A 72089-nucleotide genomic window follows, 5' to 3' on the forward strand; every position below is an offset into this window, starting at 1 on the left:
TTAGGATTAGTACCTGACATCTCAAACAAACAAATCAAACGTAACAAGACAATTATAGTTGCTGTTTGAATACCTCACCTACTCAAGTGTATCACACAATTATGGCTTTTCTCTAATGAAACACTCTTGCCTTTTACCACTCTAATTCCCCTTGAGTTCTTAGGCAATTCAAGAGATTATGGCCACAACAAAGAACAATTCACCAATATGTGTAAGGTAAGGCTAGAGAGACAAGGAAAAGGTTAACCAAGAAAAAGGCTAACAATGTTTTTAGGCACAAATGAAGGAAATAAAATTCAGAATTTAGGAATTCAAGTAACAATCCTTCATGCAACCAATATATTACCTTAAAGAGATTTTTTTTAAAGTTCTTCAAGCATGAACCATTCAGCCCAATTTTTATTTTTTTTAATTTTGCTTATACGAAATTCTGCTTTTTTTTTTTTATAACAAAGAGATTAAAAGGCTTAACTTTTGCAATGGTTCAACCTAAAAAAAAATATATGAATAAGAAGGTAATATAAATGGCAAAGAGAATAAAGAAGGATGTTACCCAATATTTTCCAGCAAAGGAGGTGTTGATCCTAGAACCGGAGCTCTGATTACCAAATGATATGAACCCTCATGGCACAAGGGCTGACTTAGGATCGTCTAGGATTAAACCTTGATGGAAAATGAGGAAATTGATTAAGGAAAGGATGACGAATAAGGTGGTTAATTTCGTGGGTCTTAATAAGGTGGTTCTTGGCATAAAATGGAATAATGAGATGAGAAAACATAGGTTAAGTGATGGCTGGACAGAAATATAGAAATGGCAAAAACTCAAGCTGCAGGGCTCCAAATGAGGTGATTCCAAAACGAGGTGAAAGGTCTCGTCTTGAAATTCAATTTAGGCTCAAGAATCACTTAATTTGAGTGCGTAAAATGGGAGTTATGGCCACGAGATAATTCTGGGCAGAAGTGGATTTTCTGGAATTGTGGTTTGAAAGAACAAGGTTGAAGATGAAATGAAGGAAAGAATCACTCTTTCCGGCGAGGGCAACACACAAAGGTTGTGAAAGTCCTTTGATATAGCCAGGGTATTCTTGAATCACTCAAGAATTTAGGAGAATCACTCTCACTAAGATAAAAGAGATAAACTCTAATTTTCTGAATAAAACTCAACTTGTGTTTATTGATAAAATGGTTCAGCTTATATAGAAGCTTTACAGCAGATTTTAGTAATGACCCACTAACCTAGAATTAAAATAACTTAATGCCATTAACCTAGGGAATTAAAAAAAACTTAATGGCTGACTGTAACTGAAATTGTGGCAACCAAAAGTCACCCCCAACAGCCAACAAGTCAGCCACCATTTGGTCTCCCAAAAGGCTGATGCCTAGGTTGCCAATTGGGCCCTTATTACAACTTGAACTAAACCTACTAAAGCCCTTTTAGTTGATTAACCCAAAACATATTTTTGATCAGCCAAATTTACAAGGATTGGGCCATTATTTAGACAAACTAAACACTCTAAAATTGAGACAAAGTGGTGGCATTTAGTCCTCCTCCATTTGGGCCATGATACAACTCACAACCTTGGACTTTTCTCCTTGAAACTTGGGCTTGTATTCAAATAGTATGGACAGCACTTGTTGAAGAGCTTCCTTGGCTTTCCTTGCTCTAGCCCTTGTCATAGGCCCTCCAAGTCCTTCAAGTGGATCCTTGCCCTTGCTCTTGGTCATGTCCTCATCAGGAGCACTCAAACCCAGTGACTCCCAAGGCCTACACTCCAAAGAGTCCGTCAGGGCCTCTCCCTCCTGATTCAGGTCCAACCCCTAAAATAATTTTGCATGCATACACTACTCATGAATTATACAATACCCACGACCTTACACTCGTGTTTTAAACACGTTCAACACAATTGCGCTACGATTTAACACTGGTTCCTAAATAGGAAACCTATGTTTTCTCTTTAACACTGCGCATCAACGCTTTTCTCAAGATAACATGGTCGGGTTATTGTACAATTCATAGCTTACAACACAAGTAATTTCACATCAAGTGTTAACTACACACTTATCCACAACTAAAACTCATTCACAATTTCACATCTCATAGTGTCACAATTCACCATCACATGTTTAGACGTATCTCACAAATTAACACGTGTTCAACTTTACACTTATACTCAATCTCAATAACAATATTATAATCTCAAAGCAACATGTTATTCCACAATTCATCACATATTCCATTTACGAACACTGCTCATGAATTACACAATACCACGACCTCACACTCATGTTTCAAACACGTGTAACACATTGCACTATAATTTAATACTGGTTCCTAACTAAGAACCTACACTTTCTCTTTAACACTGCGCATAAACACTAGTCGGGTTATTGTATAATTCATAGCTCACAATATAATTAATGTAACATCAAGTGTGAAACACATCCACTTATTCACAATCGAATATCATGCCCACACTTTAACGTCTCATAACATCACATCAACCATCTCATAACATTCCTAATGATATTCATAAGGTACAACATACACATGTTCATCAAATTTAATCATAATATTCTCAAACTCCAACACTTAATAATTTTTGGAATCATACTATAACACTCTACAATATTATTTACATAAATTATTAATATAAATAACTACTTCTATATATATAAACTAGCATACATCATATTGAATCACAAATTTCAAAGTAAGCTTTCAATGCACAAATTCTAAATAATTATATGAACACTTTGGTCAATTTCAATTATGATATTAATTTTTAAATTATATATAAAAAACCTTAAAAAGCAAGAGAAAGAGAAAATACAAAATCAATATCTCACTCTAATTTTCTCCTTACTTTATTTCATCAATTCATGTTAATTAGAAAAATGCTCGATTTATAGAGTTCACGTTCAACACAATAGCATATCAATTTCACAACAATTGGTTTGTCAAACATATATAATTCACAATTATAACTATAAGGATAGAATAAAAAAATGACAGAAACACCCAAAAACTCATTCCAATTGATACTCTAACGATCCCTACACATGTTCTCACTAATCCCCAATTGTGAATAACTCATCCCTTACCTCTAAGTGGACTCACGTGTCTTCCGACAGCGATAGCGGCATCTCTAGCGGTTTCCTAAGATTCCTCCAGTTTTTCCTCTGACTGCTCCGATAGAGTTTCCAAACGTCAGAGAGACAGAGAAGGGATTGAAGCCTCCATTTGTACTATCTTCATGCGATTTCTTTTTCTACCTCCACGAACATTATCTCAACAATCACAGTGGTGAAAGCGTGCGCAATTGAATTTCAAACAACATATCCAAATTTCACGACAATCCAACGGTTAACAAAACCGGGATCGTAGTTTTACCAAGACAACTCTGGGTTTCTGCGGGAAAGTAAAAGGCTAAAATGCGAAGGATATTTCTCTCAGCTCAGACATGATATCGAAATTCCCAACAGTGAGAATGCTCAGAATTGGGTTGTGAACATGGTGTTTAAATTTCACGACGATCCAACAGTGAATGAGTCCGAAATCGTCATTTTTTTGGGACAGGTTTGATAGCCTGCGGGAAAAAGAGAGAGTTTTGGAAGAAGAGAGAAAATAAAAATGAAATTGAGAGGCCGAGGAGGCTGAGGAGTTAGTCTGAAAACTGACATTGTATTTTGCTATTTATAGTTAGGGGTATTCACAACCTATTGTTTACTCTATTTATTTATTTTTATTATTTAATAAAAAAAGAAATTCTATTTTATTCTCCATCAAATGAATAATAAAATATCCTTTTTATTTTCTTTCAAACCATTATTTTATTATAACTGTTTTTCTTTATTTATTTAATCATAAAACATCATTATTCTCTAAAATTTTATTTACGAAAAAAATGAGATGTTAGATAAGTTTTCCTGCAAATGATAGTGTAGATGTTTTCTATGTACTCAATCTTTGCTTGATCTTGTCAATCACAAACTGGTAATTTTGTTTAGAGAACCTTCCATGATGCAAGGGAACCCCTAGATACTTACCAAGATCCAATGCCCTCCGATAGCCTAGAATATTAGCGATATCTTCTCTGTCCTGCCACTGCACATTGTTTGAGAAAAATATTTTTGTTTTTTCCCCACTCACCCTTTGACCTGAACTATTACAGAAAACATCAAGGATCTTTTTTAGAATAAGAGTCTGGGTAAAAGATGCTTCTGCCAAAAAGAGTATATCATATGCAAGGGCTAGATAAGCTAGCTTGGGGCCATTCTGCTTAATTGGATTGGCTTCCGTTCATCCTGTTTCACAACCATATTTATCAAAAGAAACAATCTTTCAATGCACAACACGAAAAGATATGGGGATATAGGATCCCTGTCTAATCCCTCTTGATGGTTGAAATTTGCCAAGAGTCTCCCTATTCCAAAGAACCTGCATATTAGGAGAAGTAATACACCAGTACACTAGATTCACAAAGTAATAAGGAAAACCAATATCTATAAGAGTATCCACAACAAAATCGCATTTGAGCCTATCATAGCCTTTTTCAAGATCTACTTTAATTGCCATCCAACAACAACCTCTTTTTTTGTTTTTCATGAAAATAATCTCCTATGCAATTATTATATATTCTGTAACAAACATAATAAATAAAAAATACAATTGTCAAATAATAATAATTGAATAAAATTTTAATTCTGATTAAAAGCAATCCATTATAATAATTAATAAAAATTTAACATATTCTACATGGTTAATATGAGGGGCAAACCCAGATGAAAATAAGAGATGATGGATCATAAAAAAAATAAAATTCATCTAGCAATTATATTTCATCAATTTTTATATAAAATTTTTATAATTTAATGTGTCAATATGTTAGATATTTACACTAACAATCTACCGAAACACAAAACATTTTTCTTATATATCATGAGAATAAATAAACAATTGAGTTTATAACAAATTTTCAACAATTTTCTTTTCAATGTATACTAACAAATAATCAATAAATATTTTGTCTTTTATCTTATTAGAAAGTATAGAATTTGTTACTAAAACATTAAATATCATATTTGGAAATTTTTTTTTTTTTTTTTGTGTGGTATTGGTGTTTTTCAACTTTTGTGTCTTGCCAATATTTTAGACTCACAACTCACTGCTACAACTATTGTTATAGTATGTTTCCATAATTTGAAAATTATAACAATCTCCTACCAATAAAATATCACTTGTTTATATGAGATTTGGAAAATAAGAATTCTTTCAAGTGCAATAAATAAAGTTTAACAATTAGATATTAATAAAAGGAAAAAAACTAATTATATAATAATTAAAATTTGGTGAAATATAATAGTTACATAAAACTTCTATAAAAAGATAAAACTACTATTGATTTTATAATTTTAAAAATTACAAGATAAAAAATGATTATATTATAACTAAAATTTGATAAAATATAATATTGAGATAAGATTTAAAAAAATAAGATTACTATTAATTTTATAATCCGAAAAGAAGTTAAGAGATAAAAACTGATTATATAATAAAAATATAATATTGAGTTTCAAATCAAACTTTTTATTATCAAGAAGATTTAATTGAGTTGGTGAGTATGGTGTGTGAGTGTTATAAATTTCTTAATTAAATTTTTGATTCCTACCAATAAAAATAAATCACATTTTTTATGGAATAAAAATTAGGTTTTTATAATAAATAAATAATAATCTATTATTTTTTTGAATTGGAGAACCCCCTCCCATATCTTAGGTGCGCCCCTGGTTAATATATTATCTAGGTAGAGAAGCTTCTGGTTATAGATTAAAAGAAAATCACCTCACTTCGTCCTTCTAAATAAATAAATACAAAATTTTCCTATGGTCTTAATTCTCAAACAAAAACCTTACATTAGTCACATAAAAAGAAATCCATAAATAACATTTTAATTCTGATAATCCATTATAATAATTCATAAAATAATTTTAACATAATCTAGATAGTTAATATATTATCAAGATAGCGAAGCTTGTAGTCATAGATTATAGATAAAAAATTAAAAATAAACCTCACTTCGCCCTTTTAAATAAAAAATGCAAAAATTTCCCGCGGACTTAACTCTCAAACAATAACCTCACATAAAAAATCTGTTCAATTGTTCATATCTATTTATTTTTATTAAATTGTTCATATCTTCTTTTCATGATTTGTACTTATATTACCGCTTTTAATAATCTTATCCAAAGAAGATTCATTCAATGTGGGTCCTCCTTAGACAATCCCATATTCAAAAAATCAAAATCTTTATATTGAAGCTGAACAAAAGGGACCCTCCTTATTTATCCCCTTAGTTTTTCTTTATATTTTTTTTCTAATAAAGGGGGGCAATATCGTCTCGTAATGTATTAAAATACGTAATATGCTATGTCGAACATGGTAACCCACTTATCAATACCATTAGCAAAACCAAGAAAGAGTAGTTAGAATCGAAAGGGTAATTGTGTCACTGTGAATGTAATATACAAATCATATCATGTAATTATATATTGGTATACTATCAATACCGTAGGCTTTCTGGGATTATTCTTAGTTGCATTGCAGAAAAAATTCCTGGAAAAATATCTTGGTATGGGAAAGGGATCTTTTCAGGACTCTCTTAAAGCTCTTGAAGCTGATATTCAGTATGCTAATACCCTGTATGTCGCTCTTTCCCTATCTCTCGTTTTTTTTTTTGGCTAGTTGTTTCACTTGTTTGAATGAGAAATTCAGTTTCAAAAGCTTGTAATGTAAATTAAATTCCTTTCTATTCCAAAATTAAAAATTGAATATATTTTTTCAATGTTGTTGAGTTTCAAAAGCTAGTAATGTAAATTAAATTCCTTTCTATTCCCAGATTAAAAATCGAATATATTTTTTCCATGTTGAAGTTTCAAACATGATGCATCACTGGATTTGTTTTTCTTTTTCTTTTTTTTTAAAGAATTGAGTCTTTCTTTCTTCCTCTTTTGCATCAATTTATGTAATCTATGTCAATGTTGTTTTCATGTTTTGTGGTCTACTTTTGTTATTTGGAGCTGAATGCTACTGTAGTACTGTGTTTTCCTTGAAGTGGTAGAGTAGGACTTTGAAGCAGAGAATTTGTTTAAAGATGTTGATGAACTGCACCTGTGAATTTGTATGACAATTCAGTTGGAAAATTGAATTAGATAACACTTTTGAATTTCCAACACTTCATTGATATGTTTGTGCTGGGGTTCATACTAATTCTTTAAGCAGAGTTTAGCACTTTTCTCATGTGAGATTGTGCTTAATGTGTGCTTTCTTTTCCCCTCTTTGTTAGGGCATGAGGCTATCCAAGGGACAAAGATGGAGGATGCTTTCAGATGAGGATATCATACAGTCCAGCAGCCCCTCTTTTTCTGTTTCTAGTTCAGTGGACCGATTACCGCCTCTCTGGTGCTTTGGGTTTGCTGAGAATTCTAATTTATGTGGTATGTATATCCTAAATTTTGAAGTCACATGGTTTCAGAGAGAAAAGAGAGAAGAGAAGAAGATAATAACCTTGAATTATGAATATGGTTTGATACACTGATGTTATTCAAATTTCAAAAGACCAAGGCACTAACCCTTATTTATATTAATTAATAGATTAATAGATTCCTGATTCTACTTAAATAAGAAACAGATCGTGGTGATTACTAAGAAATATGTAAAACCAATCCTTGGGGATATTCTAGGATAAGATACTAATCCTAAAGGAGTAATCCAAGATACTCTAATCAGTAATTTAAGATTCTATAATAAATTAAAGATAGTTTCCTAATGTTCTAAGTTCTAACACAAAATGTTATGTATATTCAAATCTTTAGTAGAGCATCATGCATTTCTGAGTCAATTTTATTTTCTTTTGTTTCCTTCCTAATTTCCCATTTCTTGTTCTAAAATTATCATAATCTGCTTGTAGATTTAATTTCATAACATTTCCTTCAACAATTGTGCAGACTTATGGAAATGGGAAGAATGCTATGTCAATATATGAAAGGAAAGCAAGCATTAGAGAATTTTACTGTAAGTTATATGCTGTAAAGATGAATGTATACTTAATTACTTATATAGCTTTTATGCTAATTGCTCTCTCAGTCTCAGGGTGCAATGTTAGTTCCACCTTCAATGTTAGTATAATGTTAGTTCCACCTTCAATGTCTCTGATTTACCTCTTTTTGATGCAGATGGAGAATCCGATTTGAGGACAAATCCTTCTCAAGAGGGAGAGAATGATGAGGACATGACCAAGAGCAAGGGCAAGGATCCACTTGAAGGACTTGGAGGACCTATGACAAGGGCTAGAGCAAGGAAAGCCAAGGAAGCTCTTCAACAAGTGCTGTCCATACTATTTGAATACAAGCCCAAGTTTCAAGGAGAAAAGTCCAAGGTTGTGAGTTGTATCATGGCCCAAATGGAGGAGGACTAAATGACACCACTTTGTCTCAATTTTTAGAGTGTTTAGTTTGTCTAAATAATGGCCCAATCCTTGTAAAGTTGGCTGACCAAAAATATGTTTTGGGTTAATCAATTAAAAGGGCTTTAGTTAGGTTTAGTTCAAGTTGTAATAAGGGCCCAATTGGCAACCTAGGCATCAGCCTTTTGGGAGACCAAATGGTGGCTGACTTGTTGGCTGTTGGGGGTGACTTTTGGTTGCCACAATTTCAGTTACACTCAGCCATTAAGTTTTTTTTTTAATTCCCTAGGTTAATGGCATTAAGTTATTTTAATTCTAGGTTAGTGGGTCATTACTAAAATTTGCTGTAAAGCTTCTATATAAGCTGAACCATTTTATCAATAAACACAAGTTGAGTTTTATTCAGAAAATTAGAGTTTATCTCTTTTATCTTAGTGAGAGTGATTCTCCTAAATTCTTGAGTGATTCAAGAACACCTTGGCTGTATCAAAGGACTTTCACAACCTTTGTGTGTTGCCCTCGCTGGAAAGAGTGATTCTTTCCTTCCTTTCATCATCACCCTTGTTCTTTCAAACCACAATTCCAGAAAATCCACCTCTGCCCAGAATTATCTCGTGGCCATAACTCCCATTTTACGCACTCAAATTAAGTGATTCTTGAGCCTAAATTGAATTTCAAAACGAGAACTTTCACCTCGTTTTGGAATCACCTCATTTGGAGCCCTGTAGCTTCAGTTATTGCCATTTCTATATTTCTGTCCAGCCACCACTTAACCTACGTTTTACCATCCCATTCGTCCATTTTATGCCAAGAACCACCTTATTAAGACCCACGAAATTAGCCACCTTATTTTCCATCCTTTCCTTAATCAATTTCCGCATTTTCCATCAAGGTTTAATCCTAGACGATCCTAAGTCAGCCCTTGTGCCATGTGGGTTCATATCACTACATGCCTTCCAGCTTCGCAGACTTGGTATTCGCCGGGGAAAGAATCGAAGTAGGGTTGAAAAGAGGGAAGTTCGATTACGTTTCCTCCACAAGTGCCAATGCTAAGAGAATCAGAGCAACTAGGGAAAAAAGGAAGGAGGAAGATACCCATGCCGTCACTTCGGTGCCTGCATGGGTCAAGCCCCCGCAGACCTCTCATGGTACATATCAGTACACGCAACATCATCCGAGCTTCTCAGCTCGCGCCGGGAACTCCTCCAATTCAGCACCCGTACAGCCTAAGGCGCCCGCCCCCATCCATAGGGAGGCCCCCTGATGTGCCATCATTTTCTTCTATTTTCTAAACCCTTTTTGCACCATTTTAATTACTGATTGGTCTTAATTGTCAAATAATTAGGCAGTTTTATTATTTGGGCTCATTTAGCTAATTTGATGTTTTTAATCTAATTTCAGGAATTAATGAAACATTGGGCTTAATCCGGATTTTGGTTGTGGACTTGAAGAGGGCAAATAAAGCAGCGCTTACCTTAGTTAATTTCTAATTAGGAAATTTCACAATTTTATTTTATATGGTTCAGTGTTTATTTCGTTTTGGGCCAAAGTATTGTAATATGGCCCAGTGACTTTGAGTGACTCTTTTTAAATAGCAGCCTTGGGATTCGTGCAAGGCATTCTGTTAGACTATTATTTAGAGCTTAGGGTTTATGGTTTTGAAGTTTTTCTGTTCTAATGCTATTGTTTCGTTCTTAATGCAAATTTTCATTTCCTGCTTCTAATTACAATTTCGTTCTTGTTTCTTCTTCTACTTTCATTTACGTTTCTGTTTTCATTTTCGTTTTTGTCTCATTTACGTTTCTGTTTATTTGCGTTTCTGCTTCATGTTTCATTTACGTTTTCTGTTTGAATCTATGGAAGGCTAATTATTCTGGTGTTGTTTCCTTCTGAGGAAGAAGCCCAACTCTCTTTGAGGTTTCGTTTATAATATGGTTCCCTGGCAGTTTTCCCTTCACCAGTTAACCCAAATTCGTGAACATTAATCAGTGCACGCTTTGTGTTCGATTAATTGCCTCTGAGCCTAACTTGCGTTCATGCTTAATGGACGAAGGGCTAACTGGTGTATGTGGTGCCTAATCACGTATTGGCAATCCTAGGTTGATTTTCGCTTAGTAAATTGAAATAGGGTTGGATTAAGTGGTTAACTGTTAGGGACAAATTCTCCATAACCCAGGATAAGAGAATGGCTTCTGAATCAGAGGAAACAACCCATTTTTAATATTATTAGTTTCGTATTCCAGTTTACTTGTTCTGCTCCTTAAATCACAAAACAAACAAACCCCCCCCCCCCCAATCGTTACTATTATTGCAAGTATATTATGAACAATTGGTTTATCATTGCTCGTTGGGAAACGACCTAGGATCACTTCCTAGTTACTGCATTTTCATGTTTATTTGATTCGGGTATGGCCTCGATCACCCCCCAAGCTACGGCTCCAACCACGGCTCGCTCGGCCGGCAATGCCCACTTTGGCGCCGGTTCCAACATGATGAGGAACTTTCCCCCGAGGCCAATTCCAGAATTCACCCTACTCCCAATGACGTACGAGGACCTCTTGCCGTCCCTCATCACCAACCAAATGGTCGTAATAACTCCCGGGAAGATCTGCCAACCCCCTTTCCCAAAGTGGTATGATCCTAATGCAACTTGCACGTACCATGGGAATACCCCGGGCCATTCCATCGAAAAATGCCTGGCCCTTAAATACAAGGTCCAACATTTGATAGACGCCGGATGACTGACATTTCAAGAGAATCGGCCCAACTTGAAAACCAACCCGCTCGCCAATCATGGAGGGGGAGCGGTTAATGCCATTGAGTCAGATAGGCCGTGCAGGTTTAAGCCTTTAAAGGACGTGGCGACCCCTAGGAGGTTTATCTTTGAGGTCCTACAAAAGGGAGGTGTAATTCCCCACGGTGGGCATGAAGAGGATTTTTGTTTGTTGCATCCCGGTGAGCTACATAACATGGAAACATGTTTAGCAGTGGAAGAATGGTTGCAACGAATGATAGATCAAGGCCGACTGGAAGTCTGTGATGAGGGGAGGGAAGAGCAGCATATATGTATGCAGTCCGCGGATGAGAGAAGTTTTGGAAGGCCTAAACCTTTGGTGATATATTTCACCAAGGACGCAGCTTCCCAAAAGCCCCGATACCCCTCGGCAGCTAAACCTGTTCCTTTCCCATACCAAAATAGCCACGCAGTCCCATGGAGGTATACACCTCTGAGTGAAAGGAAAGGAGAGACAACCGACATCAGCTCGTCGTCGGCCAAGTTAACCAATATCATGGGGTTGAGCGGTGTGACCCACAGCGGTCGCGTGTTTGCACCCCCCGACCTACTGACACAACCCACAAACGTTAAGGGGAAGGCGAAAGCGGTGGAAGAAAATGACAAGACGACCCTCACTTCGAACGAGGATATTCCAGTGAAAGGTCTTCCGGAGAAAAGGGATGGCTGCGGTAAGAAGGAAGTGTCGCTAGAGGAAGCAAGCGAGTTTCTCCGCATTATTCAGCCGAGTGAGTTCAAGGTCATTGAATAGCTCAACAAAACCCTAGCCAGGGTCTCTCTTTTGGAATTACTCATGAGCTCTGAGCCTCATTGGGCTTTGCTAGTAAAAGTCTTGAGCGAAGCTCATGTGGCTCAAGATATCTCTGTAGAGGGCTTTGGAGGACTCGTCAATAATATCGCTGCCAACAACTATCTCGCCTTCGCCGAAGAAGAAATCCCTGCCGAGGGGAGAGGGCATAACAGGGCTTTGCATGTATCAATCAAGTGCATGGACCACGTCGTAGCCAAGGTGCTTATCGATAACGATTCCAGTTTAAACGTAATGCCCAAAAGCACTTTGGAGAAATTACCATTTAATGCTTCCCATCTAAAGCCAAGTTCCATGGTAGTCTGTGCCTTCGACGGCACCCGCCGAGAGGTTAGGGGAGAGATCGACCTCCCTGTACAGATAGGCCCCCATACCTGTCAGGTTACCTTTCAAATAATGGACATTAACCCCACTTAGTACTGCCTGTTGGGGCGCCCGTGGATCCACTCGGTGGGAGTTGTTCCCTCTACACTCCACCAAAAATTGAAATTCGTGGTAGAGGGGCATTTGGTTATCTTATCGGGCGAGGAAGACATCTTGGTGAGTTGCCCGTCCTCTATGCCATATGTGGAAGCCGCAGAGGAGTCATTAGAAACAGCCTTCCAGTCTTTTGAGGTGATTAGCATTGCCTCTGTAGATTCCTTCTCCGGGCAACCTTGCCTGTCCGATGCGGCAGTACTGATGGCCCGAGTGATGTTGGGGAATGGTTACGAGCCCGGAATGGGTTTAGGCAAGGACAACGGCGGCATAACCAGTCTGATAAGTGCTAGAGGAAACTGTGGGAAGTTTGGGTTAGGCTATAAACCCACGCAAGCGGACATAAGGAAAAGCGTTGTAGGAAGGAAGAGCGGAGGTCAAGGCTCGCGATTGGGACAAGAAGTCGAAGGAGGCCTGCCCTGCCACATCAGTAGGAACTTTATAAGCGCGGGTCTAGGACACGAAGGCCAAGTCGTTGCGATATGTGAAGATGATTCGCCGAGTGGGTCGGATTTGGTACGACCATGCCCTCCTGGTTTCCGACTAGGAAATTGGCGAGTGGAGGAGCGCCCGGACACTGACACAACGAGCATAATGTAACCCTTTGTGGCTTTTAAACTCTACAGTTGAGCCTAGGCTTTAGAGTTTTTTTTTGTTAAGGCTTTATGTCTTTTGTTCCTAAATTTATAATACAAAGATCTTTCTTCATCTGTTCCTACGTCTCTACCCATTCTCATCCATTTGCATTTTTATTTCTTTGCGTTTAAAATTCCTGATCCGACGACGAGTCCCTCAAAGGTACTAATACCTGGGACTCGGCCATCGATTTCGAGCAAGAAACGAATCAGACGGAGGATGAAGAGGACGAGGATGTAGGACATCCCCCGGAGTTGGAAAAAATAGTCGCCCATGAGGACCAAGAGATGGGGCCTCATCAAGAAGAGACGGAACTAGTGGACTTAGGAACCGACAGTGGGAAAAAAGAAGTAAAGATAGGCATGGGTATGACCACACCCATCCGTGAAGAATTGACAGCCCTGCTATAAGAATACCAAGACATCTTTGCTTGGTCGTACCAAGATATGCCCGATTTGAGTTCTGACATTGTACAACACCGATTACCTCTAAATCCTGAGTGTTCCCCGGTAAAACAAAAACTGAGGAGGATGAAGCCCGAGACATCCTTAAAAATAAAAGAAGAAGTAAAGAAGCAATTTGACGCTGGTTTTTTGGTTGTCGCTCGGTACCTAGAATGGGTTGCAAACATTGTACCAGTCCCTAAGAAGGATGGGAAGGTGCGAATGTGTGTGGATTACTGGGACTTGAATCGAGCCAGTCCCAAAGACAATTTTCCTTTGCCGCATATCGATATCTTCGTCGATAATACAACCAATTTTGCTTTGTTTTCCTTCATGGATGGGTTCTCCGGTTACAATCAGATAAAAATGGCGTTGGAGGATATGGAAAAGACTACCTTCATTACCCTGTGGGGAACGTTCTGTTACAAGGTGATGTCCTTTGGACTCAAGAATGCCGGGGCAACTTATCAACGGGCTATGGTAGCTTTGTTCCACGATATGATGCACCAAGAGATCGAGGTCTATGTGGACAACATAATTGCCAAATCTAAGACCGAGGAGGAACACCTTGTCAACCTGCAGAAGTTGTTCGAAAGGCTTAGGAAGTATCAATTGAGGTTAAATCCCGCTAAGTGCACTTTCGGGGTCAAGTCAGGGAAATTGCTAGGTTTCATCGTAAGCCAAAAAGGGATAGAGGTGGACCCCGAAAAGGTGAAGGCCATCCTTGAGATGCTGGAACCCCGTACCGAGAGGCAAGTCTGAGGTTTCCTGGGACGTTTGAATTATATTGCCAGATTCATATCACAGCTCATTGCTATTTGTGAGCCGTTGTTCAAACTCTTACGCAAAAACCAAACCGTTCGCTGGAACGAGGATTGTCAAGAGGCGTTTGGAAGGATCAAACAGTGTCTCATGAATCCTCCTGTGCTTATGCCACCGGTACCCGGAAGGCCTCTCATCTTGTATATGACGATTTTGGACGAGTTGATGGGATGTATGCTGGGGCAACATGATGAGTCTGGGAAGAAAGAGCGTGCTATCTACTACTTGAGTAAGAAGTTCACGGCCTGTGAAATGAATTACTCCCTACTCGAAAGAACATGTTGTGCTTTAGTCTGGCAGTCCCACCATCTAAGACAATACATGCTGAGCCATACCACCTAGTTGATATCCAAGATAGACCCGGTTAAGTACATCTTTGAAAAGCCAGCTCTCACAGGATGGATCGCCTGGTGGCAAGTCTTGCTATCCGAGTTTGATATAGTTTACGTCACCCAAAAGGCGATAAAAGGAAGCGCCTTAGCAGATTATTTGGCTCAGTAGCCTCTCAGCGACTATCAGCCCATGCATCCCGAATTCCCGGATGAGGACATCATGGCCTTGTTTGAGGAGAAACTAGACGAGGACCGGGAAAAATGGACCATATGGTTTGACGGAGCGTCAAACGTTCTAGGCCATGGCATTGGAGCAGTATTGGTCTCTCCAGACAATCAATGTATACCTTTCACAGCCAAGCTGGGGTTTGACTGCACCAACAATATGGCTGAGTATGAAGCGTGTGGCCTGGCCGTCCAAGCAGCAATTGACTCTAATGTCAAACTGCTCAAAGTATATGGGGACTCAGCACTGGTGATTCACCAACTAAGAGGGGAATGGGAAACTAGAGACCCCAAGCTGATACCCTACAAAGCCTATATCAAGGAGTTGGCTAATTCCTTTGATGAGATCTCCTTTCATCACGTTCACCGGGAGGAAAATCAAATGGCGGATGCACTTGCTACTTTGGCGTCCATGTTCCAGCTAACACTGCACAGGGACCTACCATACATTGAGTTCTGGTGTCGTGGCAGACCCGCGCATTGTTGTTAGGTGGAAGAGGAACGAGACGGTAAGCCTTGGTATTTCAATATCAAGCAATTCGTTGAAAGCAAAGAATACCCATCGGGGGCTTCTAACAATGATAAAAGGACATTGAGGAGATTGGTGGCTGGTTTCTTCATGAGCAGGAGCATACTATATAAAAGAAACCATGACATGACTCTCCTGCGATGCGTGAATGCCAAAGAGGTGAACCATATGATTGAGGAAGTCCACGAGGGTTCGTTTGGAATGCACGCCAATGGGCATGCTATGGCTAGGAAGATCCTAAGAGCAGGTTATTACTGGCTCACCATGGAAAGTGATTGCTGCATCCATGTAAGGAAATGCCATAAATGTTAAGCGTTCGTGGACAATGGCAATGCTCCGCCACATCCTCTGAATGTCATGTCCTCCCCTTGGCCTTTTTCCATGTGGGGAATAGATGTCATAAGGGCCATCGAACTCAAGGCTTCGAACGGTCATCGCTTCATTCTCGTGGCAATAGATTATTTCACCAAATGGGTCGAAGCGGCTTCCTACACCAATGTCACGAGGAGTGTAGTGGTCAGATTCATAAAGAGGGAGCTGATTTGTCGATACGGACTCCCTAGGAAGATCATTACTGACAATGGCACCAACCTGAATAACAAGATGATGTAGGAAATGTGTGCGGATTTCAAAATCCAGCATCACAATTCCATGCCCTACCGACCAAAGATGAACGAAGCCGTGGAAGCAGCCAATGAGAATATTAAGAAAATTATTCAGAAGATGACAGTGTCATACAGTGGGCCCCTTGTGCTGAAAAAGATGTCCCACGCTGTTAAAGATAATCAGGGGAAGTGGGCCCCAAACTACGAAGGACCCTTTGTTGTGAAAAGGGCTTTTTCCGGAGGGGCCCTGGTGCTTACCAACATGGATGGCGAGGAGCTACCTCTACCCGTGAACTCTGATGTTGTCAAGCGATACTACGCTTAGAATCTGGGGCAATTAAGGATATCGCTGCATGTTCTATTATTTTTATGTGTTCTTCTTGGTTTCCCCCAGGGATTCCCGTCAGTTGTAAATTCTCGTCACAGTCTTTTAAAAGAAGAGAACATGAGTTTGAGGCTTCAGTTCTCACTTTGTGCTTTAAACCATGTGTAGTTTGTGATAACCTGAGCCTTTTCACTCAGTCCATGGGATGCCCCAAGCGCTTAATTAAAACTGAACCTAACCGGCTTTCACTAAAAATATTGTTGCATCTAAAAACCTTCATGCATACGTATACACATGCATATTTTGTGATAACAGGGGAAGAATCGTCTTAGGCAGTGGTCAGATGCCGAGACAAAGCTGAAGGCAGAAACCCATCAAGGTAAAACGGTAACGCGGCCACGGTTTGCTGTGCAATGTCGTTTCCTGATTTCAAGTACTTAGGGATGGATGCAAGTAGAGGCTAAGGTCACGACCGATAAGTCGTCGTCCCTTGCCTAGCTCTGGACAAACGGAAAGCGCCGCTGCAAGGCAGCCTAGTATCCTTTAAATTCCCAGTAATTATTATTGTTGTGTCTGTAAAATAAATATTAGATGCCTAATCTACCTTGAGGGGGTTCGAGTAAGCGGACGCCGACCCATAGAAAGCCTTACTCATTTCTTCCCCCAAAAAAAAAAGTACAGGTTAGCTCACTGGGCGAGTTGAGCTCGCCTGAGCGAGCACCCCTGCACCTGCAAACATAAAAAACGAGGGAGAGGGAGTTTTCCTCCACCCAAAACTCTCCCCCCTCACTCAAAAAACGCCAACACCACGGGAATTGTGGGTTTTCACCCCTAGGCCACTATTTTTGCGCTTTTGCTTCCATTCTTAGTGTTTTTACTCACTCCATCAAGTAAGTATCTCATTCTTGAGCTTTCTAGCTTTCCATTGATGTATCTTGGTCTTCTTTTGGTGCTCTAAATTGTGTGAATATGCCCAAATCTATGGGGCAATTTTGGCTTTGTTTCATGCTTGATTGGTGTGAGTTAGGGGGTTGTAAGGGATGGCCCTAGGCCTATGGTGCATTCTGAAGCAATGGGGCATGCCACATTGCCCCCATTCCCTTGCTATTCATGCCTAAACATGCACCCACCAAGTGCTCGGTGAAATGCCTCAATGACATATGGGCATGGTTTTGTGAACTTTGGATTGTGGGGGCTGTTTTATATGTATAGGGACAGCATGTAGAGGTTAAAATGAGTGCCCGAATGCGATTCTAGGCCAAGGAACCCAAGCTTTTGATTTCAATACAAGAAAGCATAAAAATGAGGGCATTGTGATAGGGATTTCCCTTTAGGCCAACGGCTGATTTTTGGGGCTGCACCGTGATGTTTGCCTAGTTTGTGTAAAGATGTTATTCACCATGTACATATATGTATAGGATAGGTAGCTAGAGAAAGGACCTTTCAAATAAAACCTGTATATGTTGAATAGGTGGTCAAGCACTTTATAAATGTACACACGTTTGAATGTTTCCCAAGATGAATATATGATGTGGAATTGCCTCTCAAGTGTAGATAGATGGCATGAAAATTCCTTTTCAAATAAATGTAAGTGTGTGCATTACATGAGATGGGCTCTCCAGTGTGCATATATGTATAAATAAATGTGAATGAAACAACAAAAAATATTTTTTGTATGTTAATAAAATGCTTCAAATGTGCGTAGGTAATTTTTGGTAGCAAAATACTTTGAGTATGGACATGTGTAATTTTGGCACAATACCTTGAGCATGCATATATGAATTCTTTTAAAAAATATATGTGTAGTAACTAGAATGTTTTGAATATCCTGGTATATTGATATAAATAGCAGGATACTTGGCGCATATGCACGTTGGTAAATGTTCTTCTTTAAGGAAGTGTGTGCACAAGTTTGTTCTAAATCGAAAAGATTAGCATGCCGTTTTTGCTTTAAAATAGCATTTCCTTGTAAACTAACATTCCAAATGTTTGTCCTCACAGGAAATGGCTCCGAAAAAGCTTTCCGCAAAAAGATCTAGGAGGGACACCGCAGCTGAAGGAACCAGTGCCGCTCCCGAGTTTGATAGCCACCATTTCAGGAGCGTCGAGCATCAGCAGCGTTTCGAGGCCATCAAAGAATGGTTGTTCCACCGAGAGAGACGCGTCCAACTCAGGGACGATGAGTACACGGATTTTCAGGAAGAGATAGCTCACCGACGTTGGACGTTGCTGGTCACTCCCATGGCTAAGTTTGACCCAGATATAGTCCTGGAGTTTTATGCTAATGCTTGGCCCACAGAAGAGGGAGTGCGGGACATGCGGTCATGGGTGAGGGGTCAGTGGATTCCCTTTGACGCAGACACCCTCAGCCAGTTCAGGTGACCCGCTAGTGTTAGAGGAAGGCCTGGAGTGCGAGTTTAGTCAGAGAAGGAATAAGGCCGACGGGTTCGACGAGGAAGCCATTACCCAGCTATTATGCGTACTGGGTCAGGATTTCGCCTGGACCGCTGCAGGGAGGCGGGTGCGGATCATGCGCAGCAGCATGACCACCTTGACCCAGATGTGGATGACATTGCTGCTCAGCAATGTCCTGCCTAGTGATCATAACTCCAACCTTCCTCTGCCGAAGTTTCAGCTGGTGTATGCCATCCTGACACGGATGAACGTCCATGTGGCTCAGTTGATTGCTAACGCCATCTATTTATTTGCAGGTATGCCACTCACCAGGCACCGTTTAGACTCGGATAAGTCTAACAGGGCCCTAGGGTTTCCAGCATTTATCACGGGCCTCTGCCAGTCATTCGGGGTTCCCGTCACACCTTGTAAGGTGATCCGACCATCGATCACCCTAGCCTTCATTGAGAAGTATTGCATGCCTAGGCAGGCGCAGGGTGATGCACCACAAGCCGCACATGCACCGCCACCACCTCATCAGGCTGATCCTGCTGGGTCATTAGGCATGGAGTGGTATCTACAGCACTAGGTTCGCCAGCAGGCGGCCAACCACCGGGCGCAGGTGCAGATACACGAGTGTCTCTACCAGCTCAGCCTCAGTCAGCAGGGCCAGGGTTTCGCTCCTTTTGCATGCCCTACTCCAGATCAGTTTAGGACTGAGGTCGCATGGCCCGGAGATTGGCCCGAGGCCCAGGTGAAGGAGGCGCTTGCAGGAGCTCCCGACGATGCAGAGGAGGCCCGTATGGATGAGGAGATGACAGACTTGCTCGGCTTCTTTGGAGGAAGCGGAGCCATGTGACCGAGGTCACCGCACTTTTGTTTTTGACATTACTGTTTTTTCTTTTTTGTTAGTTTGCTATTGATGTTTTATATTATTGTCTATATTGCTTGACATTACTGTTTTTCTGTTATTGTCCACATGGTTACTAACATTGTTGTTATTATTTTTCGGCGTTATGGCTCTCAGTTATTTCGTCACCATTTTTGCGACTTACAATTTCGTGCATTTTTCGCTTACCTTATGTTTATACATAAGTAGGTAGTATGCGCCCTCGTTTGCACGATCTTTTAGAGTGGAAAAGAAAAAGAAAAAATGAACAAATGATAAATAACTTAAAAAAGAAAAAAAAAGAGAGGAAAAGGAAAAGAGAGCAAGTAAGAAAAGAAAAAGAAGGAAGAAAAAAATAAAATAAATAAAAATAAAAAGTTGTCTGGCTAAAAAACAACATGCTTGTGAAAAAAGATAATTTCCAACTTTTCTTTGGAAAAAATTCACTGATCATAACTAGTTTTTGAAAGAAATGTGTGTACACATTTGAAGGATGAATGCTATGAAAAGTTTTCTCGAACACCCAAAATGGACTCGGATGAATGCATGAATTGATAAAAGAACATGTTTTGAAAGCATTGGGTTGACTAAAATAGAGAAAAATGAATCCTGAGCCCTAGCATCACATGACCAAAAAAAATTTCGACACATGAGTGTCCAGATAGATGCATGCATGACTAGTTTTGCATAAAATTTCCAAATCATCATTGTTGCATTTGTTTCATGGAAATAATGTGGGACATCCCTTTATCCCCGAACCGCTGGCCAAAACCCTGACATGTATCCTGTCCAACCATTCTACAAGCTTTGAGCCAAAATCCCAACTTACCATAAAACCTTAACCCAGGGTGAGAATGTCAATCCTTGCCCTCGGAAGAAAACAAAGAAAAGAAAGTTCCCGACCCAAGAATCGAAAAAAAAACAAAGAGAAAATTCCCAATCAAAAGAGTGGAAAAAAAGGGGGGAAAGGAAAGAAAATTCCCGATCATTGATCGAAAGAAAATAGAAGAAATATGCAGAAAGGTCTTTGCACCAGACAACATCTGAACAGATACAGAGTTACCACCAAATAAACAAAAAGAAGAAGAAAGAAAGGAAACCATGACCTAAAGTGGTCTTCTCCCTTGGATTGCCAACCAAAGTCCAATGCGTCGGTGACTTGTTCACCTCGCTCTAAACAAAAACAGAAAAGGGAAAGGCCAAAAACACTCAAAGCCAAATTTCCCACCAAAAAACCCGTTCCCAAAAGAAAGGTCCTATTGATCCATGATCACACATGTAGTCTTTGATTTGATAGGAAATGATTTGCAAAATCAAGTCATGGAATATCTATGGTTCAGAATTAGGATGAAACACTTACCTGTGTGAGATTGATACACTTTGAGTGATTTTCTTCTATTTTTGTTGAACCCAGTGTTTCCTCTAAATGGTCATTTAGAAACGAAATGCTAACATCCAAAATCTCATTTATGGTTATGAGAAGATTTCATCAGCATACTCCCCTTCCCCGGTAGACACATTGTTTTTCATCCGAAAAGCATATGTTGCTCTGATTAGTTGGAAGTTTTGTCTCTTTACTAAAGCATGTTCTCATTTTAGTGAAGAAAACACCGAGACTACTTTTAGTCTCACAAGTTATCTAGAACTACGTAGGTCTGAGTTCCTCCTTGAGGATACATAGGAGCAAGAGCCTCGCTTTTGTCGGCCGCCCCACAATCTCTATCATACTGACCCTGGAGTCATGTGACAGGCGGAAATACCCAAGCGGTTATCCGCATAAACTTCTTTTGCTATCTCTAAGACTCAAAGCATGATAGCACGCAGAGACTAACGTCGTCTTCTGCGCCTTTTGTCATCCAGAGGCTGCGGGCCCGATAACATGCGGGAACCATTTGGTCCTGCACTTTTAAACTTTTTTTTGCTATCTCTAAGACTCAAAGCAAGATAGCACGCAGAGACTAACGTCGTCTTCTGCGCCTTTTGTCATCCAGAGGCGGCGGGCCCGATGACATGCGGGAACCATTTGGTCCCGCACTTTTAAAACTTTCTTTTGCTATCTCTAAGACTCAAAGCATGATAGCACGCAGAGACTAACGTCGTCTTCTGCGCCTTTTGTCATCCAGAGGCGGCGAGCCCGATGACATGCGGGAACCATTTGGTCCCGCACTTTTAAAACATTCTTTTGTTATCTCTAAGACTCAAAGCATGATAGCACGCAGAGACTAACGTCGTCTTCTGCGCCTTTTGTCATCCAGAGGCGGCGAGCCCGATGACATGCGGGAACCATTTGGTCCCGCACTTTTAAAACATTCTTTTGTTATCTCTAAGACTCAAAGCATGATACCGCGCCAAGACTAACGTCGTCTTCTGCACCTTTTGTCATCCAGAGGAGGCGGGCCCGATGACATGCGGGAACCATTTGGTCCCGCACTTTTAAAACTTTCCTTTGCTATCTCTAAGACTCAAAGCATGATAACACGCAGAGACTAACATCGTCTTCTGCGCCTTTTGTCATCCAGAGGCAGCGGGCCCAATGACATGCGGGAACTATTTGGTCCCGCACTTTTAAAACTTTCTTTTGCTATCTCTAAGACTCAAAGCATGATAGCACGCAGAGACTAACGTCGTCTTCTGCGCCTTTTGTCATCCAGAGGCGGCGAGCCCAATGACATGCGGGAACCATTTGGTCCCGCACTTTTAAAACATTCTTTTGTTATCTCTAAGACTCAAAGCATGATAGCGCGCCAAGACTAACGTCGTCTTCTGCACCTTTTGTCATCCAGAGGCGGCGGGCCCGATGACATGCGGGAACCATTTGGTCCCGCACTTTTAAAACTTTCCTTTGTTATCTCTAAGACTCAAAGCATGATAACACGCAGAGACTAACGTCGTCTTCTGCGCCTTTTGTCATCCAGAGGCGGCGGGCCCGATGACATGCGGGAACCATTTGGTCTCGCACTTTTATACTTTCCTTTGCTATCTCTAAGACTCAAAGCATGATAGCACGCAGAGACTAATGTCATCTTTTGCGCCTTTTGTCATCCAGAGGCGGTGGGCCCAATGACATGCGGTTATCCACACGCTCGATGAGTGATAAACGCGCAGAGACAAATTCTGCGCCCTTTGTCATTCGGGAGTAGCGAGTCGAGTGGTAAATGCGCAAAGACAAATTCTGCGCCCTTTGTCATTCAAATTTCGCAAGTTGAGTGATAAACGCGCAGAGACAAATTCTGTGCCCTTTGACATTCAGGAGCAGCAAGTTGAGTGATAAACGCGCAAAGACAAATTCTACGCCCTTTGTCATTCAGGAGCAGCAAGTCGAGTGGTAAACACGCAGAGACAAATTTTGTGCCCTTTGTCATTCAGATTTCTCAAGTCGAGTGATGAATGCGCAGAGACAAATTATGGTCATTCTGCGCCCTTTGTCATTTGGGGACAGTAAGTCGAGAGGTGGGTGAAGACAAATTATGGTCATTCCGCACACCTTTACGCTATCCAGAGGCGATCGTGTCTGGTGGCACGTAGAGACAAATTATGGTTATTCTGCGTCTTGCCGCCTAGGCTCGATCGTGTCCAACAACACGTAGAGACAAATTATGGTCATTCTCCGCCTTGCGTCAACCCAGAGGAACGAATTTGATGGTATCTGGATGATGTGTCGGTACTGATCATTTTTAAAATTTTTGCAGGTTCCGCTGGCAAGGAGATTCATCGGCCGAATGGTGTTTCACTCGAACGAAATTAGGGGAAACTGTCATACCCTAATTTCGTCCGGGGACCGTCCGTTGTTGGGATGCGACCCTCGTTTGACTACTTCGAGGTACTTGGCACCCATCGTTAGGCAATTCATGAAGTTCCGTGACATGCCGGAAGTCAAAAGAAAGCATTGTTGCACAACCCGTGAAGTTCCGTGACATGCCGAAAGTCAAAAGGAAGTGTAAGTGCGCAATCCGTAAAGTTCTGTAACATCCCGGAAGCCAAAACGGGGATGATTACGTAATCTGTAAGGTTTCGTAACATTACGGAAAGAAAACAAGTATCGTTACGAAATTCGTAAAGTTTCGTAACGTTACGGAAAATGAATCACCAAAAAAAGGCAAGGGGGTGTATTTAGTAAACGGAGGGGTGCAAATAGCAACCAGGCCCACTTGGGCCTTCTAGGATGTTCTCTAGAAGGCGATGCCTTTTGGAGGAAGCAACCTAGCTCGCCTGGGCGAGCTGAGATCTCCCAGGCGAGCTAGGTGGCAAGCTCCTCCCCCATTTTCCTATAAATAGGGGGAGGAGAGAAGAACAAAAATGTTCAACCCTCCTGGTATCTGAGATTCACTTAAAATTAGTGAAAAAATTGTTTTCGTGAAGAAAATCCAAGCCGAGGCGCTTCCGTAACGCTTTCGAGACGTTTCTGTGGGTGATTTCGCGATGATTTTCAACCGTTCTTCTTCGTTCGTCGTTTGTTCTTTGTCGTTCTTCGGTCTTCAACCGGTAAGTTCCCGAAATCGAACTTTTCAATTCATTCTATGTACCCTTAGTGGTCCTCATTTGTTTCGCGTGCTTTTATTTTCATTTCATTTACTTTCCGTACCTCCTTTTGACGTGCTTTAGTCATTTATTTAAGTCATTTTCTCGCCTAATCAAAAATAAAATAAATTTCCATCGATCATTCGTATTGTAACATCCTTTAATTTTTGTTAAAATGAATTCCGACCTTTCGGTCATGCCGTAACCACGTTTAAAACCAAAAAAAGGCAAAATAATAATATAATAATCAAAAATATCTTTTAGTAAAATAAAAAAAATAAAATCAATCGGACGTTTTTCTTTGGGACTTTCCTTTCTTAATTGAATTGACCAATAACCAATGTGAATTGACTAATAACTAAGGCTAAAATCAATTCATAAACCAAACTTTTTGTCATCGCCTAAAAAAGCCATTTTTAAAGGTCCAACGCCTTGAAATGGTCTCTTCCGCTTTTATTGGTTAAATGTAGATTTCTAAAGGCCTAAAATCAACATGTAACTTTATTACCTCTTTCAAAAAATAATAAGAGATCATTAATGATTCAATGCCTTAATGTTTTCTCTCCTTTCAAAAGAATCGAAAGATTGTTTAATGGTCCAACGCCTTAAATGACCTTTCATTCAACAAAAACATATTTTGCAAAAAAAGGAATAAAAACAACTTAACCAAACACTTTGTTCACAAGGAACTACGTAGGTCTGATTTCCTTATCACAATTGAGGAATACGTAGGAGCAAGGGAAACACCCTCGTCGACCACAAAAAGATAAAAATATAAAAAGGCATAAAAAGATGTAAGAACGAAAAAAGGGAAAATAATATAAATTGAAGTCATATTTGCACATTTGATTAAAAGTTGTCGTCTCTTGTGACGGACGTGTGAGGTGCTAATACCTTCCCCGTGCGTAAATACAACTCCCTCACCTTTCACTTAAAGTTCGTAGACCACACCTTTCCGGTTTTTCCGACGTTTTCCTCGAATAAACGTTGGTGGCAACTCCGTGCGTATTCCTTTCTTGGAAGACGCATCCCACGAGTCACGCGTCACCCTCCCGCCGAATGCTAGGTTGCGAAAAAACTCTTTGGTAATGATTTTGTGAAAACTTCATGTGCTACTCAATGTTTTGAAAAACTTTTTAATACTTATCTTGATTGAGTCTTCTCTTGATTCTTGAATCTTGAGTCTTGAATCTTGATCTTGATTATTCTTGATTCTTGATTCTTGAAACTTGATTCTTGAATCTTTGCTTGAAACTTTGCTTAACTCTTGATTCTTTGGCATCATCAAAATAACCTTGGAAGGCATTGCTTCCACAATCTCCCCCTTTTTGATGATGACAACCCTGAAATCAAGAAACACATACACATTCTTTTTCCTAGTCGACCGCTTACTTATTTCTCCATATTCTCCCCCTTTGTTTTTTAATTTATGCTTCACTTAAAATTAAGTTGATTACTCATGTGAGTTCTTGATTTAATCCCTATTTCTCTCCCCCTTTGGCATCAACAAAAAGCCAAAGTGCGTAACAAGTCTAAGACAAACATATACTATTAATCATTCACAAGGCATACATTGAAGAATATAAACCAATCATGAAAAAATATAAAATAATCATGAAGCAAGAAACATGACTAGATCAAATATATAGAAAACTCACATAGTCATATAACATAATTCATAATTGTTCAATCATACCATGCACATAAAGGAAATACTAATTTGTTCAAATGTCATAATAATATAGCCAAATACACGAGAATAGAAAACAATCAAACAAGATATCATAACCATTCATCACACTAGAAATATAATACTTCATAGAATGTCATATAATCCAGAAAGTTATTCATAATAACCAAATAAAAGTACATACCACTAGTCATATATCATCAAAATAATTGAGTTTAAAACTCATAACCATAAACAACCAAGAGCAAGTAAATATAATCATCATGTTCAGTCATACTAATCAAGTAATAAAAGAAATGCTAAGTATTTAAATTTCATAAAAACATACCCAAATACAAGGATTAGAAACAAAATATAATCATTAAACAAGAAAAGGGAAGCTTATAGAAATCAAACATGATAATAAATTATCCTCACATTATAATAGAAGCATATGTGCATATATAACAAATAAGTCATAAGTCATCAAAACACAAATCATTTGTCTAAGTTAGAAAGAGTCTTTGGTTAGTGGTTTTGTGAAGATGTCTGCAAGTTGGTTTTTAGTATCTACAAAATTTTTAAAAATACAGTCACTTTTTTCTAAGACTAAGTGCTAATTGACTACCAACACTTACCAAGATCAGTTTTTATTAACATAGAAGGTTCTATCATATCAAAATAATTTTATTTGAAATACAATATAATAATTTTGAAAAGCATAAAAAATATTTTGAACAATCAATCAAGTAATTCAAACATATCAAACAAGAATTATACAAGGATTGAAGGATATAGATCACAGGCATAATCAAACATTCATATTTGTTAAAGATAATTTGAAAACTTAAAAGGTTCAAAGAACTCAATCAATCATGTAATCATTATTTTCTCTAAAACCTACATGCTCAATATCTTTATCATGCTCATGCTTGATAACACATTTTTCAGAATAAAAAAGATACTTTATATAAAAATAAATAAATATAACATAATGGATTTTGAAAAACTTTATGAATGAACCTTAAGCAAGTAATTCACATGTCATATTTAAAAATTATGCAAAAATCATACAAGAGATAAAAAGCCATACATAACCATTCATAAATGACTAATCACATATCACATCAAAAATCATGCATAATCATTTTAAAAATATATATTATCAAAATAATCAAATAACTTTTGATGTAAGCTCCATTGGTGCTTGTAGGCCTAAGATCTTCTTCATCAATAGATTCCTTTACTTCTTGGAAGATGAATGGCAGCGGAATGGAGAAGGAAGAGAGAGGAGACGCCACTTCAAGGAGAAGATGAGTCTAGAAGAAGCTCACCACCATAGGAGGCCATGGATAAAAGCTTGGAGGAAGAAGGAGATGAATGAAAGGGAGAGGGAGAGAAGAGCACGAAATTTTGTGCTCTAAAACAACTCTGAAATCTGAAGTTAATATTCAAATGATCAAATTTGAAAAAAAATGCACACACATGACCTCTATTTATAGCCTAAGTGTCACACAAAATTGGAGAGAAATTTGAATTTCAATTCAAATTTCACTTGAATTTGAAATTGAATTTGTGGAGCCAAACTTTGGAGCCAAAATTTCACTAATTATGATTAGAGAATTTTAGTTATGGTTTAGCCCACTAATCCAAGATCAATTCCAAGATTCTCCACTAAGTGTGCTTAGGTGTCATGAGACATGTAAAGCATGAAGGACATGCACAAAGTGTGACTATATGATGTGGCAATGGGGTGTAGTAAGCAAATGCTCACCTCCCCCTCTAAAATTAAATTGGATTGGGCTTCTACCAATTCAATTAAATTTATTTCCAATCACACACATCAAATATTCACTTAGTGCATGAGAAATTACAAAACTACCCCTAATACAAAAACTAGTCTAGGTGCCCTAAAATACAAGGGCTGAAAAATCCTATATTTCTAGGGTACCCTACCTACAATATGGAGCCCTAAATACAAGGATCAAATATAATGACATCCTAGTCTAATATGTACAAAGATAAGTGGGCTCATACTTAGCCCATGGGCCCAAAATATACCCTAAGGCTCATGAGAACCCTAGGGCCTTCTCTTGCATCTTTGGCCCAATCTTCTTGGAGTCTTCTATCCAATGCCCTTGGGGGGTAGGATTGCATCAACTTTTAAGCACAATCAATCATCAAATATTTCAAATTAATTCAATTTAATTAATAATCAACTAACTATGCACAATACTTCAAAAAAAAATTCAAATTTAAAAAATTTTAAATTTCAATTTCAAATTTCAAATTTCAAATTTCAAATTTCAAATTTTAAATTTTAAATTTTAAATTTCAAATTTCAACTTCCAGTAACTTCCTTTTTCAACTTCCAATAACTTGCACTTTCATTTTCAACTTTCAACTTCCAATAACTTCCAATTTTTAATTTTGAAACTTCGAATAACTTCCAAATTTTAATTTTCAAACTTCCAACTACTTGGACACAATTACCAAAGACAAAAAATCAATCATGTATATTGAAATTATTTAAACTAAATATAGTTAATTAATCATAATAAATTTTAACATAACCAAATAATTTTGAACTTATCTTCAATTTATAGAACTAAGTCTATTCTATTGTAGTCGATTACACATAGTGGTAATCGATTGCCAAAGAATTAAACACTGAAATTTAAGTATCAAATAATAATTATCAACACATATCATGGTAATTATTTACTTAATTCAATTATCTTATAATGTCAAAACAAACAAAACATAAGCAATTCAAGCATTAAACAAAATTCAATTAATCATATATATTCAAAATTAAAACTAAATATAGTTAATTAAACATTGTAAACACAATCAAACAATTTCAACAATTATTTTCTATTAGCCACAAAAAATAAATTATCTGAAAATACTACTCATACCTTAATTCATAGAGATGACTTAGATGTGTTAAGACAAAGATCTTAGGCGGTTAAACCTTTGATACTTTGTGAATGGGGATACAAAAGAATTCTCAGGCGGTTAGTCCTGTGAAAACTTTTGTATAAGGGAAAGGGAAGAATCAAAAGAATTCTCAGACAGTGTCGTTTTGAATTCTTTGACAAGGGAGAAGGGAGACACAAAAAGAATTCAGGAGGTTAGTCCTTGGAGAATTCTTTTTGGCAAAGGGAGAAGAGATGAAAAAGAATGAATAGCACAAGTTTTCAAGGTTTAGAAAACCAGAAATCTTTGGAAAGCTTTTGGCACAAAGATGAAGAAGAAGTTCAAAGAGATTCATGGCTTATAATCAATTTATTCAGAAACAATCACTAGTAATTGATTACCAAATCAGTGTAATCGATTACACAAAGCTTTTATGTGAAAAGATGTGACTCTTCACATTTGAATTTGAATTTCAATGTTCAAAGGCACTGGTAATCGATTACCAAAACATTGTAATTGATTACAGCTTTTTTGAAATCAATTGGAACGTTGTAAATTCATTTGAAAACTTTTTCAAATTCATTTTGCTACTGGTAATCGATTACAACAATCTGGTAATCGATTACCAGAAAGTAAAAACTCTTTGGTAAACATGTTTTGAGAAAAATTCATGTGCTACTCAGTTTTTGAAAAAACCTTTTCATACATGTCTTGATTAAGTCTTCTCTTGATTCTTGAATCTTGAATCTCGATTAAGTCTTCTCTTGATTCTTGAATCTTGAGTCTTGAATCTTGATCTTGATTCTTGAATCTTGAAGTGTTCTTGATTCTATCTTGAACATCTTGAACTCATTCTTTCTTGATTCTATCTTTCTTGAACTCATTCTTTTATTGACCTTTGAGCTTTTTTTCATCACCTTTGTTATCATCAAAACATCTTGGAATCATTCTTGATTCATCATGAAGCTTTGCTTCTACATTATGGTCATCTGCTTTCATTGTTTTCAAGACTGTTACAGTCTTCCTTTGCCTTCCAGAGACAATCATGTCCGTCGGCATGTAGGGACAATCAGTGTCTTCTGCTCTTTATCTTTTCTAAGACTATCAAAGTCTTTCGTCGAGACTTCAAATGTCTCCCTAACTTTGCAAGACTTCAAGGTCTTTTGTTGACATACTTGATGCCTCTTGTGCTCTTTCTTTTGACAGGTTTCACTGATTAGGGCTAGTGGCCTGTCGGGTGGTGAGATTGCTCGAACGAAATTAGTGTCTTTATCTTTACTTCCCTTTTATCTCTAATAAAATATAAGTAAAGAGGGGAAACTTGTTAGTCGATGAATACGACTAACTTTTGTGTATAAAACTTGTGTAAATTGTATCAAAACTCCTCCAATTTATGGTTATTTTGTAGTGTTGTAATTACTTTTGGTTAAAGATAGGTAATAAATACTTAGTACTTCAACTTTGTGTGTTTAATAATCATTTCCTCTCAATTTCAGGTTAATTAGGAAAGTTTGTGAAGTGTTGATTTTCACCCTCTCGCTAAGCCAATCTTCTGGCTTAGCGAGCCATTCGCTGAGCGCAACACTCCTCGGCTGAGCACGAGGAAGAATCTGGAAGAAGGATGAGTTGTGCATGTTTGCTAAGCGAAGGGTCATCCTGCTAAGCGCGCCGCTTCAGTCCATCCACTAAGCGAGAAAAGCGCGCGCTAAGCCGAAATTCACTAATGCGCGCTAAGCGGTTTAGAGTTGCGCTAAGCGTGCAAGCACAAACAAAGCCACCTATTTAAGCCTGAAATCAGATTTTGGAAGGGAGTTTGGCCTTTTCTTGAAGCTTCTGCATGTCTAGAGATTTCTAGAGAGAGAAAGGTCCAAGTTCTAGAGAGTTTTGTTGTGCGAAGACCTGCAGAGAACTAAGCTTCAAGAGGAAGTAATCCTAAGAGCTTGAGATGAGTTTGTGAGTGATTGTGAGGTTCTAGAGGTGGAGGAGACATCCTAAGACTCTTCTCTTTGTTGTAAAGGAAGCTTCCCAGATATGGAGAGCTAAATCCATTGTTGATTCTTCCTTGTAGGTACTTGATGTAAATACCTGTATATCCATTTAATGATGTTTTGTGTGTTCACTGTGCTATCAGAACTTCATTCTACCATGCTTTTACCTTGATCACGTAGATGCATGTGTTGTTAGGATCATTCAACAGTGGAAACTGGTCTGATTCTTAGAACTTGATAGGACGAGGTTAGTTTATTGTATTATCACGAGGGATCGGGGTACGGTAACCATGTTGTTGTATGTTTGTCTTAATGTGGATCTGGTCAAGTTTAGTCCAACAAGAGGAATCTGAGGACAATGCTTGATTAGGATTAGGCTAGACTATCATAAGGAATCAGAGTTTAGCATTTCAGGAGACACCATAGAACACATGAGCATTGTTAATTAGAGAATATCCTTTTAACATCAAGCACCTATTGGGAAGACCAACGTGTTGTCTACTTGTCTTTACGCATCATTACTCACGTGTTATTCCTTTTAATAGTTAGTTTACATACCTGTTCATAGTAATCACATCTCTTTTCATACTAGACACCTATTCACTGAAGTAGCTTTACCAAGTAACACAAGTTTCCTGAGAATTCGATACTCAGTTCTTACCGTTTTATACTACGTGCGCGATCCAGTGCACTTGCCGCGACCGAACAAGTTTTTGGCGCCGTTGTCGGGGAACTTCTTTCTATTTGGAGAGTTGGTTTAGTCCTAGGCGTCTATTCTTTATTCTTTGATAAACTGTGAATATTTACTTTCAATTCATATTTGTTTTCCTCTTGAACTGGATAACCACGGTTTTTGTTAGTGTTTTATATGCATAAATCTCCCACGGGCAATTTAGTTCCTCTGGACTTGGAGATTGAAGCTACATTGAGAAGGAACAAATCCAAGAGGAGAAGAAAATTACTGCAAGACAGGACAGTAGCGTCCATTCTTGAGGAAGAAACTCATTTTTCTGATTCTTCATCATCTGATTCACCATCATCAAGGGAATCTGCAACCTATTTGCCAGAAGCCGTTTCTATGGTGGATGAACACCAGCAGAGAGTTACCCTTGAGGACTATTCAAGCAGTTCAGTGCCGCAATTCTCTACTAGCATTGCACATCCTGAAATGCAAGCTCACAACATAACTACCCTCATTCGTTGATTCATTTAATACAGGGGAACTTATTCCAGTGATTACCAAATGAGGACCCCTATGCACATTTGGCAACATTCATTGAAATTTGTAACACTGTAAAGATTGCAGGCGTGCCAGATGAAGCTATTAGACTCAGTCTATTCTCATTTTCCTTGGCAGGAGAAGCCAAGAGGTGGCTCCACTCATTTAAGGGTAACAGTCTGAAAACTTGGGAAGAAGTTGTTGAAAAGTTTCTGAAGAAATATTTTCCAGAGTCAAAGACTGTGAAAGGGAAAGCTGCAATCTCTTCATTTCATCAGTTCCCTGAGGAGTCCTTGAGTGAAGCATTGGAGAGAGTTAGAGGTTTATTGAGAAAGACTCCCACCCATGGGTTCTCTGAGCCAATTCAATTGAATATGTTTATAGATGGGTTGAGACCACAAACCAAGCAACTGCTAGATGCTTCAGCAGGGGGAAAAATAAAGCTGAAGACCCCTGAAGAGGCAACTGAGCTAATTGAGAATATGCCAGCCAACGATCATGCCATTCTGCGCGACAGAGTTCATCAACCCACAAAGAAAAGCTTGTTAGAACTATCATCACATGACGCTTTATTGGCACAGAACAAGTTTCTTTCTATGAAACTTGAGATTTTAACAGAAACACTCGTTAAGTTGCCAACTAAACTGTCTATTGGTCAACCTACACATTCTTCTGTTTTGCAGGTTACAGGTTGTACCATCTGTGGTGAGGCTCATGAAACAGGCCAATGTATTCCCATTGAAGAAAACACTCAAGAAGTTCACTATATGGGAAATCCACAGAGACAAGGATATACTCAAGGAGGATTTTCAGGCTTCCAACAGGGTCCTAATAATCAACAAGGACAGTGGAGGTCACACCTGGAAATTAGTTCAATAAAGACCAAGGTGGACCTTTTAATAGGCCAATCCAACAAGGGCCTAACATCTTTCAGAGGACTACTAAGCTGGAGGAGACTTTGACTCAATATATGCAGGTAACAATGTCAAATCATAAAAGCACTGAGTCAGCACTGAAAAACCTTAAGGTCCAGGTGGGACAACTGGCCAAGCAGATAGCTGACAAGTCATCCAACAGTTTTGTGGCGAATACAAAAAAGAATCCCAAGGAGGAATGCAAAGTTGTGATGACAAGGAGTAAAAGGTTTATGGAGGTGAAGGATGAGGATAGTGTAGTGTACAAGAAGAAAGATGCTGAAAAGAAAGGTACTGATGAAAAGAAAGATGATGTGATTGGTGAAAGCAATCAGGAAAAAGAAAAAAAGTAATGGTCAAGAAAAAAGAATTTAATGACCAAGAAAAAGAAAAAGAAGGAGAAAAAAAAAAGAAAATGAAAAAATCGAAAAAGATGAAAAAAAATAAGAATGAAGAAAGGAGTAGAAGTGAACAGGCTAGAGAGAAGCAAAGAGAAAAAGTTGTGAATGAAGGTGCGGAAGTACCATATCCTGTGGTACCTTCCAAGAAGGAGAAGGACCACCATTTGGCGAGATTCGTAGATATTTTCAGGAAACTGGAAATAACCATGCCCTTCGGAGAAGCTTTACAGGAGATGCCACTCTACTCCAAGTTCTTAAAGGATATGTTGACAAGGAAACATAAGTATATTCACCAGGAAAACATTGTTGTGGAAGGAAATTTTAGTGTTGTGGTTCAAAAGATCCTCCCACCCAAGCATAAATATCCTGGGAGTGTAATCATTCCTTGTTCAATTGGAGAAGTCACAGTGGGAAAGACTCTTATTGACCTGGGAGCGAGTATTAACTTAATGCCACTCTCCATGTGCATAAGGTTGGGAGAGTTGGAGATCATGCCCACTAAGATGACTTTACAACTTGCTGACCGCTCCATTACCAGACCATATGGAGTACTTGAAGATGTGCTGGTCAGAGTGAAACATTTTATCTTCCTGGCAGACTTTATGGTAATGGATATCTGTGAAGATACTAACATTCCTGTAATATTGGGAAGGCCATTCATGTTAACTGCAAGCTGCATAGTTGATATAGGGAGAAAAAAGCTGAAGCTGGGCTTTGAAGATCAGAAAATTGATTTTGATTTATTTGTTAAAGACAAGCCTGCTCCAGAACAAAATGTTTGCTTACAGGTAATGGAAGTTGGTAAGGAGGTTCTGGAAGTAAGAACCAAAATGTGATCACCCATTGAGGTAAAAGCGTGAAGCTAATGACGTTAAAGAAGCGCTTCTTGGGAGGCAACCCAGTTCTAATTTCTGTTATCTTTGTTTTTCATGCATTGTATCATGTGGAACTTGCTTTATAATCAATACATTGGAGTATATCAGCTTGTTTTTGAATGATAGATATAATGGTTTTAATTTCTTGTGGAAGGGATTGAAAAATAACTAAGAATTTTTTTTCTTCTGAAAAACAGTCCTTTCGCTAATCGCACTCCTCGCGCTGAGCGCATCTTTGGTCATGCGCTAAGCCGAGAGTCTCTAGCGCTTAACGCTCAACCCTTGCATCACAGGCAGATTTGCCGCTAAGCTGGCCAAGGCTGAGCTAAGCCCATTTCAATTCGATCTGAATTGGGCTAAGTGACGGCCTACCCGCTAAGCGCATTGCATTCACTGGATAAGCGCGACACATCGCGGCTAAGCTCATGCCAGCTAAGCCCAATTCCTTTCGGCCATAGCAGTGCTAAGCGATCCATCATCCACTAAGAGTTTTCTCCTCTGTACTCAAGATGCATCATTTTCTCAAGAAAGCTTCTCAAGGAAGCTACCTAGTCTATAAATAGAAGCATGTGTAACACTTGTTGTAACTTTGATGAATGAGAGTCTTGTGAGACATACTTCAAAGTTCCACTTCTCTCCCTCTTTTATTCCTTCAATTTCGTGCTCCCCCCTCTCTCTTTCTCTCCTTCTTTCTTTTCCTCCATTGAAGTATCCTTCCAAGCTTCTTATCCAAGGCTCATCTTGGTGGTGAAGCTCCTTCTTCCATGGCGTATTCCCTAGTGGATGGCGCCTCCTCTCACCTCTTCTCCTTTGTCTTCCGCTGCATCTCCATGGTGGAAAATCACCATTAAAGGACCTCATTGAAGCTCAAAGATCCAGCCTCCATAGAAGCCCCACAAGCAAGCTTCCATCAAGTGGTAATCAGAGCACAAGAGCTTCAAGTAGGTGCTCCTTGAACCTCCATTAAGTTTTTGCTTTACCTTCTCTTCCATTGTTGTTTCTTCATTTTTTCTCCATGTATCTCCTCACATTCCTTGTGCTAATTGTTTTTAACATGATTCTTTAGAGTTTCAACCGATTAAACTTGCTATAGAAGCTAGATTTGATTTTCTATGGTTCAAATTTCTTGTTCTTGTTCTTGAACCATGAATTGTGTTGAGTTTAGGTTCCTTTGAGTTTTGTCTTGTTATTTTTGTGGCTAAAACCCAAACCATAAAATTCTTACAAAAATATTAAAGTAGAAGAAAACCTCAAAAATCTAGAGTGACTTGTTCACTTATTGTAGTTTTGTCATAGAAGTCATGTCTAATCATGAAACTTGTCACATAAGATTTCTTATGTTGTGCTGAATTTTATTTTCTTGTTTCTTTGTCTAACTCATTTGTTCATGAGTGTATGAAATTCTTTTAGCTTATTATTTTATTTGAGTCAAATCTTTCATGTTAATTAGTCCTTAACATGTTCATGCAAAATTCTTAGAGAGTCTTTGATTGTGAACCTTTTCTTGAACTTTTAGGTTTCCTTATGATTGTGTCTATTGTGAATTTGAGTTTTGGTGATTAAATTTCTGGCTGAAATGTTGATCCTAAATGAATATTGAACTCCTAAAACTGTGGTAAACAATCCTAGTGAGTACAACATACATAAGAGGGTTGAAAGTAAGCCCAAGGCAATCAATATACCATGCTTAAAAAAAATCGTTGGTGCTGGCAGCTTGGACATACAAACTTGTAAAAATTACTGAGAATTGGTTACTTCGAATTTAGAGCTGAAATTTTTACTGAAATTTCTAGACATCTGGAAAAAAGTTATAAAAAAAAAACAATTGATTCGGATAAAAGGAAAAAATACAAAAAATCACACAATTTGGCAGAAAAAAAACAGTATCCAGAAAAAAAAGGTGAAAGGGAAGTGTGCTTGTTGTTTTGGCTCATAATTTATTCTATAATTGGTGCCTATTTTATGCCAATCTTAGTTCCTAAATTTCAATTGAAAATTAGTGTGAAAACAAGTGCCAAAGCTAGAGGTTTGTTGAGTCTTTTTTTTCCAGGTTTTTTTACTCTACTCTAGAACCATTCTAAGTTTCTCTTTGAGTCCTAGATTGCTTCTATGTCCTTTTTCATTGCTTTAATTGTTGAGTAATCCTTGAAAAATTGTCTTGTTAAAACCCCATTGGTTTAGCTTTCATTTCATTTTTTTTGTCTTTGGTTATTGCTTGTCTCTTTGTTTCCTTGTTTGTGAGTTGCCATATAGGGAATTGGAAAGGAGGATTGGTGCCATCCCTTGAAGAATTTGAGTCAAGAAGCAAGGGGCCAACCACCTTAAGAGGTATTGGACTAAGAAGCACTTCAAATTGAGTGAATCACCAAAGAGATAACAACCACCAATATTGAGGACGTTTTGTAATTTTTTAATTTGCAATTTACTTACCTTTATTGCTTTCAAGTTTTGTAACAAAAAGGCCTTTCATTGGAAGTGTGTTGGGAGCCTCCAATAGGTTACCAAACTTCCATTTGGGTGTAATAATTTTAGGCAATATTTCCTTAGGATAGTGGGTGTTTTGTTGGGAACCTTGATGTGGTCATCCAATCACTCTTAGGATTCACTTAGTTTACTTTTCTTGCTTACTTTCATAGCTTATTTCCTTTACCTTCCATTGTCAAACCGCCTAGATAGTTTTCTTTTTACCAATTAGTTGTTTACCTTATCTTTCACACCTCTTTTAGTGTTTATTTTGGCTAGCTTCAACCATAGTTTCTTTTACCTTTTGTTTTCAAACCTCCAACAAGAAAGAACCACAACTTAGGAACCAACATGAGTCATCATTCATCTAGTGTTAATGGCGAGGGTACTAGTCATAAAGACCCTTTATCTAGAATCTTAGATGAGTTGAGTTCCCTCAAGTTATGGAAAGAAAAACAAGAGAGAAAAGAAAAAGGGAAAAAAAGAGTGGAAGAAATAAGTCAAGATGAAAGAAAGAAAATAAGAGAGGAAGAAAGAAGAAAAATAATGAAAGAAATGAAAAGAGAAAAACATGCCTCCTATAGTAGTCATAACTCTTGCAAGAGCCTAAGTGAAGAAATTCGTGACTATTACGAAGGAAGGCATACGTCACATCTTATACCTCACTCCCATAGAAGAGAAAAGGAAAGAAAGCCTCAAGAGGCTAACATTAACCTCTCATACTTCCATGGGAAGGACAATGTAGAGGCTAACTTAGATTAGGAAATAAGGGTAGAGCAACAACTTAAAAAGAAGTCTACTTCAAAATCTTATGGCTCTCACTCTTATCTAAAGAAAGACCATGGTCAAGGCATCTTAGGGGTGACATCTTCTAAGCCCAAAGATGATAAGGGGAAGGCAATAGAAAAGCAAGCCCCTAAGACTAGTATGCAAGAGAAAACTAGCTCTATAAAGTCCTTTAAATGTCTTGGAAGAGGACACATTACTTCTCAATGCCCCACCACAAAAACCATGATTATGAGGGGCCAAGACATTTATAGTAGCCAAGATGAGGCTACTACTTCACCTTCCTCTAGTGAAAGTGAAGAAGCAAAAGGGGAAGAATTTAGTGAAGAAATCTACCCCCAAGAAGATGGACAACCATTAGTGGTTAAAGAGAAGTGTAAGGAGGTAAGTGTCTCCTCCAAGAGGTTAGCCAAGAAGGAAACTCATTTTACAATAAAGACAAACATTAAAGAAACTTTCCCTCTTAGACAACCTCCACATTTTCTCTTTTGTAAAAAGGCACTTGCTAGCATTGCCACACCTCTTGGGCTTGAGTTTATTCCTCAAGTAAAGAAGTTGTTGGATAAGGGTTTGGTTCGCAAGAGCTTAAATCCTTGTGCTTTGTTGGTGCCCAAAATAGGTATTATTAGGCACCAAGTCCCTAAAATAGGTGGTATGATGAATGTTTTGAGTGGTGCAACCCTCTTTTGTAAAATCACTCGTACACCTAACATCTTCATGGTGTGTGTACATAGGGACCCATTAGGTAGGTTTGTTCTTATTTTTAGTTTCAATACAAACTTAGGTACTCATATGGGACACCTTAAGTTTGTCATACTTTTTGGTAGGAATAATCAATATGAAAATACAGAAAAAGGTATGTTTTATTGCGTTACTTTTCTTAATTTTTCAAATAGTGATGAAGGGGTTCCCATGAACCCTAAGAGAATAAAGGTCATTCCTGAGTGGCCTACTCCACCAAGTATAATTAAAATTTGGGGCTTCCATGACTTAACAAACTTTTACAAAAGGTTTGTCCCATATTTTTCTATACTTGTAGCACCACTCATTGAGTTGGTGAGAAACCATGTTCCTCCATGGGAAGATGCCCAGGAAATGGGTTTTCAGACCTTACCTTACTTCAACATACCAAACACCACTAATACATATGTTTTTGTTCTTTTTACAGGTGTTGAGAGAAGGAGCCCAAGGTATGAAGAACCTCGGGATTTGAGGTCAAATCCTTTCCAAGGTGGAAGGAATGATGCAATCTTACCCCGCAAGGGAATTGGGTAGAAGACTCCAAGTAGATTGGGCTAGAGATCCAAGGCAAGGCCCTAGGGTTCTCATGAGCCTTAGGGTAGATTTCGAGCCCATGGGCTAAGTATGAGCCCGCTTATCTTTGTAAGTATGAGCCCATGGGCTAAGTATGGCCTTGTATTTTGGCCATTCTAGTAGTATAGGGTTTTAGCCTTGTATTTCAGGGCATTTTGAGTAGTCTTTGTAGTAAGGACTTTTTTTTGTATTTTCATATTTTTTGTCATGGGGGTGAGCTTAGCTATTATAGGGGGTGTGTAGCTAAGCTCTAGCTTCTCATCTCAAGGAGGTGAGCTTAGCTATTAGAGAGGTATGTGTAGCTAAGCTCTAGCTTCTTTAGGAATCTTCTTAAGGAAGCTTCTCAAGGAGGGGAGCTTAGTTATGAGAGGGGTGTGTGTAGCTAAGCTCTAGCTTCTCAAGGAAGTTTTCTCAAAGAAGCTTCTCAAGGAAGTTTTCTCAAGAAAGCTTCTCAAGGAAGCTGCCTAGTCTATAAATAGAAGCATGTGTAACACTTGTTGTAACTTGGATGAATGAGAGTCTTGTGAGACATACTTCAAAGTTCCACTTCTCTCCCTCTTTTATTCCTTCAATTTCGTGCTCCCCCATCTCTCTTTCTTTCCCTCTTTCTTTTCCTCCATTGAAGCATCCTTCCAAGCTTCTTATCCAAGGCTCATCTTGGTGGTGAAGCTCCTTCTTCCATGGCTTATTCCCTAGTGGATGGCGCCTCCTCTCACCTCTTTTCCTTTGTCTTCCGCTGCATCTCCATGGTGGAAAATCACCATTAAAGGACCTCATTGAAGCTCAAAGATCCATCCTCATAGAAGCCCCACAAGCAAGCTTCCATCAATTAAACTCGTCGAGTCCCCACAGTGGTTCCCATCACAATACTCGTCGTGCATTTACTCATCGCCCTTAAAGGGTCTTAGCATTAACTCGTCGCCCTTAAAGGGTCTTAGCATTAACTCGTCGCCCTTAAAGGGTCTTAGCATTAACTCGTTGTCCTTCAAGGGTCTTAGCATTAACTCATCATCCTTAAAGGATCTTATAGTCATGTGATTGTACAATTCATAGCTCACAACTCAATGCACACAACATCTCAATGCACATATATATTACGAGTCAATACATACTCAATTTATCACATATATTTGGTCTCAATCACAATGGTATAAGAAAAAGCTACGATACAAAGGGTATTTCACTCAGCTCCGACATGTTTTTGTAATTCCCAATGATGAAAATGTTCAGAAGTTAGTTCCAAACCTGGTGCTCAAATTTCACGATGATCCATCGTTGAATGAGTTCGAGATTGTCCTTTTTTCTGGGACAGGTTTGGTGGTATGCAAGAAAAGAGAGGGTTTTGGGAGGAGGAGATAGGAAAACGAAATTGAGAGGAAGAGGAGGCGTAGAGAGTATTGTCAGTATAAAAACTGACATAAGATGCCTTTGTTTATAGCTAGGGTTCTCACAACATATTATTTACTCTATTTTTCTTTGTTTATTATTTTATAAACAAATACTCTATTTTATTTCCTATCAAATGAATAAATCAAATATATTTCTTTTTTTCCTTCAAACCATTATTTTAATTAATAACATTATTTCTCCTTATTTATTTTATTATAAAAAACCTCGTCATTTTCTAAAACTCTATTTTTTAACAAAAAAAATTTAATTTATATACGAAAAATGGGATGTTACATTCTCCCATGATACCCAATTGATCTTTTGGTTTTCAGACCATCCCTGTCACATAAATTTACATTGTATTGTAACTAATGATTGGATAACCTTCCTCTGGGTCCTATAAAAAGAAAAGAAATAAAGGGTAAGTTGTTTAAAACAAAATTTATCATGACCACTCTCCCTCCCATAGATAAGTGTTTCCTTCTCCAACCACAAGTCAATTTTGGAAAAAAGCTATGATTGGTGCCTATCTTGAATGAAGGAACTGAATTCTTCCATTTCTGAGATGTTGATTATTGAAGACCTTCCCCTTCTTTCACTCGCACAACTAATTGCATTCAAGTCTCTAGCTACACACCATAGCTTCACCTCAAATCCATGTTTCAACATACACAGATCACACTATAGCTTTTTCTTTCCAATTAAATGACACAGACAGTAAATATTTACCACTATTATTGGTTTGCGTGAAACTTTCCATAAGAAACACACCCCCAAAAGCCATCACCCTAGAATTTGATTACATCCTCCTTCCGCCAAATGCTCAAAAGACTCTTTGCCCTCCCTACTAAAGGTCTGAAATGCCATTTTGGATCTCCACTCCTACTTCCCTAAATATCATAAACTAGGGTCGTCTCTATGCTCTCACATTTTGATTCTTGGAACATGCAAAAATCAATGGTATTGGCTTCAACTAAGGATCGAATATAACGTCTTTTCGCATGATCCTACAACCCCTTGTACTTAAGGATAAATCCTCATGAGACTCCCTTATTCAACCCCCTAGCAAGTCTCACTACTCAATCCCTGTCTTCCATCTTTTGAGACTTCTTAATATATATATATATATATATATATATATATATATATATATATCATCTTGACTCGTCCCCCTTACACCAATCAGTTTTGCCAAGTCCCAAGATTTGCTAGCTACCTCTCCCATCGATTTTGCTTTGTGTCATCGATTACATCTAACAATATTTGAATCATTGATGAAATCGAAAAAATCATCTTTGTGGATGCTGGATACCCGTAATTTGCAAAAGTGGGATCTACATTGTGAGTACTCGTATGAGGAACGACCAATGCTGTTTGTGGAGGCATACCCAAAGATCTAATCTTATTGCACTATGCTCTTAGTATTTTAAGATTCTAAGATGGTATTAGAGCATATTCAAGATTAATCCAAAGGGTTACCCACCATTGTTATTCACGCACCAAAAAGCCCAAGAAGTGCTGGGCGTGAGGGGGTGTATTGGGAAGAACCCAAGTCCCATATTCAAGATTAAAAAAAAAAGGGGCCACCCACCATTGTTGTTCACGCACCAAGCCCAAGTATCACATCAGATAAAAATAAAGCCATGTTAGAATATATATAGGCAAGGGGTAACCCTAACCCCTTGAGCTAGCTTTTCGGGTTGAGTTAGGCCTAAACTCACATTCTAAGATTTTAAGATTCCCAACACTTAGGCACAAGCGATAGGCTAGGATTGATATTTTCTTTTGGTTTGTGTTAGTCGCTTTATACGACTAACTTTTGTGTAGAAATCATTTTCCAAAGCTTGTATAGTTCCCCAATTTATGGTTATTTTGGAGTAAATTTTGTAAATAAATATTGTTTTATGGTTTATGCTGTCTCTAGAACACTTCCATTGGATTTAATGATGAAATCTGTGCATTTTCAGGTGAAAAAGAGACTAAGTTTTGAATTACAAAAAGTAGCAGTTGGGCTAAGCTCAACAGTTGGGCTAAGCGCATATCCATCGCTGAGTGTAGCTTCAGCGCGCTTAGCGCAAAGGAGAATCTGGTAGAGCATCAGCATCAAAGTCGCGCACTAAGCATGAGATCAGTGCGCTAAGCGCAGCAGGTACCTTCAGCCAGGCTCAACGCACGACTGGCGCTAAGCCCAATTTCACTTACTCGTGCTAAGCACGAGAGTGGCGCTAAGCGCAACGTTGTGATTTTAGAGCCTATTTAAAGCTTGTTTTGTGCTGAATTAAGGTACAATGCCCAGGGCACAGAATCACACAATAGCCATAGTGCCTATTTCCGGAAAAGAGCCCTGGAAGCAGCAAAGAGGAATAGCTTGTGCATTGAAGCCTTGGTTTTGTCATTTGAGAGAGATTATTGAGTAGAGAGTGAGTGTGAGATGCTAAGAAGAGGAGGAGGAATCCCCCTTCTTGGTCTAATCACCCATTTGTGTGCACAGTTAGGTGACTTTAGCATTGGGAAATGTACTATTGCCTTAGAACTTGATTGAAGTAGGATCGAAACTTAATCTTTCATGAGGGATCTGCGGGTTAAGTTTTGGTTTTAATTATGTTGTTACAATAATGTTGTTTAGTTTAGGCCTAGTCTCACATGAGGGATTTGTGGACGAAGCTTAGGCTAAATTAGGCTAAACTTCCGTAAGCTACTTGAGCTGAGTCTAGTCTTACATGAGGGATCTGCGGACGAAACTCAATTTAAGTTAGTCTAAACCTAAGAGGGTTGTCTAAATTGGGTGTAGTCTTAAATGAGGTATCTGCAAATGAAGCTTGGATTAATTCGGCCTGACGAGGGATCGAGGGTTTAGTAATTTAGGCTACAACATAGAACACAAGAGCCCAATTGATTAGAGAAATATATTTCTATGCATCAGCTTGTTTGTTAGAAAAACCCAACATATATACCTACTATTGTCATTTCATTTACCTTGCCTTCTATAGTTTTTAGCATACAAGTTTAGTTTAATTTTTTTTTTAAATTATCACTTGTACATGTTCTCTTAACAATGCTTTGATTCTGAACTTAATTCAGGCTAACATTAGTTCCCTGTGTTCGATACTTGGATTCATCGATTTTAATTTTAAATACTTGATGATTCGGTGTGCTTTCCAGTAAACCCCCATTGAAATTTCCTTGAGACATAAATGAACAAAAAGTAACTGCAATGGGGAATGAGCAGTTTGACCTAAAGATATAACGAATGTCCCCGCATGTCTCTATGGGATAGAACAATGGTCTTCCATATAGGCTATAGTTGGGCCCAAAGGGCCACTATCCAATTCCTGAACGGCAAACACTTCATATGACACATAACTCACTTCACGTAACCCCTCATGTGCTCGTTTAAAATTTCAATTTTGAATATTCAAAAAACCCGTGCCATCCTCCTCCAATAACTCATCATCAACAAAGTTCTCCAGAAGGGAAGCATCCTCCACTGCATCAGAATCTTCATAATGTGATACCAGATTTTTTTTGTCTATTTCTACACAATAGGAATTCAGCACAATCCTTCAATTTCTCCTCCACCATCTTAATTTCAAAAAGATTTCCATCAATTTGGGCTTTAACCAAATAGTTGATGATATCCTGAGAATCAATACATATTAGTATCCTTCTACATAAGGCATGGATCAATATTGTAGAGTCTCAAATTGTAAAAATGAAAAAGAAATGTGGGATACATTACAAGTAACCCATGAAGGCACAACTGATGTTAAGAGGTCTAGAATAAACACTCTCACTCATGAATATGAATTATTTAGAATGAATCAAAATGAGACCATACAATATTTGCAAAAGAGATTTACACATATAGTTAATCATCTTGCATCATTGGGAAAAATATTTGCTAATGAAGATCTCATTAACAAAGTGTTGAGATGTTTAAGCCGGCAATGGCAACCAAAAGTAACAGCAATTGCAGAATCGAGAGATCTCGCTAACATGACTCTTGCAACTCTTTTTGGAAAGCTTCAGGAACATCAAATGGAACTTATGAGACTAAACCAACATGAAGAAAATGACAAGAAAAAGAAAGGAATTGCACTTAAAGCCTCATCTTCTATTCAAGAAGAAAGTGACAAAGAAGACTTGAATGAAATAGAAGAACATGATGATTTCAGACTTTTTGTGAAGAGATTCAATAAATTTCCGAGAAACAAAGGAAATCAAAGGAGATCAAACTTCAATTCAAAGAAAAAAGGAGAAGATTCCTCCTTAGTTCCAAAATGCTATGAATGCGATCAACCTGGGCACTTGAGATTTGATTGTCTTGTCTTTAAAAGAAGAATGGAAAAATCCGACAAGAAAAGTATCAAACATAAGAAAGAAAAAAAAAGCATACATCACTTGGGAAGATAATGACATGGATTCATCAAGTGATTCAGAAAATGAAATCATAAATCTAGGTCTCATGGCCAAAGACTATGAAAGCGGAGAAGAGGCAATGTCTTCTAACTATGACTTATCTATTTCTTTTGATGAACTTCAAGATGCATTCAATGACTTACATAAAGAATCTGTCAAACTTGCCAAATTAGTTTCATATTCTAAGAAAACCATTTCAAGTTTAGAAAAGGAAATTTTGAAATTAAATGTAGAATTATAAAATCTTAGATCTAATGTTAAAACATTAAAATCAGTAGATAAAAACCAATCTTCTACAAAATGCTTAATACAAGAAAACAATAAAGCATCTCATTCATGTGAATGTTGTGATAAATTCAAAGAAGAAATTGTAGATTTAAAAATTGTTCTTGCCAAATTTACTCTTGGTAAAAATAATTTAGATATTATATTGGGCAAACAAAGATGTGTTTTTGATAAGGCTGGATTAGGATATAATCCTAAATATCAACAAAAGATGCATAAAAATTTCTTTGCCTCCACTCAAAAGGCTAGATCTTCCTTCTTAGCATGCTTTTACTGTAGTAAGAAAGGAAATAGTGCATCAACATGTTATCTTAGAAAGAATGGTAGTAGCATTGGAAAAATGGTATTGGTTCCAAAAGGATCTTTAGTCAAAACTAACATTCAAGGACCCAAGAAAATTTGGATACCAAAATCAAAATATGATTATATGAATGATGGACTCCTTGAAGCAAAGTTGGTACATTGATAGTGGTTGCTCCAAACACATGGCGGGAGATGCATCATAATTTATTCATATTTCTCCCAAATATAGTGAACATGTGACCTATGGAGACAACAACAAAGGTAAAATTGTTGGAGTTGGAAAAATAGGTACGAATCCCTTTACCTCCATAGAAAATGATTTATTTATTGATGATCCTAAACATAGTTTATTAAGTATTCATCAATTATGTGATAAAGGTCTTTTGGTATCATTTGATTCTCATATTTTCTTTTGATAAGACTAAATCTATTAGGCCATGAAATGGTACTTTGAACGGTATGGCATGCTTTATTCTATTAATTCATTATAAATTGCTAAATGCTTTTCTTCTCTCTGCTCATGATTTGTTTTTGATGTTGACAAAGGGCGAGAGATAGATAAAAGATAAGATAGTACAACTTTTTTATATATGAAATCTATGCAGTCTTCAATTGTTTCATATAAGCAATCATTGCAAAATCAAGGGGGAGTAAACGACACAAATAGATATTCTTTTTACTCCTAACCTACAGATGATTGTCATCATCAAAAAGGGGGAAAATGTAAATCATGCAGGTTTTGATGATGCCAAAAAGAAAATTGTTGGAGTTGGAAAAATAGGTATGAATCCCTCTACCTCCACAGAAAATGTTTTACTTATTGATAGTCTTAAGCATAATTTATTAAGTATTTATCAATTATGTGAAAAGGCCTTTTGGTATCATTTGATTCTCATATATTCCAACAAGCGATATCATTTTCTTTTGGGCCAAGAAATGATAATTTGAACGGTATGACATGCTCTACTCTTTTAATTCATTATAAATTGCTGAATGTTTTTCTCCTCTCTGCTCATGATTTGTTTTTGATGTTGACAAAGGGGGAGAGATAGATAAAAGATAAGATAGTAAGGGTTTTTGAGACATCTTTTTATATATGAAATATATGCAATCTTCAGTTGTTTCATATAAGAAATCATTGCAAAATCAAGGGGGAATAAACTATACGGATAAATATTCTTTTGTTTTTACTCCTAACGGACAACTGGTTGTCATCATCCAAAAAAGAAGGAGAATGTGAATCATGCAGGTTTCAGGTTTTGATGATGCTGAAAAGAATTTTCTTGATAATGATTCTCATCATCAAGAAGGGGGAGAATGTTAATAATGCAGGTTTTGATGCTGCTGAAAAAGAATTGACTTGATAATGATTGTCATCATCAAAAAGGGAGAGAATGTGAATGTATGAATACATGGTTTTGATGATGCCAAAGAATAATCTAACAAGGTTGCTTTCAAGATTACTTCAACAAGCATTCAAAGGTTAGGCATTGCTTCAAGATTAATACAAGGATACTGGAAAATCTTAAGTTGATTGCTTGAGGACTAGACGTAGGCACGAGAAGTGGCCGAACCAGTATAAATCGAGTTTGTAATTCTCCCTTCCCTTATCTCATTTATTTTATTGTAATCAATTTTGTCTTGCACGTTTAAAGAACATCGATTAAATTAATTGTTGCTTCTTCTTCTGCATTTCTGAGCCTATCATTTAAAAGGGGGTTAAAGTTTGTTAGTAGGAAAATTTTAAAACTTAATTCACCCTCCTCTTAAGTTATTGAGGCCACTTTTCCAACAAAAATGCCTTCAAGATTAAGCTTTTGTTGGGTGATATATGAATCATCTCTGTTGACCATTCTCCCCACATACTATTCAACCTTTGTTTGTCCTCCTCCTTTGGGTTGAAAGAAACACCATGCATTGGGATAGCTGATTATCTTCTACCTTTTCTGTCAATGAATAACATTGATCGTTTGTTGATGAACCTAGCATACGACGATTCATTACCCCTAGTACTCAGATTCCCTCTGATATCTTTTCTCTCCAACTTCTCCACCACCCTTTTCTTTCTAGTTCCACATGTCCTTAGCCTTGTAGTTGGACTAAAAATTAGTGAAAAAGAAGGATGTTGGTCCATCCTCTTCCCGTGGTCCCATCCGTCTACTACTAGCAATGTCATGCCAAGAACCTTCTGCAGTTGTTGTACTGTTGCCTTTGCCCCGTTTCCTAAGTGATGTGTCATCATTTTCTCATATTTCTTAACCCTTTTTGTCACAATTTTAATTACTGATTAGCCTTAATTTTCAAATTAATTATGCAATTTTATCATTTGGGCCTACTGGATTAATTTTGTGTTTTTAATTTAATTTCAAGGGAATTATAAGCAATTGGGCTTGAATCCGGAATTGGGCTTGGACATGAAGAGAGTAGACAATTTTATGCTACAAAATCTTATCTTAACTAGATTTTATCTCATCTAGATATTATTTCATCTAGATTTTATCTTATCATATCTAGATTTTACCTCATCTAGATATTATTTTATCTAGATCTTATCTTATCTTATCTAGATTTTATTTCATCTAGATTTTGTCTTATCTTATCTTATCTAGATTTTATTTTATATATGGGCTTGGACTTAAAACAAATTTATAAGCTTTGGGGCTGAGAACTATATAACAACACCAAGGTTCTAGTTTTAGGCTCTCTCTCTCTCTCTTTCATTTTAGTTTTTTTTTTGTTTTGGAGAATAATTCTAGTTTTCTTCGTTTTCTACTACAATTTTTTTTTCTATTGATTAATGGAAGGCTAAGTCTCCAGCGTTGTTTTCTCTTGAGGATCAAGCACAACTCTCTTTGAGGTTTTATTATTACTATTGAATTCTGATCAGTTTTTCCTCTTCACCAATTACTCTGTATTTGTTGCTATTAATCCATGCATGCTCAGTGCTTGATTAATTGTCTCTATGCTTAATTTACGTTCATGCTTAATGATTAGTTTCATTCATGATTAATTGGTGTATGTGTTGCTTAATCACATAATGAATGCCTTATGTTAAATTTTGCTTAGTAATTTAATTTAGGGTTGGATTAAGTGGTTGAACTGATAAAGGATAAATCCTCATAACCTAGGATAAGAGACTTGTTTGTGAATCAAGGGGAAACAACGTGTTTTAATTATGATATTTTCTAATTCAAATTTACTTGTTGTTTAATTTACAAAACAAACAACCCCCCCCCCAATTCGTTACCGTTTTATTACAATCTGTTATGAATGTTTGGTTGACCATTGCTCGTTCGGAGATGACCTAGGATCACTTCCTAGATACTACATTTTTAATGTTTATTTGATTCAATTACGGCCTCGATCAAATTTGGCATTGTTGCCGGGGAGCAGTGGTCCAAAGGTTCATAATAGTGTTCAGTTATCTTATTTTGTGTAACGTTCTGTTTTAGCGACTATTTTAGCAACTGATTCAGCGACTAATTCAGCCTTTTGTTTTGCTGTGAACAGTGATTAACGACTCGGAATTTGCGATGGATTTTGCAATTTAATTAGCGATTTTTGTTTTGATAGTTAGAGTTGTTATTTTTGACTATTTTTTTGTGTGGTAGCTTCTTTTGATCCATATTTTGTGTGAAAAATACCAGGAGCACTTGGTGTGGTAGTATTTGAGAGAGACAAATTTTTGGAACTTGTTTTTAGCAAAACTTAAAACGGCCATAACTTTTGCTCTAGGTATCAGAACGACTATTATTGTATATGCATTTGGGGTAGAAAAAAATTTCCCTTATTGAGGCAACTTGTTGAAGCCAGTTGGGGACTCCCAAACTCCAAAAATCATCCGTTTACTAAGTTTTTTTTATTTTTCAAGTATTATTGTCCTATTTTTCTAAACTTTGCTTAGGTAGTTTTCATAGTTAGACTTTGAATTTTTGTTTGAAATTTTTTGTGCTATCTTTTAATGATTTTAGGGTGTTCCTCACAAAATTTCAGCTTATTTTGATATCGTTTGAGTATAGCTGTAGTTTTACCCCCTTCTTAGGTGCTGTTGAGAAACACATTATTTGCTGCATATAGTGCATGACTGGGGGCAATCTAGGTGATTTACAACCCTTTGATCCTGAAATAGATAGAACCTTTCATAGATTAGTTACAAATAGTGTGCATCCTGGTCATTCTGTGCATTTTGAGCATTTTGAGCATTCTATTGAGCGTGATTCTGAATATTCTGATTTTGAGCATTCCACTACTAATTTTCATATTGGGAACATGGCTCAACCTCCACCTCGTGACAGGACTCTTAGGGAGATGGCTGCCCTGATTTCACTTATGAAAGCTTGTGCATTCAATATCTTGATGAGGGTGTTCCATATGTTCTCAAGACTGGACTAATACATTTGCTGCCCAAGTTTCATGGTCTTGCAGGTGAAGATCCTCATAAGCATCTTAAGGAGTTCCATATTGGTGGTTCCACCATGAAGCCCCTTGACGTACAAGAAGATCATATCTTTCTAAAGGTTTTTTCTCATTCTCTGGAGGGAGTGGCAAAAGATTGGTTGTACTACCTTGCTCCCAGGTCTATTTTTAGCTGGGATGACCTTAAGAGGGTGTTCTTGGAGAAATTGTGTTCTTGGAGAAATTCTTCCCTGCATCTAGGACCACTGCCATCACAAAAGACATTTTAGGCATCAGGCAACTTAGTGGAGAAAGCTTGTATGAGTACTGGGAAAGATTCAAGAAATTGTGTGCAAGCTGCCCTCACCACCAGATTTCCGAGCAACTCCTTCAATATTTCTATAAGGGACTTAGCAACATGGAGAGGAGTATGATTGATGCTACCAGTGGTGGAGCTCTTGGTTATATGACCCCTACTGAAGCTAGGAATTTGATTGAGAAGATGGCTTCCAACTCCCAACAATTCAGTGCAAGAAATGATGCTATTGTCCTTAGAGGAGTCCATGAGGTGGCGATGGATTCATCTTCATCTACTGAAAATAAAAAGCTTGAAGGAAAACTTGATGCCTTGGTCAACCTAGTAACCCAACTTGCCATGAATCAGAAATCTACACCTGTTGCAAGAGTCTGTGGTCTATGTTCTTTTGCAGATCACCATACAGATCTATGTCCTTCTTTGCAGCAATTTGGAGTCAATGAGCAACCTGAATCTTATGCTGCAAACATTTATAATAGACCTCCTCAGCAGCAAAACCAACAACAGCAGAATAATTATGACCTTTCAAGCAATAGATACAATCCAGGTTGGAGGAATCATCCAAATCTGAGATGGGCAAGTCCTCCACAACCACAACATCCTGTCCCTCCTTTCCAGAATGCTGCTGGTCCAAGCAAGCCATATGTTTCGCCTCCAATGCAACAACAACAAAGACAACAAGCAACTAAAACCCCTCCTCAACCTTCCTTAGAAGAGTTAGTGAGGAAAATGACCATCCAGAAGAGCCTCCATTCAGAGTCTGACAAATCAGATGGGGCAGATGGCTACTCAGATGAATCAAGCTCAGTCCCAAAATTCTGACAAATTGCCTTCACAAACTGTGCAGAATCCGAAAAATGTGAGTGCCATCACTTTGAGGTATGGCAACCAAATTCAAGTGCCTCCACCAGTAGCAACACGTGCACCTGAACCTGTCAAGCTTCATTCTACACTTGAAAAAGAGGATGAGATAGTTGCACAAAAGAGAAAGCTTCCTAACAAAAATTTTCATGTAGGTGGACCTTCTTCTAGTAATTCTAACTTACAGCAGCCTCCTATTCCTTTTCCATTCCTACCTAGAGCAATTCCAAACAAAAAAATGGAAGAAGCGGAAAAGGAGATCTTGGAGACCTTCAGGAAAGTAGAGGTGAACATACCTCTGCTAGATGCTGTCGCAACCTACCCTTCGGCGGGAGGGCGACGCGTGACTCGCGGGATGCGTGTTCCACGAAAGGAATACGCGCGGAGTCGCCACCAACGTTTATTTGAGGAAAACGTCGGAAAAACCGGAAAAGACGCGATCTACGAACTTTTAAGTGAAAGGTTCGGGAGTTGTATTTACGCACGGGGAAGGTATTAGCACCCCACACGTCCGCCCCAAGGGACGGCAGCCTTTAATCGAATGTGCAATCATGACTTTGATTTTTTATGTTCCCTTTTTATGTCTCTATATCCTTTATACCCTTTTTATATTTTCTCTTTTTGTGGTCGACAAGGGTGTTTCCCTTTGCTCCTACGTATTCCTCAATTTGGGATGAGAAAATCAGACCTACGTAGTTCTTTTGGAACAAAGTGTTTGGTTTAAGTTTGTTTTTTGTCTTTTTTGCAAAATATGTTTTTTATTTGAACAAAAGGTCATTTAAGGTGTTGGACCATTAAACGGTCTTTTGATTTTGAAAGGAGAGAAACGTTAAGGCATTGGACCATTAACGATCTCTTGGGGTGGTCGACAAAAGCGGGGCTTTTGCTCCTACGTATCCTCAATGAGGAACTCAGACCTACGTAGTTCTTGCAAAAGCGGTAAAGTCACATGTTGATTTTATGCTTTTGAACGGTCCATGTTAACCGATAAAAGCAAAGAGGACCGTTTAAGGCGTTGGACCTTAAAACGGTTTTTAGTGATTTTCGGACAAAACTTGATTTGTGAGTCTATTTTAGTCTTAGTTTCACTTTGGTTATTAATCAATTCATTCAAGGAAACTTCCAAAGAAAAACGTCCGATTGATTTTTTTAATTTATTTTATTCAAAGATATTTTGATTATTTTATTATTATTTTTCAAGATATTTTGATTATTTTATTATTATTTTACTTTTTTTGGTTTAACCGAGGTTATAGCGTGAACGATCGGTTAGATTTCGTTTTAACAGTGATTAAACGAGATTACAACACAAATGATCGGTTGAAATTCATTTTATCATTTATTAGATGAGAAAACGGCTTAAATAAATGGTTAAAGCACGTTAAAAACGGAAGAAAAGAAAACTGAAAGTAAACGAAATTAAAGTGAAAGTAGACAAAACAAGAAATGAATTGAAAGTCTCGAATTCGAAAACTTACCCGTTGAAGAACGAAGAACGAACGAAGAACGGATGAAGAACGGTGAAGAACGATGAAGAATTTCCACAGAATCGCTTACGGAAGCGTTTCGGAAGCGCCTCGGCTTAGATTTTCTTCACGGAAATGATTTTTCCAAGCAAATTCGAAAGAGAGAGAAGTGCCAAAGGGGCTGAACATTTTGAAACAGCTCCCCCCTCCCCTATTTATAGAAAAAAAGGGAGGTGCTTGCCGCCCAAAGACTTAATGAAGAAGATTTCTAAGCGCACCCGAATTACTAAGTTCACCCCCCCTTTTCGTATTTTACGGAAAAGTTACGGAAGCCTTACGGAACTGTTTTCGAATTTGATTTTCATCTTTTTTCTTTTCCCTTTTACCAATGTTAAGTGGAATATGCTTACCCAAGGTTTTCGGAAATTTTACGGAAGTATTACGGAAGCCGCGGAAGCCCCGAAAACCATTTTTCAAAAACGTGGAGGAGCTTGCCGCCCAGTTGCTTCCTCCTTAAGCAACCCAACTTCCAAAATGTTCTAGAAGGGCCTAGATTTGAATTGCTATTTACACCCCTATCTTGATAAGTTCACCCCCTTACCTTTTTTGGTGATTCTTTTTTCGTAAAGTTACGGAAACTTACGAATCTCGTAACGATACTTGTTTTCTTTCCGTAATGTTACGGAACCTTGCGGATTACATAATCATCCCCCTTTTGACTTACGGAATGTTACGGAATCTCACTTAATTATGCAACGATGCTTCCATTTGATTTCCGGTGTGTCACGGAAACTTACGGATTGTGCATCAATATTTTTTGGTTTTTTGGCATGTCCTGGAATTTCATAAATTGCCTAATGATGGGTGCCAAGCACCTCACAAGGACCAAAGAATGGTCGCATGTCATCAAGCAAAGGTCCCCGGACGAAATTAGGGTATGACAGTTGCCCCTCTTTACTTATCTTTTATTGGAGATAAAAGAAAAGTAAAGATAAGACACTAATTTCGTCCCTCTCGATTTGACGGGAGTCGCGGGTGACCATAAAATCTCCACATGCAAATGACTTGTTGTTCCCAAAATTTCACAAATTGCCTAATGATGGGTGCCAAGCACCTCACAAGGACCAAAGAATGGTCGCATGTCATCAAGCAAAGGTCCCCGAAAATCAGTGTATGACACTAATTTCGCTCCTCTCTGTTGACGAGAGTCGCGGGCGACCATGAAATTTCCGCATGTAAATGACTTTGTTGTTCCCGGAGGAACAAAAGGTGCAGAAGACTGTGTCAGCCCCTGCATGCTATCAAGCGTTCTGTCTTACAGATAGCAAAAGAATGGGTGCGAATAACCATAAGGTATCTCCGCGTATCATGTGTGCAGAATGACCAAACTTGGTCTCTGCGTGCCATCGGACACAACTGTGTCTAAATAGCAAAGGGGTGCGGATAACCGTAAGGTATCTCCGCGTATCATGTGTGCAGAATGACCGAACTTGGTCTCTGCGTGCCATCGGACACAACTGTGTCTAAATAGCAAAGGGGTGCGGATAACCGTAAGGTATCTCCGCGTATCATGTGTGCAGAATGACCAAACTTGGTCTCTGCGTGCCATCGGACACAACTGTGTCTAAATAGCAAAGGGGTGCGGATAACCGTAAGGTATCTCCGCGTATCATGTGTGCAGAATGACCAAACTTGGTCTCTGCGTGCCATCGGACACAACTGTGTCTAAATAGCAAAGGGGTGCGGATAACCGTAAGGTATCTCCGCGTATCATGTGTGCAGAATGACCAAACTTGGTCTCTGCTTGCCATCGGACACAACTGTGTCTGCCTAGCAAAGGGGTGCGGATAACCGTAAGGTATCTCCGCGTATCATGTGTGCAGAATGACCAAACTTGGTCTCTGCGTGCCATCGGACACAACTGTGTCTAAATAGCAAAGGGGTGCGGATAACCGTAAGGTATCTCCGCGTATCATGTGTGCAGAATGACCAAACTTGGTCTCTGCGTGCCATCGAACACAACTGTGTCTAAATAGCAAAGGGGTGCGGATAACCGTAAGGTATCTCCGCGTATCATGTGTGCAGAATGACCAAACTTGGTCTCTGCTTGCCATCAGACACAACTGTGTCTGCCTAGCAAAGGGGTGCGGATAACCGTAAGGTATCTCCGCGTATCATGTGTGCAGAATGACCAAACTTGGTCTCTGCTTGCCATCGGACACAACTGTGTCTGCCTAGCAAAGGGGTGCGGATAACCGTAAGGTATCTCCGCGTATCATGTGTGCAGAATGACCAAACTTGGTCTCTGCTTGCCATCGGACACAACTGTGTCTGCCTAGCAAAGGGGTGCGGATAACCGTAAGGTATCTCCGCGTATCATGTGTGCAGAATGACCAAACTTGGTCTCTGCTTGCCATCGGACACAACTGTGTCTGCCTAGCAAAGGGGTGCGGATAACCGTAAGGTATCTCCGCGTATCATGTGTGCAGAATGACCAAACTTGGTCTCTGCTTGCCATCGGACACAACTGTGTCTGCCTAGCAAAGGGGTGCGGATAACCGTAAGGTATCTCCGCGTATCATGTGTGCAGAATGACCAAACTTGGTCTCTGCTTGTCATCGGGCCCGCCGCCTCTGGATGACAAAAGGGTGCGGATAACCGTAAGGTATCTCCGCGTATCATCGGGCCCGCCGCCTCTGGATGATACAAGGGTGCGGATAACCGTAAGGTATCTCCGCGTATCATGGGTGCACGTCACATGACCTCAGGGTCAGTATGACAAAGATTATGGGGCGGCCGACAAAAGCAAGGCTCTTGCTCCTACGTATCCTCCAATGAGGAACTCAGACCTACGTAGTTCTGGATAACTTGTGAGACTTGAAAAGTCTCCATCGGAAAATGCTGACATCTCCGGAAAAGGCGCAGATGACCACATTGGCCTCTGCTCATCAATCACACTTGGGGTCACTAAATGACGAGGTGCGGATAACCGTAAGGTGTCTCCGCGGGCTACCAGCTCTTGAGTCATGGCGACAAAAGGCGGTGTGGTCGACAAAAGCGAGGCTCTTGCTCCTACGTATCCTCCAATGAGGAACTCAGACCTACGTAGTTCTGGAAACTTGTGAGACTTGAAAAAGTCTCGGTGTTTTCTTCGCTAAAATGCAAACATGCTTTAGTAAAGAGATAAATATTCCAACTGATTAGAGCAGCATACGCTTTTTTTGAGTGGAAAACAATGCGTTTACCGGGGAAGGAGAGTCTGCTGATGAAATCTCCCATAACCATAAATGAGATTTTGGATGTTAGCATTTCGTTTCTAAATGACCATTTAGAGGAAACACTGGGTTCGACAAAAATAGAAGAAATCTACTCAAAGTGTATCAATCTCGCACAGGTAAGTGTTTCATCCTAATTCCGAACCATAGATATGTCATGACTTGACTTTGCAAATTATTTCCTATCAAATCAAAAATTACATGCGTGATCATGGATCAAATAGGACTTCCCTTGGGAATGGGTTCTTTTGGTGGTTTCTTCTTCGGCTTTTGTGTGTTTTTGGCTTTTGATTTTTCTGGCTTTTTCTTTTTTCTGTTTTTTTGTTTAGTGCGGGGCGAGGAAAAAAAGGGTCGCTAGCGCACGGGATTTTGGTTGGTAATTAAAGGGAGAAGACCATTTTAGGTCGTGGTTTCCTTTCCTTCCTTTTTTGTTTCATTTGGTGACAATTCTGTATTGTTCAGATATTGTCCGGTCCAAAGACCTCTCTGCATATTTCTTCTAGTTTCTTTGATCAAGAACTTTCTTTCCTTCCTTTTTTACTTTCTCCCATTCTTTGGTTGGGAATTTTCTTTCTTTTCTTTTTGCTTTCTCCCACTCTTTGATTGGGAATTTCCTTTCTTTTCTTTTTTCTCTTTCTCCCACTCTTTGATTGGGGAATTTTCCTTCTTTTCTTTTTGCTTTCTCTTTGATTGGAAATTTTCCTTCTTTTCCTTTTAGCTTTCTCTTTGATTGGAAATTTTCCTTCTTTTCCTTTTTGCTTCCGAGGGTAAGGATTACGGTGAGTCAGGATTTTGGCTCAAGGTTTGTAGAATGGCTAGACACGATACATGTCGGGGTTCGGTTTGGCTCAAGGATGCCCCACATTATTTCCATGACACAAATGCAAAAATGATGATTTGGAAACTTTATGCAAAACTGGTCATGCATGCATCTACGCGGACACTCAAATGTCAACTTTTTATGGTCATGTGATGCTAGGGCTCAGGATTCATTTCCTCTATTTTTAATCAACCCAATGTTTCCAAAATATGTTCTTTTATCAATTTGTGCATTCATCCAAGTCCATTTCGGGCGTCCGGGAAAATTTCACAGCATTCACCCTTCAGGTGTACACACATTTTTTTTTCCAAAAACTAGCTATGATCAGCGAATTTTTCTTCAAAGAAAAGTTGGAAGTCATCTCTTTTCAAAAGCATGTTGGTTTTTCAGCTAGACAACTTATTTTTCTTTTTTCTCTCTTTTTTTCTTCTTTTTTTTTATTTGTTTATTTCTTTTTCTTGTTTGTTTTTTTTTTCTCTTTTTTTTTCATGAGGTATTTTGCTATATACATGCATATCCAAGGTATCTTGCTACCTAAACATACATATATATGTTTTGTAAGGTATTTTTGCTATATACATGCATATTCAAGGTATCTTTCTACCTAAACATACATATATATTTTGTGAAGTATTTTTTGTTTACATACATGCATATCTAAGGTATCTTTCTACCTAAACATACATATATATATTTTGTGAAGTGTTTTTTGTTTACATACATGCATATCTAAGGTATTTTTCTACCTAAACATACATATATATATATTTTGTGAAGTGTTTTTTTGTTTACATACATGCATATCTAAGGTATTTTCACTACCTAAACATACATATATATGTTTTGTAAGGTATGACTACCTTCCGAGCTTGCGCTTGTTTTATTTAAATTCCCAGGATCATGAGCAACTAGGTGCGTCCTACTATAAAAAGTGATCAAATAGCAGGCAGAAATTTAAAAGGTACTAGGTTGCCTCCTAGTAGCGCTTCTTTAACGTCTTGAGCTGGACGCCTTATGACTTGTCGGTCACTGACCTAGTACTTTGCTTACCTTTGGCTTTGGACTTGGTCGCCTATTGCTCGACCATGTGTCGTAGGCAACGCTCTAACCTTTTTATGGATGAGCTGAGGTGAACTTTAGAGGTGGTAGCGGTGTGTCTATTGCCTGCTACCGTCCATCCCAATGCTGCTGTGGTGTCTCGCCCTGCGCCTGCCTGGGGGTGCAACACTTCTAGATGAAAACTCGATTGGTAGGGGGCCTGATGACCCTGCTGGGGGCAACAGGCACTCCCTTGAACTGACAGAGACCCGTATTTAGAGCTTGACAACTCCAAGACCCTGTTGGACTTCTTCGGGTCTACTGGGTGTCTTGCAGGCGCGATCCCTGCAAACAATAGATGGTGTCAGAAATCAGTTGAACTATATGCATACTTACCCATGTCGGGACGACACAGACCAACCGATACTTTTGCAGGGGGAGATTGGCATTGCGGTCGCTGGGCAGAATGTTGCTAAGTAGCAATGTCATCTATATCTGTGTAAGAGTGGTCATGTTGGTGCGCATGATCCGCACTCGTCTCTTTACAGCGGCACGAATGAAATCTTGCCCCGGTATGCATAGTAGCTGTGTAATAGCCTCCCTCTCTGGTTGTGCTCGCCCAGTTGGCCCTCCTCCAATATCAGGGGGTGGCCCAGGAACCGTTAAAAGGAAACTACTGGCCCCTTAACCGGGAGTGAAAGTCTCGGTTAAGCATTTAAGGGCAGAGGACCTTAAATCCTCTTAAGGTGTGGATATGGAGCACACTGAAAATGAGGACGCGTAGTCCTCTAAAGGCGAGGGCGTGTAGCCCTCTGAAGTTCAGGACGTGTCGCCTTTCAAAGGCGAGGGAGTGTAGTCCTATGATGGCAAGGACGTGCAATCCTCTAAAGATGAGGGCGTGCAGCCCTCTGTTGGCGAGGACGTGTAGTCCTCTAAAGGTGAGGACGTGTAGTCCTCTGAAGGTGAGGGCATGTAGCCCTACAAAGGTGAAGGCACATGACCCTTTGATGGCGAGGACGTGTAGTCCTCTGAAGTTGAAGGTACATGACCCTTTGAAGGCGAGGACGTGTAGTCCTCTGAAGGTGAAGGTAACTAGTACCTAAGGTGAGGGCGTGTAGCCCTCTCAAGGCGAGGATGTGTAGTCCTCTGACGGTGAGGGTAACTAGTACCCAAGGTGCCACCCTTATGAGAAAGCAAGAGATCGACTCATCGAGAGGGCTGGTCATCCCAAATCCACAAGATTTGGACATTAGATGTAGGGAATCTATGTAGTTAACATGATTTTGAGGGATGCAAATGCATGCAACCTTTGTCGTGAAACTTGGTAAATGCGGACTTTATATGAAACAATGCAATGTAAAGGAAAGTTGTACAATGTTCATGACATTCTTTCCCTATTTTGTGATTTTGATTTTGATTTAATTTTTTTTGGAAAACACAGATTGACTGTCCTTTTGAAAGAGGTGATAATTCATGCAACCTCATCCTATCTTTTTGCAAATCTCTCTGGGAACTCCCTCAGAGTGTATGTTCTGTTTGATTTAGTCACTTGACCATTTTGGAGTGACGGCAATGGAGTCGTTTGATGTTTAATCAATCCATTGAAATCCTAGGGTTTGTCCCCCCCTTTTTTTTGTTAAAAACATCGACGGGTGTGAACTTTTGATCGGCCCCTACGTTCACTTGAGGCTTATGCACGGTGCCCCTCATTGCCCCAGTGTAAGGCTTTGAGGTACCAATCGTTGTCTTTCGTCATGACCTTGTAGGAGGGAACCTATTGGGTGAGAACTTCTAATCTGCCCCTAGGTTCACTTGAGGCTCATGCACGGTGCCCCTCATTGCCCCAGTGTAAGGCTTTGAGGTTCCAATCGTTGTCTTTCATCATGACCTTGTAGGAGGGAACCTATTGGGGGAGAACTTCTAATCTGCCCCTAGGTTCACTTGAGGCTCATGCACGATGCCCCTCATTGCCCCAGTGTAGGGCTATGAGGTAACCATCGTTGTCTTGTTTTCACAACCTTGTAGCAAGGGAGAATGAAAGAAGCAATTGATTTTTGCAAAAAGAATTTTCCAAGGACGAGAAATAGTTGAAGGATTTTTTTTCAGTTGATGGATTAAGTCAAATGACTCCTATGTAAAAGCAAGATATTTTGATGTTTTGATGATGCCGAAGGATCAAGTGCTTCTAAGTTTTATTCAAGACAAGAATCCAAGAAAGTCAAGATATATGATCAAGTTGATTTCTAGAATCTTTTGGAAGAAGTTTCCAAATTGAAACAAACAAAGGTTTGACCAAAGAATTCTATCATTTCAATTTGAGATTTGCTCTCTGGTAATCGATTACCAGTAGTTAAAAATATTTTAATTCAAATTTTTAAAACCTGTAATCGATTACATAAGTCTTGTAATTGATTACCAGAGGGGATTTTCAGAAAATAATTTCCAAGAGACATATCTATTCAAATGTTTTATGAACGGCCATTCAAATGTTTTAAAGAGAGTTTTCATTGCCCAAACAGTTTTATCCTCTCGAAAGATCAAGAGTTTTTCTGAACTGAAATGTCTTATCCTCTCAAAAAGATTCTTTGGTCAACCACTTGCATATTCAATAAGGAATTTTTGATTGATCTTCATTTTACAATCTACCTCTTTTACGAGAGACCTCTTCTTCTCTTCTTCTTATTTCTGAAAAGGGATTAAGAGACCGTGGGTCTCTTGTTGTAGAGGATTCCTGAACACAAGGGAAAGGTTATCCCTGTGTGCATTGTTAATCCGAAAAGAGAGAGTGAAAGTTTAATTGGGGAATAATCTTCGTATCTTAATTCAACCCCCCCTTTTCTTAAGGTAACTAAGGCCATTTATCCCACATCCTATTCTTGATAACTCACTTCCCTCTAAAAAGACAAACTTTCCGGAATGATATAATGAGGTCACATGAATGTCTTGAAAACACAGTCAATCAAATGCTCTTTTTTTTTTTTTTTTTTTTTGAACTCCCTTTTTTATTTTTATTTTGAAACTTATTTGTTTTGAGCTTTATTTGTTGTTTTACGGCACCCCCACCAACGTGCAAGACGAGTAATCTCTGATTGAACAGTCTTGGAAGTCAACACTCAGGAGCGCAAGTCGCTTCAGAAAATAGACCAATGGCTTGCACCCACATTCCGGTGAAAGTTGAATAAGCAAACATGCGTTTGTGAGAGGATGAGGGACAAGGATGTCCATTTTATCCATATCATTTAGCATTGTAACTGTGGTTTATAATAATGGCATAAACTTGAAAATCCTGATGAGTCCTAACAACAGCTTCCAGAATTGCCCCATGTATGGTGTTGCTTGTCAATGTTATGATTCAACAAGCGATTCTCCTCAAATTTCAGCCAGCCCGTATCAATTAGACTTCACACTTTATGCTTCGGGGTCATACAATGCTCAATGGAATGCCCCAGGGCTCCTCCACGATAAGCACATGTTGCATTCGAGTCGTATCCTCAGAAAAATGGAGGTTGAGGAACCTTGGTTGGGGTTATGGCTACCATTGAATTATTAAGTGGATATAGGATCAAGTTTAGCATATGACAACGGAATTTGGGGTGAACCCTACAGGCTTTTTGCTGCAAAATTCCTTTTTGTTGGTGTTTTTTTGGTTTGTGCTAAAGGTGGTCTTCGTCATTGGAAGTGCGGTAGACAGGCTTTGTGGTTGATTTAGGGATGGCCTTTGTGGATAACTGGGTGGTGGGTAAGGAGGAGGTTTGTTATTGGCTGAGTAATGACATTGTTGGGTTGGTGGGAAACTTGGCCGTATAGGAATGGCAGTCACAGCATGGGTTTCTCCCTCTTCCTCACCCTCTTCATTTGCCCCAGTTTTTTCAGTCGTCCTAGTAGGATGATCAAATTTGCCTCTTTTCGGACCCACATCGATCCTTTCACTGGTGAAGACTAAATCCGCAAAGCTTTGAGGGTGCGTAGCCCACCATCTTTTCATAGTAGAGTATCGATAATGTGTCTACCATCACGATTATCGTCTCCCTTTCCATCATTGGGGGTACCACCTGGGCCGCCAGATCCCTCCACCCTTTGGGCGTGTTCTTTGAAAGATCTGTCCCCCTTTTTGCACATGTTCTGTAGTTGCATCCTATCCGGAACCATATCAAAATTGTACTGATACTACCTAACAAAGGCAACCATTAGGTCCTTCCAAGAATGGACTCGGGAAGATTCCAAGTTAGTGTACCAGGTAACAGCTACCCCAGTAAGACTTTCATGGAAGGAATGTATTAGCAATTCCTCATCTTTTGCATATTCCCCCATCTTCTGACAATACATCTTTAGATGGTTCTTGGGACAAGTAGTCCCCTTGTACTTGCCAAGGTCCAGTACCTTGAACTTGGGAGGGGTGATGATATTGGGTTCTAGGAACAACTCTTTTAGGTTAGCAAAGGCATAATCTTCACCTCCTTCAATGGCCCTGAGCATTTCCTCTAGATGATCCAACTTTCCCATTTCTGCCATAGCATGAGGGTTTTTACTTGTCGTGGAATGCAAGAGGTGTAGTTGTGGGTGATACTGAGGGCCCTCCAAAGTGTTTTCAAAGGGTATACCACCAACTGCTTGCCCTTCAGTGGCATATCCGAGGCAAGGCTCGAAGTTGGCTAGATCGTGGTGGGGAATTTCATGTGTCTCCTCCATGGGTCGAGAGACATGTGCATGATCAGATTGAGGTTGTTGGCTCTTAATGAGTATGGGAGTGGAGTTATTGACATCCTCATTGGGAATGTACACCACATTGGGTGGTGTATAGTTTGGGAGGCAAACCATATGGCGGGAAGGCGTGCTTGTTTTGAATTTGCACATCATGGGGTCATCCGTACTTCCCAAATCTTTGCCTACCATATTTGAGGTTGGATGATTCATTTGCTTGAGGCCAGATGGGAGCATCGGGTTCACCTTAGCGACAGCGCTAGTAGCGGCAACTATAACCGCATTGGCTTCCATTATCTTCTTCATGCTCATCATGGCCTCCATCATTGTGGCCATTTGCTCTTTCATGGCCTCCATGTCGGCCTTCATCTTCTCTTGCACCTCCTCTGCTTCACCCATTACTCTAGCTCTAGCACGAGATTCGGTAAGGGTGCCGTAAAGCATGTTTTTTTCTTTTTGATAACAATGATTAAGTTCATTTTATTTTATTTTATTTTATTTTTCAACGAAAGAATGCAATGAGCAATGCAACCAATGAAAAGCATGGATGTATGCGAATGATGTACAGTTGAAGTATTGCGAATTTTTACGCAAGATATGGGGTTGAATCAATTTAGATTTTCAACATGGTCCATGACATCTTTGTCAAGGTGAAACTGGAAGTAACAAGGACATCAACAATCCTAAATATGTTTGGCAGTAGACGAAGCAGTGATGTGACTCGATTCATCTTTTGCCCCAATTTTGCAAGACGGTTACTTCCATATTTCAACTTGACTTGATGAACCTTTTTATAAAAGCATGAGCTTGGTTCAACCCTATAATCCAAGGAATGGCAATTCTGATCGCCAATACTTCAACAACATCTCATAGGGATGAATGACTCGGGCATACTTTAAGCCGTGCATGGAAAATGTAATTATGAAATTGAGATGCCCGAAGAAACACCATTTCCTAGTTAACCATGCATTAGGTACCATGTTCAATTATTTTGTTTTGTTGTTGTGTGTTTTTTTTTTTTTTTTTTAGAAATGGGTTTATGATCCCAACATGGTTGGCTCATGGTGCCTAACACATGCAACTAAGAATGTAGTGTGAAGTTTCACGCTTCCCCTTTTTTGTTTTTGTAGAGGAAAACACAAGGATGAGCAAACATGAAAACAAATGGTATGCAATTTTGCAGATCAAAAAGTTTGTTGAACGCATATGCATGATGATGCCATGACTCATGCAAAATGTGAGGCTGGAATATGATAACGGACAAATGCAGGAACGATATGTTCATTATGATGTTATGAAGAGATGCTTATGCGATGCATGATATGAATGCATTTTACGGACACGAGAGCCCGGAAAATTATCTCTTCTTACTTGCGCATTTGGGGGCGCAGTGCCCCATGTGTACAATTAAGAAGGTGATATGGACCTTCCGGCTTCCCGTGACAAAGGACGAGACCAACATACAATGCATGCTAGAGATAAAATGTGGGAGTGACTTGATTCGCACTGATTTTTGGAGTAAAAACGTGGGATAAACTCATTTTTTTCAAAAAGTTATAACTAGTCAAGATCTGAGTGACAATACAAACTTCCTAGCGGTTTCTAATCATATGGTCCATTAAGTCTATCATATGCTGACAATAGCTGAGAAGTCCGTGGATCTCCTCGGGGGCGGAGTAGGTGTCCGCCACTGCTTTGGCCTTGGCTAGCAATGGGGGAAGTTCTTGACTCCTGTTCAAAGTAAGAGCAAATCGGTCCGTCCACATTGTTGCCTCTTGGTGCAATGAATCAATTACCCTTTCCCTTGCTTCCCTTTCTGCTGATATCTTGGCGTACTCATCCTCTAGCCTTTGCTCGTGAGTCGCCGCTAGATTTAGCTTCTCTTTGCACTTATCGATGATGGCCCACATATTCCCTTCAGTCTCGCTTAACTGTTGGGACAAATTTCTTTTCGACCTAAGGCAAACCTTTAGCTCGTCCTTCTAGATCATGCCTTTGACCCGTGATGATTCCTTTCACCTCTTCAGAGCTTGAGCTCACTATTGCTGCCCTATAAAGCCCCTCAAAACTTTGCTTTGGTCGTGTTCTTCCTTTCGGGCCTTCTTGGTTTCTCATTCCAAGGCTTCATCGGTGGCCATATTGACATCCCTTAGTTCATCATACTCTTTTCAGACTTTGATGGCTATGGACTTGAACTTCTCTTCGACTACCCAGGCTCTTTCAAGCTCTGCCTTTAGGGCTTGTACCTCATCACTTTCTTCCGAAGCTTTAACCTCATCGTCTCTCACAGTCTTTAGATTTGGGAGCCAATCCAGTCCTTGTGTTCGGACTCTCAACCACTTATGATAGCCGCCGATGATCCCATTACTGCTTCCCCTAAGCTCTCTGTCCTTTCTTCACGCCGCATCCCATGCCTTGCGAACTCCTTGGAGTACCCTCGCGTTGTGGTCACTGAAACCTCGTGCGATGAAAGGCGTGATGCTTTCGTCTGATGGCACTCCTCTCATGGGACATCCTTCGCATGAAGATAGAATCCTGATTCTTCCTTCCTTCTAGCGAGGGAACCATTTAACAGACGCCCCTCCATGCTAGCCAAGAGTTGGTGCACAACAAACAATTCTTGCGCCGCTCTTTTCACATCCCCGGTTGAACGTGTCATACATGGCCAAAATGGCGACGACCGGGCTTTCCTTGCCATGATGAAAGGCAAGGAAAGCGTCAATCGCTGCTAGGTCCACTAACCCTTCCATATTCGGAAAGAGGACAACTCCAAAGATCAAAAGCGCCAAGATGTCAATAAAAGAAAGCCCATTCGCCTTGATTTGCCAAGGCCTTTGCCCTTTCCTCCAAACACTTCCTTGGTACTCCGACTACCCCATTCCTGTTTTGCTTTACACGGTCCAACTCTTGTGCTGAGATTTTCACCACCTTGGCAACTCTTGTCGTGGAGGGATAGAACCCAGAGAAAAGATATGGCTTCCTTCCTCCCAATGGGCATCCCAGGATTTCTTCAAACTCTTTCACAGTCGGCACTAGCTGGAAGTCCTCAAATGTGAAGCACCTTAGGGGCTGGTCATAATACTGGGAAAGGGATGCAATCGGTTCCATGGAGACTTCTACCCTAGCTAGGTCCCAAATCTTACCATAGGCTTTGCGGAAGGCTTGCCGTTGAAGTTGACCCATTAATTGCCCCAACTTTCGTAAACTGGTGACCTCTAAGCTCTTGATTTTGACTTGATAGAACCTCTTTTTAAGCGAAGGCTTTTGACTTGATCCCATGTTTTACTAAAGTGAAATAAAATCTAGTGCGAAACAAAACTCCTACATCTATCATGGGTGGAATGGATGAATGCATGAAGAAATGCATATGACACAGATGCAATTTACGAATACGGGAGCCCGAGAAATTGTTTCCTTCTTGGATACAATGTTTGGGCAGCATGGCACCCAACGTATGTTTTTTAAGAAGGCGACACGGACCCTCCGTCGGTTTGCTAAAGTGAGGGGATCAAAGACGAAACCCACGCATGATGCATATGCGAAAGGCACAACACGGGGATGTACATAGTACGACAATATTCACAAACAAATATAAGCAAAAGGGTATATGATACTTATGCATGGCAGTGTGAAAAATGGCACGCAGCGTGTTTGCTCCGTGCCCCTATTTAAGGGACCTATAAGGGAGAGAGCTAACTAGGCTTTTAGTGATAACCCCCAAGGTAGTCATATCTCTCTTGATGGTTTCTAGAGGTATCATCCCCTTTGAAGAACATACTGCAGCAATAGGGACTACTAGCAACAATATGTTTTCAAAGAGAAAAACTCTAGATGAGGGTTCACTGTAATCAAGCAAGTCGGAGACCTAGCATGATCACGGATTCACCTCCACTCCTTATGTTCCCACGAACCCGGGTATAGGGCCCTTTTTCACTCACAGTGTGTGCAAATAGTGTTAGTGTTTGTGTGCATCAAATGAATAAATATTTACCTCATGCATACAAAAAAAATGCACTAAAAGCATCAAAGAGTTATATATACAAGAACATAATAAGGGGAAGCCAACAAAGGAGTAAGTCATGGCAAAATTTGCACAAGATTAAATGGCCTAACTCTCTAAAAATAGTCCCCAGTGGAGTCGCCAACTGTCGCAACCTACCCTTCGGCGGGAGGGCGACGCGTGACTCGCGGGATGCGTGTTCCACGAACGGAATACGCGCGGAGTCGCCACCAACGTTTATTTGAGGAAAACGTCGGAAAAACCGGAAAAGACGCGATCTACGAACTTTTAAGTGAAAGGTTCGGGAGTTGTATTTACGCACGGGGAAGGTATTAGCACCCCACACGTCCGCCCCAAGGGACGGCAGCCTTTAATCGAATGTGCAATCATGACTTTGATTTTTTATGTTCCCTTTTTATGTCTCTATATCCTTTATACCCTTTTTATATTTTCTCTTTTTGTGGTCGACAAGGGTGTTTCCCTTTGCTCCTACGTATTCCTCAATTTGGGATGAGAAAATCAGACCTACGTAGTTCTTTTGGAACAAAGTGTTTGGTTTAAGTTTGTTTTTTGTCTTTTTTGCAAAATATGTTTTTTATTTGAACAAAAGGTCATTTAAGGTGTTGGACCATTAAACGGTCTTTTGATTTTGAAAGGAGAGAAACGTTAAGGCATTGGACCATTAACGATCTCTTGGGGTGGTCGACAAAAGCGGGGCTTTTGCTCCTACGTATCCTCAATGAGGAACTCAGACCTACGTAGTTCTTGCAAAAGCGGTAAAGTCACATGTTGATTTTATGCTTTTGAACGGTCCATGTTAACCGATAAAAGCAAAGAGGACCGTTTAAGGCGTTGGACCTTAAAACGGTTTTTAGTGATTTTCGGACAAAACTTGATTTGTGAGTCTATTTTAGTCTTAGTTTCACTTTGGTTATTAATCAATTCATTCAAGGAAACTTCCAAAGAAAAACGTCCGATTGATTTTTTTAATTTATTTTATTCAAAGATATTTTGATTATTTTATTATTATTTTTCAAGATATTTTGATTATTTTATTATTATTTTACTTTTTTTGGTTTAACCGAGGTTATAGCGTGAACGATCGGTTAGATTTCGTTTTAACAGTGATTAAACGAGATTACAACACAAATGATCGGTTGAAATTCATTTTATCATTTATTAGATGAGAAAACGGCTTAAATAAATGGTTAAAGCACGTTAAAAACGGAAGAAAAGAAAACTGAAAGTAAACGAAATTAAAGTGAAAGTAGACAAAACAAGAAATGAATTGAAAGTCTCGAATTCGAAAACTTACCCGTTGAAGAACGAAGAACGAACGAAGAACGGATGAAGAACGGTGAAGAACGATGAAGAATTTCCACAGAATCGCTTACGGAAGCGTTTCGGAAGCGCCTCGGCTTAGATTTTCTTCACGGAAATGATTTTTCCAAGCAAATTCGAAAGAGAGAGAAGTGCCAAAGGGGCTGAACATTTTGAAACAGCTCCCCCCTCCCCTATTTATAGAAAAAAAGGGAGGTGCTTGCCGCCCAAAGACTTAATGAAGAAGATTTCTAAGCGCACCCGAATTACTAAGTTCACCCCCCCTTTTCGTATTTTACGGAAAAGTTACGGAAGCCTTACGGAACTGTTTTCGAATTTGATTTTCATCTTTTTTCTTTTCCCTTTTACCAATGTAAAGTTACGGAAACTTACGAATCTCGTAACGATACTTGTTTTCTTTCCGTAATGTTACGGAACCTTGCGGATTACATAATCATCCCCCTTTTGACTTACGGAGTGTTACGGAATCTCACTTAATTATGCAACGATGCTTCCATTTGATTTCCGGTGTGTCACGGAAACTTACGGATTGTGCATCAATATTTTTTGGTTTTTTGGCATGTCCTGGAATTTCATAAATTGCCTAATGATGGGTGCCAAGCACCTCACAAGGACCAAAGAATGGTCGCATGTCATCAAGCAAAGGTCCCCGGACGAAATTAGGGTATGACAGATGCCATCAAGCAAATTCCAAGATACGCCAAGTTTCTAAAGGAGTTGTGCACCCAAAAAAGGAAGCTCAAAGGCAATGAAAGGATTAGCATGGGTAGAAATGTGTCAGCATTGATAGGTAAATCTGTTCCTCACATTCTTGAGAAATGTAAGGACCCAGGTACTTTTTGTATACCTTGCATTATTAGGAACAATAAATTTGAGAATGCCATGCTAGATCTAGGAGCATCAGTTAGTGTCATGCCTCTGTCCATTTTCAATTCTTTATCTCTTGGACCTTTGCAATATACAAATGTGGTGATTCATTTGGCAAATAGAAGTGTTGTTTACCTCACAGGTCTCATAGAGGATGTGCTGGTTCGGGTTGGTGAACTTATTTTTCCTGTTGATTTTTATGTTCTTAATATGGAAAAGGGATTTTCCCATGGTTAAGTTCCAATTATTTTAGGCAGTCCATTTATGAAAACATCCCGAACCAAGATAGATGTTTATGCTGGCACATTGTTTATGGAATTTGGTGATATTGTTGTTCATTTTAACATTCTTGATGCCATGAAACATCCATCTGAGGATCATTCTGTTTTTCGTGCTGAGATAATTGATCAGATTGTTGATGATTATATGTTTGATTTTGATTCTGTTCTTCATGGTAGGAAACATCCATTTTTATCTAATATGCATACTTGTCATTCCTTATGCATTGAATCTGAATATGAGTTTGAATTTGATCCTGTATCTGATTTTTATGCTGAGAATGAATCTGAATTTGAGTCTAGTTCTGATTTTTTGGGTGTTGTACCTCTTGATGTTGATTTTTTAGAGTCAAAATGTTACAGGAAGTACATATACTTCTGACTTGCTTTATGAGGTACAGGCTGGGGAACCTTCTTCTTCTCCTACCATGGTTCCTTCCACGGTTCAACCACCACCCATACCAGAGTTGAAGCCCTTACCAGCAACCCTCAAATATGCTTACTTGGAGGATGAGGAAAAATTTCCAGTGATCATCTCTGCCTCCCTTGCTGCTGAGCAAGAGGAGAAGTTGTTGCTAATTCTCAAGAAGCATAAGAAAGCCATTGGCTCCAAGAGTTTGATTTGGAGATCCGTGATCGGAGTGGTGCACAAAACCTCATGGATGACCATCTGAGTAAGATTGAGCGTGTGTCTGGGGACACACCCATTCGGGATGACCATTTGTACATTCTGTATACTATTTTTGATTCCTTCCCCACTCCCTGGTTTGCTAATATTGTGAATTATTTGGTTGCTTCTGTTTTTCCTCCCTTAGCATCTAAAGCTCAAAATGATAAAATTAAAAGCGATGCTAAGCATTATATTTGGGATGATCCCTATTTGTGGAAGTTGTGCAGTGACCAGGTTATTAGGAGATGTATTCTAGACCATGAGATTGACTCGGTCCTGCAATTCTGTCATTCTTCCGCACCAGGTGGCCATCTTGGCATACAGAGGATAGCTCGCAAGGTGCTTGACTGCGGTTTCTATTGGCCCACCATCTTCAAGGATGCGTGGAGAATCTGTAGCACTTGTGAACCTTGTTAGAGAGCAGGCGGCTCACCTTCATGGAGACAACAAATGCCTCAACAACCCATGTTATTCTGTGAGGTGTTTGATGTTTGGGGTATAGATTTTATGGGGCCTTTCCTTGTCTCTTTTGGTTTTGTTTATATTCTCCTTGCTGTTGATTATGTTTTAAAATGGGTGGAAGCCAAACCCACAAGAACTAATGATGCTAAAGTTGTTGTGGATTTTGTTAGATCTAATTTGTTTTGCAGGTTTAGAGTCCCTAGAGCCATCGTTAGTGATCAAGGCACCGATTTTTGTAACAGATCCATGTATGCCTTGCTCAAAAAGTATGGGGCCGTGCACAAAATTTCCACACCATACTACCCCCAAACTAATGGGCAGGCTGAGATTTCAAACAGGGAGATGAAAAGGATCTTGGAGAAGATTGTGCAGCCTAACAGAAAGGATTGGAGCACCAGGTTAGATTTGGGTGCATAGGACTGCCTACAAAGCACCCATATGAATGTCTCCTTATCGAGATGTCTTTGGCAAGGCATGTTATCTTCCTGTAGAGATAGAGCACAAAGCCTACTGGGCTGTAAAGACTTGCAACTTCTCTATTGATCAGGCAGGACAGGAAAGGAAGTTGCAACTAAGTGAGCTAGATGAGATTCGTTTAGAAGCTTATGAGAATTCAAAATTTTACAAGGAGAAGACCAAGAAGTTTGATGATAGCTTGATAGCTAAGAAGGACTTCGTGGTTGGACAGAAAGTTTTATTATATAACTCTAGGCTCGGACTCATGAGTGGTAAGTTGAGGTCAAAGTGGATTGGTCCTTTTGTGGTGACTAATGTTTTTCCTTATTGTATGATTGAGATCAAAAGTGAATCCACAGATAAGGGCTTCATGGTCAATGGACACCGGCTGAAACCATTCCTCACAAATCCCTCCTTAGTGGATGTAGTGGTGGAGGAGACCTCCTTACTTCACCCTACTTCTCTTCCGCCATGACTTAGGGAGTTTTCTTTTTCTGTCTCCTTCTTTACTTTTGTTGTACTTGTCCAAATTTATTGATTGCTTTGATTGTTCTTGATCTTATGATTGTGCTACATTGAGGACAATGTGTTGTTTAAGTGTGAGGGGGGGGGGGGGAGAAGATTGTTCTTTAATTTTGTTGGGTATTCTAGTTTAATTTTATTTGGTTTTCTAGTTTAATTTTTTTTAGGCTTTCTAGGTTTATTTTGGTTATTTTGGTTTTATGTTTTGTGTACAACAGTGCATGTTCTCTTTGAATTATAGGTTATGTACAGGTAATGGATGATTGTTTTTGAAATAGGAGTTTCTTGGCATTTTGTGAATTGAATCCTTGTTTTTCTCTACATGTCAAGTTAGTTTTGAAAGTTCGAATTGAAAGTGATAGATTTACCCTTGGTGAGAATTTGAGCCATCATCATCTATTTTATTCGGTATGTTTTGCCCCATTGATTGCTTGCACAATAGCCTTGGCTTTACTCTTGTTGATACTTCTTGCTTCACATGCATGTTGGGAGATGATTTAGGCATTTTGTTCTTATAAGCCTCTAGCCAAATGAGCTTACCTTGAATTAATTCCTTTGATAGCCCCTTTGAGCCGATGTTCCCCTTTCTTTGTTTTGAAGCTCATTACAAGCCTTAAGTGAAAAACCTTGATTTCACCCTACCCTTAAGGAATTTTGGAGCTTTGGAATTGTTTTGGGAATAAGTGTGAAGTGGGGGGGGGGGGGGGGTATGTTTCATTGGATGATATGTTTTTGTTGTCCATGCTTGATGTATATACATATATTGCCTAATTGTTGCTTTATTTTTCAAATTCTTTCAATTGCTACTGTTCACGTTAAAAAAAATAAAAAAAAATTAAAAACAAATAAAAAAAATCAAAAAAATAAAATAAAAAAATTAGAAAAAGAATGAGGTTGAGTAAATGAGGTCTTGGTTTGAAGACTTGAATTGGTTTGAGGACTTGGTTGATTTTGTTTGGGTTACTTTTTAAAGCTTAATTTGTAATTATGGTTTTGGGGTTTATTACTTTTTCTTACTTCCCACTTATTCCCCATTGCTCCTCTATTCCTTTGGGTTTTAGCTACCATCCCATACTTTCATCTACCTTGTCCTTGGCCCCATTACAACCTTAAAAGACCTTTTGATCCTCATGTGCATGTGCTTGTGATGTGGTTGTCAATTTTAGAGTCTTGCCAAAGTCTATGTGGTGTTTGTTTTCATGGGTGCTCTGAGAGTAAACAGTAGCCTAGACACTTGAGAGATAGAGTGCATATCTTGTGAGGCTTTATCACTTTTCATTCTTGAGCTGATTTACTACCTTGCCATGTTTGAGATGCTTGGATGATTTTCATGACGGCCTTGACTCTTTAACTCTTTACGTGTTGCATGTTACCCATTCTTTTCATTCCATGAGATTCATTGAGAAATATGTAAT

The 72089-nt window shown here is 39.0% G+C and overlaps 1 pseudogene; it reads left to right on the forward strand.

Moving 5' to 3' along the window:
• Positions 1-6464: 6464 nt before the first annotated feature.
• LOC114373117 lies at positions 6465-32042 on the forward strand (annotated as a pseudogene).
• Positions 32043-72089: the final 40047 nt, after the last annotated feature.

The sequence above is a fragment of the Glycine soja genome, chromosome 11 (assembly GCF_004193775.1).
Source record: "Glycine soja cultivar W05 chromosome 11, ASM419377v2, whole genome shotgun sequence".
Taxonomy (NCBI): Eukaryota; Viridiplantae; Streptophyta; class Magnoliopsida; order Fabales; family Fabaceae; genus Glycine; species Glycine soja.